The following is a 72,089-nucleotide window of genomic DNA, read 5'->3' as shown; positions in this document are numbered from 1 at the left end:
AATCTTCAATGCGTTTCCATTCTTTGTTAGGAAGTTTTCGATGCTGAATTGGTAACCTAAATAACTAAACGAAGGTTACCCAATTCATAGCCGAACAATTGTCGATAAGCATCTTGTTCATCTTTGGCTCTCCCAAAGGAGAACAATTCACTGTTATTAAAATTAATGTTTGAATCTCACAATTGTTCAAATAAGCATAACACAAGCTTCATATTTCTAGCCTTTTCCATGTCATGTTCCATGAATATGATTGTATCATCCGCATATTGCAGGATAGACACACCACCATCAACAAGATGTGGAACTAGTCCCCCGACTTAACCGTTGTCCTTAGCTCTAACTATTAGTGTTGCCAACATGTCTGTCACTATGTTGAACAAAATAGGTGACATAGGATCTCCCTGCCTGAGACCTTTTTGCGTCTGAAAGTAGTGACCTATATCATCATTCACTTTGATTTTGATGCTGCCCTTTTGCACAAAGCCTATATCATCATTCACTTTGATTTTGATGCTGCCCTTTTGCACAAATGGGTCAACATGCTTCCTCCATCAACCGTCGAATCCCTTCATATGTAAGGCTTGTTGGAGAAACAACCATTTGACTTTATCATATGCTTTTTTGAAATCCATCTTAAAAACCACGCCATCTAGTTTGTGGAGTGAATATCATGAAGCGTTTCATGGAGGACCACTACTCCCACGAGCATGTGTCTCCCTCGTATGAAAGCAACTTGAGTGTTTTGCACCACACTTTGTGCAATCTGTGTCAATCCATTTATGGCAACTTTCTTAAAAACCTTAAAACTCACATTAAGTAGATATATCGGTCTGAATTGCTCAATGCATACCGCCTCCGCCTTTATTCACAACAATGTTATTATCCCAAATTTAGGTGGAATAACTGAAGTTGCCCTTTAAAAAATCATGGAACATGGGTAGGAGTTCACCCTTAATAATATCCGAGGACTTCTTATAAAACTCTGCTCGGAATCCATCCGGACCTGGTGACTTATTATGCTTCATTTGCGATATAGCTTCGAACACCCCTTTCTTAGTAAATCGCGCGGATAACACATCGTTCTCGTTTGCCCCGAGTCGAGATACGTCTTCTACCCTCCGCTCATCAAGAGACACAAATTATGCTTAGGAGCTCCAAAAAGTTGTTTATAATAATTATAGATGTACTCCCTCCGTTCTTAAATATAAGTATTTTAGGAGATTTCACTATGGATTACATACAGAGTAAAATGGATGAATCTATATTCTAAAGTATGTTTATATACATCTGCATGTAGTCTGTAGTGAAATCTCTTAAAAGACCTATATTTAGGAACGGGGGAGTACAACTTTAGGTTCTGATGGCCTATAATTGTACCCTCGTCATTCTCCAGTTGGTATATCTTCTTCTTTCTTTGTTTTTCATTTGCAATCAAATGGAAAAACTAGGTGTTATCATCTCCTTGGTCAACCTGCTTAACTTATGATCTTAGCGCCCATCTCATCTCTTCTTCCCTTTGCTCGTAATTTACCCTCGGCTTCCCTCTTAGATGCCCATTCTGCCGCATCTAGTAGGGTGGATTCAACCTTCACATCCAGCTCATTGATAAGGTTGAGAAGCCTCTCTTTTTCAACCCTATATAATCCACTTTCATTTTTGGCCCATCCTCTCAGGACCTGCCGCAAATGCCTAATTTTATTTTGCTATCGCTCAACATTAGACCTCCCTCCCGCATTCTTAGCCCACTCCCTGGCTATTAGATTGATCAAGCCTTCTCTGTCGAACCATGGTAGTTCAAACGAGAAAACATTCTAGTTTCCCAAATGGGTCGCCTCCCGAGAGTGAACAAGTAAAGGAGTGTGGTCTGAAATGCCTCTATTCAAAGCTCAAACCGTTACTAAGGGAAACTTCTGTTCCCATTCGATACTGGTTAGAACTCGATCTAACTTTTCGTATGTTGGATTTGGCAACGTGTTCACCCAGGTGAATTGTCTCCCTGTTAGGTCTAACTCCCTCGGGTTCAAGGTCTCAATGATAGTATTAAACATGAATGGCCACCTGGCATCGAAATTGTAATTGTTCGCCTCATCTCTTCTAATGTTACATTCACGCCCAACCAAGATGGGAAGCCTTTCATCACCATATACACGTACCATATCGGCTAAAAAATCCGTCTTTAAATCCGGTTGAGCAGCTCCATACATTGAAACAAGTGCCCATCGGAACCCATCCAATTTTGAGCGTACTCTAAATTTAACGACGAAGTCCCCGAATACCACATTCTGATCTTCGAGTGTCTCGCACTTGACCCCAAGTAAAATCCGACCAGATCTTCCTCTTGGGGGGTAAACAGTGCCAATCAAACTCAACACCATCTGAGATCATGCTCAGAAATTGGGAAGTGAAGCTATCTCTGCATGTCTCTAATAATGCAATAAAGTCCAAATTATGTTCAATAGATGCTTCCGCAAGGAATCTTCTTTAGCCAAGCCTGTGAGACCTTTGCTATTTCAAAAATTTCCTTTCATCTATCATCATGAAATCTTTTTTAACCGGATCCTAGCACTTCGGCGCACTGCCGACATAGGATAAACTTTTCTACGGGGCTATAGACGATAGTGACCTTCCAACTGCGGTTAGACCGTCTATAGGTGAGGGATATGCTCACAAATAAACGAGACAAGCTTGCTTCTGGCTAATCCTTTTCTATGCAGACTTTATGAACCCAAGATGAGAAGATATGCATTGCATTAGATTACTAAGAGCAAGTCAGTTATAGATCTGAAAAATCTCTTGTATTTGTACGTAAACCCTCGCGCATAATCATGCCATTATTTGGACGAAACAAATCGATGTAGCTAGCTAAAGCAGTCAATCATTTTAACAGAATAACTAGGTAGCTAGCTACCGCCTCCTGTGTGATGATGAAAAAATGACTTGATCTCCATCTCCATCTTCCACTCCGTCGGAGAGAGCAATGGCAGTGAGGAGTAAGAAGACAGCTCATCATACGTGTAGCTAGGCACGGTCACTGACAAGCCTGCGCCGTCCTCTTTTTTCAACCTCGAGATACCAGGAGCTGAAGAGAGCGATGCTTTGGTGAAGTCGAGCACTTGTGAGTTAGCAGTAGCACTGTTTGAGGTGCTGGGTAGTTGTTCATTAGCTGGGAACAAAGCACTGCATGTGTGGTCGTTGAACAGGGTGACAATGAACATGGGAGGGTCGCTGTTGTTTTGTTGCTGCACATGTTTCTTTGCCGGGCACTCGTGCTCGTCGCTGTATCCGCATCTGTAGTATGACCTGCAAATAATTAACCAAGAGTATGATCATATATAGCACTTCATTTTTATGTTCTAAGAGTGGATGCATTATAGGTCCTCAAATTATTTCGGAGGTGTCACATAGGTTCTCAATTATTAAAAGTCTCATCCAGGTCTTAAAGTGTACTTCATTTCTACAATCCGAGGACTTGGATGACACATATATTGCACTTCAAGTACCTAGATGACATTTTCCATAGTTCGAGGACCTACTTGGCACCTCCGACATAGTTTGAGGACCTACCAATGTACTTCACTTCCAGAACAAATTGGATTACATTTTTTAATGAGAAAACACGAAATAAGTTGTGTTAAATTGTACAAAGTATCATGTGTATAAATCACACGTTATATATGGAAATAACATTGTTACAATACAAGAATTTCCGAGATTGCAAAGAGCACACACTTTTGAGTTTGGAAATACTATGCAAGATATTTACCTTGTTCATATGACACAATGCTAACTTCAACCTAAGTGAGTACAAAATTAAAATAAATTCTACACAAAAATTATGTTTTCCCACAAACTAAAAATATCACACACACACACACACACACACACACACACACACACATATATATATACTTCTGAGTAGATCACCTCGAATGTCATATACTAGTCCCATGGAGTATGTATGATCATGAGCGGAGTGGTTTATAAGAAGTCTTCATCATAAAACTCAATAATTGATATTCATATTCACGCAAACCTTTCTAGGCCATCCATATATACGCAGATAAACAAGCTTAAACATGTGCATGATTGATTTGTCTACAACCAGGAGGATGGTTTTATGCTCCACACATATGCAAATATGAATATATTACATAATATAAATTTTGTATTAAGAGTGCAACCTCAAATATAGTGCTATCGCATACACATACTAATCCGTCTACGTGCTTCAACTATGATTGAAAAGGATAGGAAAGATACTCACCACAAAATGTGTCTTCTTGGCTTTTTTTTACGAGTATGTGTGATATGCCCCAAATGCATTATGCACGAGCCATAATATTTTGGAGCAACTAATTAATGTGAGTCTTTTTTACAAGTAACTAATTAATGTGGTGATTATTCATGCCAAGCCACATACTGCTTAATTTAACACATGAAAGTATTTTGGTGTTTTCATTCTAATAACAATAGTAGTTGAATATAATTCGCAACTGAGGTACTATGATTCTTGCTTTATGTAAAGCCTTTTTAGATATTCAAAGATAGAACTCCCTTGGATCCTGCATTCAACGATGCCTAAAACCAAGAAGTTGTTGAGTCCCTAAAAATGTGTAGTTGAGAGTGGACGCGGATTTTTGGCCGAAATCTCAACGACCCGACTGTGCTTTCCGATTACTAATTAATATAGGACATTTTCCAATATGATGGCAGCTACCAATAATACATTGGAATACGCGGTAGTGAGTGGGCGATTTTCCAATATGATGGCAGCTACCAATTTTGGCACTCTGTCAGACGTGTTGTAGATACGGGGGTGGCTTATCCGGGCCATGTATTTTAGATATGCTTCATGCAGGTGGGTGTATGAAGAACAATGTTGAATCTTATCATCAGATCGTCTGGATAGAGTTGCAACTTTATTTATACGGGATTACTTAAAGTGTTAGCTATGATTCGGCCACGTCATAAAAAAATCCCGTGGGTGGAGATGGAAAATCTATGTAGGACATCGATGAACACCTGAATAACACCAGGACATGAACATAAAATGCTGGTGTTGTTGGAGCTAATGGACATAAAGTATTAATTGTTGGCACGATCAACGGAGAAGATCGGGAGAAAGAGAGGGTGAGGAATATTGACTGCTCTATAGACAGTCATTGAGTGACACATGACCATCAAAGCTGAGAGAGAGAGAGGGAGGGAGGGAGGGAGGAAGGAAAGGAGGGGGAGAGAGAGATGGACTGCTGCAGCTACAACTCCACATCTCCATTTATGAGTTCTAGCTTGCCACGCCATGAAAAAGAGCAAGAACCAGAAAATCAAGATGGGTGAGAGAAGTGGTGCAGAATGGTGCAGGTTGGCGTTTATGAACGCTGCAAATAACTGAGAGAATAACTCCTCTATTCAACAGTACGGGATTAATGTGGTCATCAATGGGTTCTAACTGCGCTTGTGCAGATTTGTGGGCCATTTCATCTATTATATTATACGTGGAATAAAACCTATGCATCTTCACGTGGCATCATCTCCACTTGTGATTTATCGAGTTGAGACTTAAGAGTCGAAAAGTGGTGCAACGTAGGCAAAGGTGTACTGCTAACAACCAGTTTTTTTTCTTTCGAAAATCTGTTTGCCTTTTTTCTATTTAATCTATAGGAGGAAATGTAAGTATTCGATATCCATAAGCTAATGCCAAATCAATGGATAATTAGAAACAACTTCTTGAGCCTTCAGTGATGAAACTCCGTCAAATTAAAGAACCATACCTTGGAAAAACAGCATTAAGGATCTTCTTCTCGCCATATTTCCTCCAGTGGAATCCATCATTTTCTGGTGTCTCAGTTAGTATCCCCTTGCTGAAGAAATAAAATTAATTGAACTCAATTATACTGTACACTTCTCTAGCTAAGCTAATTAATTAACCATGAAATATAAATCATGATACGCAAAGAAACAAACAAATGCTACATCTCCATGCCTGAAACCGGATGAACCAGAATAATGCAAGATCTAACGACAATCTAACATTTCTTTCCTTCATATCCTTGTATTAGCATCTCTTTCCTTCATATAGCTTTGAACGTTAGATCTAGAATACCTTGGGCATAAAAATCAATCCATGCATGGTTTCCATTTTTGCTTAGGCCGGTTGAAGCAGAAAGTTGAAGAACAACTGGAGTAGTAACGGTGGCATGGGGTAATGGGGTTAGATCCACACTAACCCAAACGTAATTAAGTGTCTAGTAACATGGATCTGGCAGTAATGATTCCTCCCAAGCACAGATCCCCACAGATACGTATTGCGTATATGCTACAGTGTCATTCTTTGAATTAAACACACAGTCACTCACATTGGAAGCTCCTCACCATGGATGCCTCGCCGGTGCCTCGCCTTCCTAGTGCGGGCAATGGCTCCATTTTGTGCCCCGACGCCGCCGCCGCTCCTGCGGCCGCCACAGGCGGCGCCAGCAGCATAGGACGCCGCCCTGGCGTCGGAGGAGGAGTAGCTGTACTGCTCTCTGTCGGACTGCAGCATTGAGACGGACGAAGATAGGGTTGTGGAGATGTTGCTCACATTGGCTAGCGCGGCGTTGCGACGACCAAGCTCCGGGATGAGCTCGAGCTGTTGCCGGAGGCATTCAGCCAGCTGAGCGCCCTTCCTCAGCTCCTCGATGACAGCGTCCCTCTGGTCGGAGGGCGGCGGGGACATCTCAGACTTGGTCCGCATCGCCATGAGGGGATATTGCTCTAGTGTCTACTGTCTTCAGACTTCAGGAGGAGGATGTGATGTGAGTGAACTCTGTGGATTTGGTCAAGGTGTGGGATTCTTAATTGGAGGAAATGGCCTAGCTGAGACCTGAGAGACATGAGTTGTTAAGTGTCTGTACATATATAAAAGAAACAATAGTATTTACAAATGAAAAGAGTATCTACTTATTGCGTGTTTAGGTGCAAAAGAGAAATGTTTAATCTATTCAATGTAGCAAGTGCTAGATGTACCTTGATGTGTAAAGTGCTCTCTTTTAATTTGGCCATTGCCTTTCACCTAATTAAAAGAAAAACATGGAGTTTCAAAAACCTAAATCCAATTAAAGTTATCAGTACATTTTTTTGTGAATAAAATTGATCTTATGGTTTATTGTCACTTTACCGGAATGCAGGATCTCGCCTCAATTTTTATGTGATTGGATACAGTTTAGGTGAAATCAATATTTGCAAGCAAACAGATATGCAAAAAAAAAATCCAGCGGGGATAGTTTTAACAAAAAATAACAGAATACTTTGGTGCCATATATTAAAGGCTACGCATCCACCGGTAGATGTTTAGTAAATATCCACCACCACGATAACCGTTGGATCTCTACGCGTGCAACCGCCCGCACTAACAATTGGCACGCGGCTCGGTCGCCTTTCTGGATACATTAAGTCCTGAAACAACAAACCAGTTGCGGAAACAATTGTTTTGTTTCGGCTTTGACAGAGCTGCGGACGGCTGTAGAATATTTTCTGCAACAAAGATCGTGTTGCGGAAATACCCGTGTAATTTTTTTGGAACAAAGTTTGTTATATAATGTTTTCCGCAACAAAGATAGTGTTGCGAAACACATGTATAATTTTTTTCCAACATAATTTTTTTAGAATATTTTCTGCAACAAAGATCGTATTGCGGAAACACATGTAGATTTTTTTTTTAACAGACTTTGCTATAGAATATTTTCTGTAACGAAGACCGTGTTGTGAAAACACCTTTAATAGATCTTTTAAAAAGATCTGTTGCCTCACAGGCTGCCGGATCTGGTATATATAGCATTCACGCGTGCTTTTCTATTTATGCAACAAAAGTCTTGTTGTGAAACTTTTTGTAACATAAATCTTGTTGCAGAAATATTTGTAACAGATGTTGCGTTGTACTTTTTTTTGCAACAGAGGAGATGGAGGAGGAGAAAGGGCCAAGTCGACGAGGCGAAGACGGATGAGGAAGAGAAGGTGGAGAGCAGGAAGGAATATGTTGCGGGAAAGAATATTGCAACAATGAATCAGTTGCAAACTGAGGCTGTAAAAAGAGGATGCTCCAAAATCGTCCGATTAAAAAAAATCTGACGGCCAGATAGACGGTAGATGCACATAGACGGATCCACCGGGTGACCAGAAGCTTTTCCCCATATTAAAGCTCGAATTTCATAGGATATATAACCCCATTCCTCCTTATTTCAATTTGGATTATGATACAAGTTTTATTTTTTGCAGGGACGATACAAGTTTTAACAATCAGTATCCAAAGGTACGGTAGTACATATATACTATTAATTATTTTTGGTAAATATACTAATATTAATCCCTTACTGCATAGTCTACCTTTTTTTAGGAAAAAAGGTAGTCTACCTTTTAAACAATGAAATCTTCCAGTACTACAAACATAAATATTGTATTTTAATAGTATGTGTTCTTCTCCCACGGAATAGAACACATCCTCAATGATATTAAAAATTATAGACTTAGAAGATTGTTTTCTAGAGTTAATATGTCGAGTACAGCAAATCAGCTCTAGATTTATAGGTGTCCATAGAATAATCAAATTAGCCGATAAACATCCACATCTTGATAGGGTCAATATAACATTGAACATAGATTGGCCTTCAGCCCCCCTAAAAAAATATTTGTCCTTGGACTCAGAAAACTCTATTTTAATATATGCATAGGCTGACAAAATCTAGTGTAATTGTTGTACTCCCTCCTGTTCAAATTACTTGTCGTGGCTTTAGTACAACTTTATTTAAATCGAAGGAACTATTATTAATTAGATATGATGCTTCTTTAGTTTGTACTAAGGAGGAGAGGAGTTAATTTGTATGTGATCCTACGTTGATGTTTTTCATTCACTCCTTCGTAAAAAAAGTCCCTGGATAAAATATAAAAACTCAAAAAAGTCCACGTGCGATTGGCCTTAGACACCCCCCCCTTCCATCCCCACCTCGCGCAGCCTTCCCGGGCAAAGCCCCGGGGCGGCTCCCCAGCCTCCCTTCCTCGCCCTTCCTCCGCTCTCCCTCCCCCGCCACTCTCGGAGGGAGCCCTCGGATTTGGTCGGGTGGTTTCGGTGATGGCAGGTCTTCCTTTCCCCCCACACGCAGCGCCCTTCCTGGGGCAGGGTTCATCGGCAGGTGCTACTCGGCGAGCGGCGGCCCGGTGCCCTGGAAGCAGGGCCCGACGGCAGGCGTGATGGTGATACTGTCATTGGCGGCAAGGCGGCTTGGTGGCGCTGAGTGGCTGGCGGCGCGACCCCGGCCCAAATATGGGTCCTGAGGGGCCCATCTAGATCCTAGCAGGCCGGCGCCGGCGTGGCTTTGCTGCCTCCGACGCGACGATGTGGTGGAGCGGCTCGGACGGGGAGTAGTGACATCGGCGACGTGCCCTCCGCAGCGCGACAGGGGGAGCTTCACGAGCATTTCAGGGCCTGGCCGGGTTTGTGGGCCCACGTGCCTGGTATGCTCCTATTGTCGAGTTCGGTCAGATCCCATCGGTGACGAGGGAGGTTGGGCCCTCCCGCGTGCTAACAGTACTGCTGCTCTGAGTCCCGGCAAGGTCCGAAATGCCCGAGGTGACGGTTTGGATCAGGAGAAATCCCTGTCGGCTTGGCCGACACCGACGCAGTGGCGCGTGAGGGTGCCGTCGGACCTTCCTGGACGGCGTCAGGGGCTACCCTTCCTCTCTCCTCGCCGCGTAACAGGGGAAAACCCTTGGCAACATCATTGTCATCGTCGCGTCCCTTCTTGGAGGTGTTGATTGGTACGTGCGCTTCGGAGTCTTGGAGCTTGGTGGGAGATCTCCGGTGGACGCAGTGATCGCGAGGCTTCTTCGTTTTTGTCGATTTGCTGTTATCGACATCTCTTCCTTTTGTATTTTCTCTTTCATTTCTTTTGGGCACGGCTGTCCTGCTTCTTCCCCAGCACCTATCGTTGGTTGTATCGGTTGGTTGATTGGTAATACAAAGTGGGGGAAACCCTTTTTCGTAAAAAAAAATTCCTAAGTTTCTCATATTCAGACTTCTTAATTTTTTGACCAAGTTTATAGAAAAGAAATCAACATCTATAATGGGCACTGCTACGCGTACTTCGGCAGACGTTTAGTAAACATCTGTCACCTTGATAGCCATCGGATCTCTACGCGCGAACCCGTCTGATCTAACTCCTCGCATGCGGTTCGGTCGCCTCCCCGACACATTAATTCCTGAAACAACAAATCAGTTGCAGAAACAATCCTCGATCGATCTCCAAGCACGCCCCGCTTGTCCCCTCCCCCATTCATTAATTTCGAAAACAACTAGCGTTGCAGAAACAATGACCGTGTTGCACAAACAACGGCCGGGGTGCAAAAACAATTCCTTAAACAATAGTTGTGTTGCGAAAATAATTTCTACAACTCCTGAAACAACGACCGCGTTGCAGAAATAACGGCCGTGTTGTAGAAACTGAAGAGGGATGTATGCCTCCGAGGTTAGAGGAGGGGGAGAGGGAGGAGAGGGGAATAGCAATCTAGAGAGGAATAGATGGTTGCAATGTTAGAGGAGAGGGAGAAGGAGGAGAGGGGAGTCGCAGGGCCCCGGAGTCAAGGCCACCAGCGTCGGCAACAAGAAGGCACGAGTCGCTGCAATGGAGGAGGAGGTGGGGGCAATGGTGCGATCCTGACCTCATCTCCAACCTCATCCTTTCACCTTGTAGCCTTATCCACTCGTATGAAGAAAGATTGAATAGCAAAAGAAAACTACTCGAGGTTAGCTGGCCTCACAGAGGACACGTGTCGGGTGAAAGAGACGGGAGACGGAATCCTTAGAATCGATCGGCTAATGGAAAAAGTTTGGCCAGTGCTCTGCGCCGGCCGAAACTCTCGGCCGGCCGTGCGCGGGCCACACGATCTACCAATCCCCGCACGTCCGCACCGATAGATCTTCATGTAATATTTTTTCTTTCGATTGAGCAATTTTTTCAACGGTTGCAATAAAAAATAAAATTTGTAGCAAAAAAATACCTACGTGGTCGTAGCAAAAAAAATGAAACTGATGATGCATGGTAGCAAAAGTCAAACGCCGGTTATAACAAACTAGCAAAAGGGCCCATGCGTTGCAACGGGAGAAAGAAATACCACACGGCACACGATCTTAATTCATAAAAAATGTCTATAATTTGAGAATTTATAGTTACGATACAAATAAAGATGGTCTTATCCTACAAAAATGCAGTTCAAAATTTCACAGGTCTTCTATTTTAACACGGCTTGCATGTAGATTTAATACGTACAAAGAATCAGTCAAGTGACCTTCAGTTTCATCTCTAATCCTGATTTTGTTGACGTGTTCATCCCCAACCCGGATGAGTACCGGTATGAAAGAAAGACGAATAATGACTTATTTATTAAGATTGCACCCTAGATAGTATTTTTATAAACGTTTAACAGATAAAATGATATCATATTTAAATTCTACATATTTTTCTAATCAAATTCCATGTATAATATGTTAAATTTGGAGTTACGGTTAAAAAGATATGAGCTAGTATTTAAAAAAATATTTAATATATACTACGAGTTTAATGTCATAAACAGTAAGGGCTTTTTTGTAAAATCAGCTCGGTGGGTTTTCCGACAGAAGCGATAGCCTCTTTATTATTAGGTAAAGATAAATATATCTACGTGAACGTGTACAACTTTTTAGTGAACGGTTGCAGCAAAAAATGATGCCGATTATAGCAAAAATTAACACGGTTGTAGCAAAAGTAAAATACACCGATTGTAACGAAAAATACGATGAACTGGAGTTGCAACCAAACGCATATGCAGCTTTTTTACTGGACAAATGTAGCAAAAAACGCTTGCAGCAAATATGACACTGGTTGCAATAAATTTAGACGAAAAAAATTGCATGCCAAGTCATAAGCAGGGCGCGTGCGGTCGCGTGCGACCGGCCGAATGGTTCTGCCGGCGCACCCGTCGGAAACGTTTCTCAAAAAGTTTTCCATCTATAATACAAAATCATTTCAATTAATTCAGATAACGTAATGATTTCATGGTTATGGAACTGTTTGCGTAGCAGCGGGTGGCTTTCGCTTCACGTGTTTTTGCGCTGACCAATCGAAGGCCTTCTCAGCCTGACGTAGCTCATGTGACACCCGGTGTCTGAGCTAATCCACTAGGAGTATAAAGATTAGCTGAATGTCTACATGAGGACAGGGTGCATGTGCCGGCTACGATCTAAAAACTTGCTCCTGATCAATCAGTGACGATGTAAAAATGTGTACTGTACTAGGAGCATAAATGTGGCCTGCACCAATCGTGATGTGGTCTGCCACCCACGTTCCCATCCACTAGTGATCGGACGCATATGTGCCCAGGTGCATCCACCTGCTGCTGCATGCACCTTGCAATCGACGTACGTACGTCAGGCCCCGCACGTCACCACCGTGACACCCCAATTCTTACGTCGGCACTTGGCATATTTTTCGTATCCTGAGAAAGGGGCAAATAATTGTTTGTCAGCTGGTGGCTTTGGGCAGCAAATCGATTCACCGTGTATTGGGCACTGATATTCTATTCACGTGAGATTTTGATCAGGTGAATGGGTGTGCTTGGCTTACGGAAAACGATATGAATTATGATAGATGCGAGTGGTTTGGAGGTCGTCGACATGGATGGATGTACCACATGCATGGTTTCACACTGCCCACCCCAAAGTCACCTAGACTTGGGAGACAGCGAGGCCGCGTGCGGCTATGCCGTCGTTGGCACTTTTCCGTCTCCTCCTTGCTCTGTCTACAAGGCATTACACACGAGCGGCCGGCGTGGATTTGTTGGATCATGCCGGAAAGATGGATCATCGTCTCCGTGAGTGGTGCCCAAGCAGCAGCGGTGAGAAAGGCGCAAGCACAACTTTATGAGAAAGGCGGATGGGTCAATGTGCCGAAGAGCGCGATCGCTCCAATTAGGTGTTCCCAACTCAGTTAGCTGAGATTTTTCATCTTCTCGGTTACGTAATATTATTGTATTTTGTACTCTATTTAACTTGTATGTTTTTTTAGCCCATCATTTATTATTTTATGTTGACATGTCATATTTTTGGTTGTTGTTGCTATCTGCCCCATCTAGCCGGTCCAATAACTACTTATTCGGTTCTTGTTACTACATGTTGCATCTTTTAGAACAGAAATCGTTGATAGAGAGGGGAAAAAAATACGTACTGGTTTGTTAGCTTCAACTACTCTGACCACTAAAAATTATTATACAAAGAAGTATTGTGTCCTCATTATATGAATTGTGATGTAATAATTTGATTTTTTTTCTTAGTAAAAAACAACTTGATTATAGCTTTTTCATGCAGTTGCGACCCGCTTGTGAATACTTGTAGTTATGACCTGCATATGAATACTTGCAATTGCGATTTGACTATGAATACTTGCAATTGTTTTCATGTAGTTGCGACCCGCCTGTGAATACTTGCAGTTGCGATCTGACTATGAATACTTGCAATTGCGACCCCATCATGAATACTTGTAATTGCGACCCGACTATGAATACTTGCAATTGCGAACTGACTTTCAATATTTGTCGTTGCGATTAGACTCTGAATACTTACATGCGGCCCGACTTTGAATAGAGATAGTTGCCATCCGACTTTGAATACTTGCAGTTACGACCCGACTTTAAGTATTTATAGTTGTGGGCACATTTCAAATCATACAATTACGACACGACTTTGAATATTAATGTCATTAATATAAAATACAAGATGCATAAGAACAAAAGTTATTTAGAAAAATACTAATTCAAAAAATAGAAAACTATCAATAGCTCATAAAAATAAACTATACATAATTTTTTGTGAAGCTCCCGTACAAACAAGAATATACAACCCTTAATTTTCCCAGACAAAAAAATTAACAATAAGTGTAACAACAAAATAGTGACCTCCGGCTAGAGAAAAGGACAACAGAAATGAAAAAACTGCATAGAAAAAGAGACATAAAAAAGAAATATGGGCCCAACAACAGTAAATGCTAAAAGCAGCTCATCCTGGCAAACATGGAATGAGCTCATAAATAATGAACCGGCAACGCTTGCTTGGCCACACACAAAAAGTCTGGGCGTTAGTCCTCCTCTTACACGAATCACTACATGTTAAATCTGACGGTCAATTAAGTGAATGAGCCCAAACTATTTCTTAGCTAGCTGAGAAATAGCAAAACAGTTGATATTATGCTTCACCACTTGCCCGCACCGGTACAAACTTTCTTATGAAACTTGGGCGTTCTTGATTTGATTTTTTTCCCCTCTCAAGCCCATATATTGAGGTGGTCGTGGTTGGAATCGAAAGACCCAAGCCCAGGACCTCACATGTGACAAGGACGGTTGTCACCTTTTTTATAACGCTGCCACCATCACTGTCAGGAACCGGAAGACGACCAAGTTTTGGCACCCTCCTTGGTTGAGAGGCCATAAGCCAAAGCTCATTGCTCCGTCTATTTTCTCCATCTCCTGTGCAATCAATGGTTGTGTCGCTAAAGCCCTTTCAAATGACGTGTAGATCAGTTTGATCGACAGTTCCAAAGTATCTATTGTTTACCATCTTCACGAATTTGCACACCTGTGGGAAAAGCCTCCGAACGTGCACTTGGATGAACATGCCCTGGGCGACGTCACCTGAAAGCTCACTCCATCCGGTTCCTATGTTGCGGCTTTGGCCCAGCGAGCTCAGATTTGGAAAAAATGCCCCCACCCTCCTAAATGCAAAATGTTTGCTTGGTTGGGGATTTAATATAGAATTTAGACAACAGCTAGATTGTAATGTTGTGACTGGCAAAATTGTGGCCTTTGCCACGTATGCAAGGTCGAGGGAGACTTGGCCGCCCACCTCCTCTTGCAGTGTCGTTTTTCCATGTGCCTTTCGTCTTCCACGTGCCTTTTGTACATGATCAAATCTTGGGTTGGCCTGGATTGCATGGATCTTACCTCCTAGGGAAGTTTCATCTCGGTCAAAGATTAGTGGTCGACAGTATGTCTCATGCTCGTCATTTGGGAAAGTTGGAAAGAGGGGAATGCTCATGTTTTCCGCAATACACACCAATAGGTGTCGGCCTAGGTCAACCCAACCACATAAAAAGGATGCAAGTGCAATTTGTAGCTTCATTAGCCAACAGATGTCAGAGGTGTATTAAACTTCTCATACCATTGCATAGGTGCTTGTCTCAGATCATATAAAGATTTCAACAATTTACACACCTTTCCTTCCTGACCATCTATCATAAAGCATCTGGTTGTTGCATATATATTTCCTCGCTTAGCTCTTCGTTCAGGAAAGCCGTCTTAACGTCCATTTGATGAATGAGAAGACCATGTGAGGCCGCCAATGAGAGTAGTACTTGAATGGTGGTCAGTCTAGCCATAGGTGAATAAGTATCAAAGAAAGCTTCTTCTTCTTTCTGGGCATAGCCCTTGGCCACAAGCCTAGCCTTGTACTTTTCAATCGTACCATCGGGCCTAAGCTTCCTTTTGAACACCCACTTGCATCCCAATGGTTTGCAACCATAGGGACGATCAGTAATTTCCCATGTTCCATTAGCCATGATGGAATCCATCTCGGTACGGACCGCAGTTTTTCAGCAATCAGCATCTGGAGACGCATACGCTTCTGAAATAGAAGTGGGATTATCATCCACGAGGTATACGAAGAAATCATCACCAAAGGTCTTTGCAGTCCTTTGTCTCTTGCCCCTACCAAGGGTTTCCTCGTCATCTGCCTCAGGATTTTCATCATGTGTTTGTTCATAATATTCCATAGGAATGGCAGGCTCAGGAGTTTTCTCAAATTCCTTTCTATAAGTGCTTTGCATATCTCTCATGGGAAAAATATCCTCAAAGAATGTAGCATCCCTCGACTGAATAATTGTACTGACCTTCACGTTAGGTACCTCAGATTTCACTAATAGAAATCTATAGCCAATGCTATTCTTAGCGTAACCCAAATTAACGCAATCCACGTCTTCGGTTCAAGCTTACGCTTTTTAGGGATTGACAAGTACGTAAGTACGAGAGCGTCGTACTTCTCTTACACCAATTCTCATAGGGAGTGACCTCATTATCTTTTGTAGGAACCTTATTCAGGACATGACACGCAGTCAATAAAGCCTCCCCCACCATGACGTGGATAAACCCGATGTATCTAACATGGCGTTAACCAAATCAGTTAGAGTATGGTTTTTCTGCTCAGCGAGCCCGTTTGATTGGAGTGAATAGGGATGCGTTCTCTCATGAATAATACCATGTTACGCACAAAAAGAATCAAATTCGTTTGAGAAGTACTCTCCACCACGATCAGACCGGACTCGTTTAATTTTCTTTTCAAGTTGATTCTCAACTTCTGCCTTGTAGATTTTAAAATAGTGTAGAGCCTCATCTTTAGTACTTAACAGATACACATAGTAATATCTAGTGGAATCATCTATCAATGTCATGAAATATTTCTTTCCACCTTTAGTCAACACACCATTCATCTCACAAAGATCAGAATGTATGAGTTCTAATGGCGCAAATGTCTCTCCTCTGCAGCCTTGTGAGGCTTGCGAGGTTGCTTTGCTTGCACACACGAATGGCACTTAGAACCTTTGGCTGAAGTGAAACTCGGGATTAAATTCAATTTTGCTAGCTGCGACAAAACACCGAAACTTATGTGACAAGACATGAATGTCAAACTTCAGATTCCTTAACACTCGAATGAATATTGTTCACGACTTTATTGCAAAAATCTGCAAGGGAAAGGCGGAACAAACCTCCGCATTCATAACCTTTTCTAACAAAAAGTCCATATTTCGTAACAACTTCTTTATTAGACTCGAAGACCAACTTATACCCTTCTCTACACAGAAGGGAGCCACTAACGAGATTCTCCTTGATGGCGGGGACATGCTGCACGTTCTTCAGTTGCACGATCCTTCTCGAAGTAAACTTCAGATCAACCGTGCCAACACCTAGAACAGATGCACTCGTGCCATTTCTATCAATACGGACCCTCGGCGTGTGACCTGGTAAGAAGAGAACAATGATATGTCAACACACACATGAATATTTGCACCTGTGTCTACCCACCAATCGGTAGGTTGACAAACTGAAAATACAGTAAACAAATTACCATACCCAGATGCACCACTTTCATTGTTGCTCAAAATCATATTGACAGACTTGGAGTGTTGCCCTAGCTTCTTCTACTTGTTTGGGAACTTACTGGCCCAATGTTCCTCAGAACCACAATTGAAGCAACCATCTCCCTTCTTGTTCTTCTTGAAAGTCTTCTTACCCTTCTTCTTAAAGTCGGTATTCTGTTGGAGAAAATTCTTTCCCGTGGGCTTGCGGGAATTGAAGTTCCTTTGATGTACCATATTGGCAGCAGAAGGACCTTCTACCGTTTTTCTGTGCGAGTCCTTTGCTCTCGAGTTGTGCTCAACACTCAGATGGCCGATATCCTTTATTAAGAATTCACGCCTCTGATGTTTCAGAGTGGTAGCAAAGTTCCTCTAGAAATTAGGGAGCTTAGTGATTATACACCCCGCGACAAATTTGCCTGGTAAATCGCACTTTAGAACCTCAAGTTCTTTAGCAATGCATATTATCTCATGATCTTGTTCTAGTACAGAACGGTTCTCAACCATTTTATAATCATGGAACTGCTCCATAACATACATCTCGCTCCCAGCATCAGTGGCCCCGAATTTAGATTCGAGTACCTCCCACAGCTCTTTGGCAACATGCACATGTAAATATGCATCAACCAGCTTATCTCCGATCACGCTTAAAACTGCTCCAAGGAATAGGACGGTGGCCTCCGCGAACGCCTCATTCCCATAGGAGTGACACCGGCTACCCAGAACACGTTCATAGCCGTGAGCCATAAGGTGGTTCTCGTTTGCCAACGCTTGAAATAAGTACCGGTAAACTTATCCTGTTTCAGTGGAGCATCAAAACCATTACTCGAAAAATTCCAACACATATTAGGTTTTAGGATTGTTGAGTAAATAGGCAATTTCCCGAGTAGATTAATCCACGAAATAACTACTAACATGGCATTGACTATATTCATGACATACTGATTATGGAGTATACTAGCAAGTACTACTCATATAGCGGAAATATCTACGCATATAGCTAGTATTACTACGGCAGAAATAAACAGGAGCGGAATAAACGGGTTATACCCTTCGATCGGCCAGTTGGCCTTAGAAGCAGCGTTGGCGGCGGCAGAGGATGCTGATGTTGGAAATATGCCCTAGAGGCAATGATAAAGAGTTATTATTATATTTCCCATTTAAAGATAATCGTTTATTATCCATGCTATAATTATATTGAATGAAAACATAGATACATGTGTGGATACATAGACAAAACAATGTCCCTAGCAAGCCTCTAGTTGGCTAGCCGCTTGATCAATGATAGTCAAGGTTTTATGGCTATATGCAAGTGTTGTCACTTGCTAACTGGATCACATCATTAGGAGAATCATGTGATGGACTAGACCGAAACTATGAACGTAGCATATTGATCGTGTCGTTTTATTGCTATTGTTTTCTGCGTGTCAAGTATTTGTTCCTATGACCATGAGATCATATAACTCAGTGGCACCGCAGGAATACCTTGTGTGCATCAAACATCGCAACGTAACTGGGTGACTATAAAGGTGCTCTACAGGTATCTCCGAAGGTGTCCGTTGAGTTAATATGGATCAAGACTGAGATTTGTCATTCCGTGTGACGGAGAGTATCTCGGGGCCCACTCGGTAATACAACATCACACACTAGCCTTGCAACCAATGTGACTAAGTGTAAGTCACGGGATCTTGTATTACAGAACGAGTAAAGAGACTTGCCGGTAACGAGATTGAAATAGGTATGCGGATACCAACGATCAAATCTCGGGCAAGTAACATACCGAAGGACAAAGGGAATGGCATACGAGATTATATGAATCCTTGACACTGAGGTTCAACCGATAAGATCTTCGAAGAATATGTAGGATCCAATATGGGCATCCAGGTCTCGCTATTGGATATTGACCGAGGAGTGTCTCGGGGCATGTCTGCATAGTTCTCGAACCCGCAGGGTCTGCACACTTAAGGTTCGATGATGTTTTAGTATAGTTGAGTTATATGAGTGGTTACCGAATGTTGTTCGGAGTCCCGGATGAGATCACGGACGTCACAGGGTTTCCGAAATGGTCCGGAAACGAAGATTGATATATAGGATGGTTTCATTTGGTCACCGAAAAGTTTCATGCAATTCCGGCAGTGTACCAGGAGAGACGAATGGGTTCCGGGAGTTCACCGGGAGGGGCCCACCTATCCGGAAGTGAGCCCAAGGCACTAGGGTGGCGCCACAAGCCCTTAGTGGGCTGGTGGAGTTAGCGCAAGGGGCCCATGGTGCCACATAAGAAAATACCAAAGAAAAATAAAAGAAAAAGGGAAAAGAGGGAGGTGGGAAGGAAGAGGAAGACTCCTCCTTCCCAAACCGAATTGGAGGAGGATTCCTCCTCCTCCCCTTGGCCGGCGCACCTTGAGGGCTTGTCCCTCAAGGCTATCCCTCCCCCTCCCTCCTATATATAGTGGTGTTTTACTGCTGATTTGAGACAACTTTTGCCACGTGCAACTCAACCCTAGACCACATAGTTTTACCTCTAGATCAGATTTCTGCGGAACTCGGACGGAGCCCTGCAGGAGTAGATCATCACAACCACTGGAGCGCCGTCACGCTGTTGGAGAAGTCATCTACTTCTCCGTCTTTCTTGTTGGATCAAGAAGGCCGAGATCATCGACGAGCTGTACGTATGCTGAACGCGGAGGTGCTGTCCGTTCGGCGCTAGATCGGAACGGGACGGTTCGTGGGACGGTTCGAGGGACGTGAAGACGTTCCACTACATCAACCGCATTCCTTAACGCTTCCTGATGTGCGATCTACAAGGGTACGAAGATCCAAATCTCCTCTCGTGGATGGACATCACCATGATAGGTCTTCGTGTGCGTAGGAAATTTTTTGTTGCCCATGCAATGTTCCCCAACAGTGGCATCATGAGCTAGGTTCATGCATAGATGTTATCTCGAGTAGAACACAAAAGGTTTTGTGGACGGTGATGTTTGATTTTCTGCCCTCCTTAGTCTTTCCTCGATTCGGCGGTATTGTTGGATTGAAGCGGCCCGGACCGACATTACTCGTACGCTTACGAGAGACTGGTTTCATCGACTAACATGCAACCTTATTGCATAAAGATGACTGGCGGGTGTCGGTTTCTTCTACTTTAGTTGAATTGGTTTTGACCGAGGCGGTCCTTGGAGAGGTTAAATAGCAATTTGCACATCTCTGTTGTGGTTTTTGCGTAAGTAAGATGCGATCATACTAGATACCCATAGCAGCCACGTAAAACATGCAACAACAAATTAGAGGAAGTCTAACTTGTTTTTGCAGGGTATGCTTGTGATATGATATGGCCAATGAGGTGATGTGATATATTGGATGTATGAGATGATCATGTTGTAATAGTTAATATCGACTTGCACGTCGATGCTACGGCAACCGACATGAGCCATAGGGTTGTCTTTAAATTAACGTTTGTGTTTGCACATGTGTTTACTATATTGCTAGGACGTAGCTTTAGTAGTAATACCATAAGTAGCATGACAACCTCGATGGCGATACGTTGATGGAGATCATGATGATGGAGATCATGGTGTGGCGCCGGTGACAAGAAGATCGTGCCAGTGCTTTGGTGATGGAGATCAAGAAGCACAAGATGATGACCATATCATGTCACTTATGAATTGCATGTGATGTTAATACTTTTATGCACCTTATTTTTCTTAGAACGACGGTAGCATTATGAGGTGATCTCTCACTAAAATTTCAAGACGAAATTGTGTTCTCCCCGACTGTGCACCGTTGCTACAGTTCGTCGTTTCGAGACACCACGTGACGATCGGGTGTGATAGACTCAACGTTCACATACAACGGGTGCAAAACAGTTGCACACGCGGAACATTCGGGTTAAGCTTGACGAGCCTAGCATGTGCAGACATGGCCTTAGAACACATGAGACCGAAAGGTCGAGCATGAATCGTATAGTTGATATGATTAGCATAGAGATGCTTACCACTGAAACTATTCTCAACTCACGTGATGATCGGACTTGAGTTAGTGAATTTGGATCATGTACCACTAAAATGACTAGACAGATGTACTTTTTGAGTGGGAGTTTAGTGTGACAACCCGAGACCGACCCCCAAGAAGATTTCCCCTTTGTTCAGTTTTCATTGTGTGGCTTATTTGTTTGTCGCTCTCATCATCGCATCATGCGCATCATCTGCATTGCATCGGCATCCCGTTGCCGCCAGCTTTCAAAACCTGCATCCGATATTATTTGCGAGTTCTCTTCGTTGTCCGTTTTGAGCCCGACCACACTCGCACGCGCCTGTTGCACCGTCAAAACCTTGTTTTTAAAAGTGTGTATAAAACTTTCTTGGATTGGGATGAAACTTGGTGTGCAGTCTTCTTTTAATATAGGGAGGCCTCCTGCCAATTTTCGTCGCAATTGGAGTCCGTCTGGTACCCGAACGGTCGACCGTAGCGGCGCCACTTCGGTTATTCGTCGGACGTGTTTCGGTGTTTTAAATCGCGTTGTCGAGTGCCCGTTTCCCTCTCTTCTATGGCTAGCCTACTCTACACGGCCACTTAGCCCGTCCCCGTGTGCGAAACCGTTCGATTCCGATCGTACGGTTGAAACCGAGGCGAAAAACTCCTAAACCTAGCCCCCCCATTGTAATAAATAGACCCCCAATTTCATTTTCAAACAGCCAACCCCCCTTGCCTCAAAATCCATGCCAGCCTCCACCTTCTCCGCCTTATCCTCCCAGATCCAATCTGAGCAATCTGGACCATCGTATCGGAGATCCAACGGACCAGATCCTCCCATGCCCGAATCCTCCTCCTCCCGTAGCTCTTCTACCCGCAGCTCCTCTCCTCTCGTGTTGCGCCGTCCCGGGCACTCCAAGCGCAGGCCAGGAGCGTCGCCCCGCCGCCCTCCTCGGTCGCGGCGCCATCCCTCCCGTTGCTGCAACCCGCCGGCCGGCCAAATCCGGCGAGGCACACCGAATCTGCCGCCGACCCACATCCCAAGCCGCCGTGGCCTGCGTCCGCGCCGGCCGGCCGAGCATGCGCCGCCATGCCTTGCTCGGTCCCGGGAGGGATCCGGTCGAGGGGAGGAACCCCCGCGCCTCGCGCCGCCCTGCGGACCGGCCCCCGCAGCGGCCGAGGGACCCTTCGGCTACCTCGGCCCATCCAGGCGCCGCCAGGCCACCTCCTCTCCCAGGCCCAGCGCCTCCCTGGCCCAGATCCACCCCGCGCCACCGACCCCATAGGCCTGCCTCGCCCCGACCAGCCCAGCTTCCCAGCCGGCCCGATGGCCCAAGGTGAGTCGGCCCCGCTAAGCCACGCCTGAGTGCTATTTAATTATCTTGCGCTCGTTGCCCTGTTTAGATTCGGCCTGATTCGGATTTTTCTATTTATCCTCGATATATTTATTTCAGGAAATGCTAGGTATTAAAATGCCCGTAGTTTCTAAACCGAGTGTCGGATCGCGATGATTTATATATGTAACTTGTGTATTTTTCCGCGTAGATTAATATATTGCAACTTGCATGCATGTTTGAAATAGTTTGACCCGCCGAATGCCTAGTTTTGCGCGCTGTCCTAATATGTTAATTACCCCGTATTTATTTTCGAGCGTGTCCGGATTACTCAAATCCCGTAGTTTAAATGCTCATGTTTTTATGGACCTTTTTCCATGTATTTTAGAGTCGTTGTTTGCATTTTTGCAAGTAGGTTCCGTCGCTAGTTTGTTATATCACGTTTAGGACATATTCGCGAATATACGTGTGGCGTTATTTTTATTTTTGCAACCCCACATGTTATATATGTTTTCGGGGTACAAAAATTCATAGAATTTAACTGTGTATTTAGTTTTAGCTTTTGAGCAAGTTAGTGTGCGTGATATTTTAACATGTTCCCCTTTTGTTTATTTTGTGGAATTTAATCCGTGCATGATAAGAATGAGTTGTCAACTAGAAATATGCCCTTGGATGTGTAGGTTAGCCTCTGGTAATTTTGGTTGCAATAGGAATCCATCTTTAGGTGTAGTTTGCTTGCTCTCAACATGCTAGAAAATAGTGCTGATTTGGAGATGCTGAAATATTTCTAAGTCTGAAATCTGTTATATTTTGTTGCTGTCTTTCCATGAGTTTATCTGGTGATCTGTAGCTCTTTTTGAGGTTGGTGCAATGGAGTTAGTTATAGTCCTTGATATTCTCTAGCATGCTATAAATTTTCATGACATTTGGAGTCCTGTAGCATATAGTTTTGTTGCTGTCAATATGCCTTCAGATTGAAAACTACACTATCATAAACTGATATTTTCACTGAGTCTGAAACTGTGTGTGAGATGCCATTTTGTGAGTTCTTTTCCTAGTGATCCATGCTTCGATGCTAAGAGGGTGCTTGGATCCAAGAGACTAAAACTAGTCTGACTAAAACTAGTCTCCTTGAGAGACTAAAGTTTCAAGCACCCCTGACTAAAGAGAGGCTAAAACTCGTCTTGAGGCTAAAATCTTTTAGTCAGGGGTACCCCTACTAAAATGTGCATTAGTCCTCTCTCTCCTCATTTAACTCCTCATGCAAGTTCTGGATTGGAGGGTTTGGAGGATAATGAATGCTCATTAACTTGATTTTAGTCTCTTTAGTACTTGGATCCAAGCATGGGTGGGGCTAGCAAATTTTAGTCTCATTACTTTTAGTCATGGGACTAAAACGTATCCAAGCACCCTCTAAATGTTATTGGTAGTATGTTGTAGTGCATCTTTCCCTCTACTGTCTCGTGCCTCGGATGAGCATCTTGGATTTGTGCAGCTAGTTGTTCAAGGGTGTAGTAAATGTCATGTAGCTGATTTTGGCAGATTTTGACTATTCTTGTTGAGATCGTAGTGTTGAATCGTTGCTCCGTTTTGATCGTGTCCTACATGAAACTTGCTTAGAATCTCGTGTAGTTTCATATTATCTTGCTGGTTGTATGTTTTGAAATGTGTGTGACTGTCGTTGCACACATATTGCATTCATCCCATCATACCTTGCGTTGATCACATCTTTTGAACCGTAGCTCCGTTGGAGATGTTCTCTATCTGTAAATTGATTAGAACGACGTGTAAAATCACGTGAACCAATTTATTTTGCTGTTTAACAACTTTTTAAACATGTTAATTCAGATCTGGACATAATTATAAATTAACGTGTGGGGTAATCTCGGAGATGCTATAAGTCGTTTCCGACCTCATTTAAAATGCCTATATAGGTAGAGTAATTACGCTTCACCTCTTGCCATGTTTAATAATAATTAATATATCGTGTACCTAATCGGGATGAAACTAAATAATTCGTATGTGGATTTTCGTCAATACGCAACTCGTTGCATATTGAACTTCACTTAATGTGTAGGTTTGATTGTTGTGAATTGCCATGCCATGTCTTGCATATATTCAACTGATCATGCATCATATGTGTACTGCATCTTATCGTGCATGTGTCATGGTGAATATATGTGTTGATGTTTGTTTCCGGTTTCCTTCGTCTCGATAGAGTTCCGCAAGCGTGTCGGAAAGTGAGGACCCGTTCGACTATATCGGCTCGTCTGCTTCACGGAGTCATTCTTCTTCCAAGCAGGATCTCAGGCAAGATGACCATTTCCCCAGATACTATTACTATCATTGCCATGCTAGTTATTTCGATTCTGTCGTTATGTTTCACAGCCTACCACCTGTTAAACATCAGCCTCTCAACATTGCCATGGAAACCTTCAACCTGTTCACAACCTAGCAAACTACTGATTGGCTATGTTATCGCTTGCTTAACCATGTTTTAGCGTTGCTAGTTGCAGGTGCAGTTGCTTCCATGTGATTACATGGGTTCATTTTTATATCACCATATTAATACTATTTAATTTAATGCACCTATATACTTGATAAAAGGTGGAAGGCTCAGCCTTTCTAGCCTAGTGTTTTGTTCCACCTTTGCCCCTTTAGCTTCGGCTACCGGTGTTATGTTCCATAATTGAGCGCTCCTAACACGATCGAGGTTGTTATGGGGACCCCCTTGATAATTCATCTTAGATTAAAACTGGTCTGGCAAGGCCCAACTTTGGTTTTACATTTGTCTAATAACTAATAAATGCATAGGGACCCGCCGGCACCCACAGAGTAATTTAATCAACCCCCGGGCCAGTGCTCCGCATGAGTGTTGGTCCAACCTGTCAACCGCCGGTGGCTACCAGGGGCAACTCTGTGATTGGCCTACCGGAAGTTTGGACAATCCGTCGTGTCCTGAGAACAAGATAGGCGGCTCCTATCGGGATCGTCGACACGTCGGGCGGCCTTGCTGGATTAGTTTTACCTTTGACGAAATATCTTGTGCATCGGGATTCCGGTGATGCTTTGGGTAATATCAGAGTTGAGGTTTTCCAGTAAGGAGTCCGACGAGATCGCAAGCTTCGTGATCGAGGATTTCTATACGACTTGTGGTAATTTGTGATGGACTACTTGGAGCACCCCTACAGGGTTAAATCTTTTGGAAAGCCATGCCCACGGTTATGTGGCAACGTGGAAACTTTGTTTAACACTGGTTCTAGATAACTTGAAGTTAACTTAATTAAAACATGCCAACTGAGTGCGTAACTGTGACTGTCTCTTTTGCGAGTTCCTTCTCCGATCGAGGACACGGTGGGGTTATGTTTGACGTAAGTAGGTGATCAGGATCATTCAGTTGATCATTATTAGTTCACGTCCGCTATGCGTAGATCATCCCCCTCTTTATTCTTGTACTCGTAAGTTAGCCACCTCATATAAATGCTTAGTCGCTTGTTTCAGCCTTACCAATTAACCATACCTCACCTATAAAGCTTTGCTAGTCTTGATACCTTTGGAAATGAGATTGCTGAGTCCCCTGTGGCTCACAGATTACTACAACACCAGTTGCAGATACATGTAAGGTGATATTAAGATGTGAGCGTGATGATTTTTCATTTGGAGTTTCTTCTTCTTCCTCTTCGTTGATCTAGGATGGGTTCCACGCCGGCAGCCTGGGATAGCAAGGATGGACATCGTTCTTTTCTCGTTTGTTTTCGTCCGTAGTCGGACCCTGCTCTTCTTCATAATATTTATGTATTGTACTGATGTGACTCTGATGTAGCTTGTGGCGAGTGTAAGCCAATTCCATATACTCTTCTCTTCACTACATGTACTTGTAACGATATCCATTCTTGCGAAACGAGGAGATGCGCTTCTATCCCTGTCGAGGCCCTCCTGCCTAAATAAGGATAGGATCGCATCTTGGGCGTTACATTTAGCAAGTAATTTGATTACTTAAACCTAATTATCTTGAACATAGTCTAAGTCCACTTTGAAATATTTGTGTTGTAGATAAATGGCTCACGCGAGAGTCACACTGAATTTTAATACGTTCCTAGAGAAAGCTAATTTGAAAGATGATGGAAGCAACTTTGTAGACTGGGCTCGTAATCATAAGTTGCTCCTGCAAGCTGGGAAGAAGGATTATGTCCTTAATGCTGCGCTAGGAGATGAACCACTTGCTGCGGTTGACCAAGATGTTAAGAACGCTTGGTTAACACGCAAGGAGGACTACTCAGTAGTTCAATGTGCAGTCTTGTATGGCCTAGAGCCGGGACTTCAATGTCGCTTTGAGCGTCATGGAGCATATGAGATATTCCAGGAGTTGAAGTTCATCTTTCAAAAGAACACCCGGATCGAGAGGTATGAGACCTCCGATAAATTCTATGCTTGCAAGATGGAGGAGAATTCGTCTGTCAGTGAACATGCGCTCAAAATGTCTGGGTACTCAAACCGTCTAGCTGAGCTGGGGATTGAACTCCCGCAAGAGGCCTGGGTATTCGATACCAGTTCTGTTGCTCATATTTGCAACTCGAAACAGGAACTGCGGAATAAACGAAGGCTGGCGAAAGATGAAGTGACGATTCGCGTGGGAAATGCTTCCAAGGTTGATGCAATCGCCGTCGGCACAGTTTCACTTCATTTACCATCAGGATTAGTTATGAACTTAAATAATTGTTATTTAGTGCCTGCGTTAAGCATGAACATTATATCTGGATCTTGTTTATTGCGAGACAGTTACTCGTTTAAGTCAGAGAATAATGGTTGTTCTATTTCTATGAGTAATATCTTTTATGGTCATGCACCCCATATGAGAGGATTGTTCATATTGAATCTTGATAGCGACGATACACATCTACATAACATTGAGACCAAAAGAGTTAGAGTTAACAATGATAGTGCCATGTTTTTCTGGCACTGCTGCTTAGGTCATATTGGTGTAAAGCGCATGAAGAAACTCCATTCTGATGGAATTTTGGAGTCACTTGACTTTGATTCACTTGGCACGTGCGTACCATGCCTCATGCGCAATATGAATAAGAGTCTGTTCTCTGAAACAATGGAGCGTGCAAGTGACTTATTGAAAACCATACATACCGATGTGTGCGATCCCATGAGTGTGGAGGTGCGCGGCGGATCTCGTTATTTTCTCACCTTCAATGACGAGTTGAGTAGATATGGTTATGTCTACTTGATGAAGCACAAGTATGCAACGTTTGAGAAGTTAAAGCAATTTCAGAGTGAAGTTGAAAATCAAGTTCCTACGGTCTGATCGTGGGGGTGAATATCTGAGTTTCGAGTTTGGTGCTCACTTCACACAATGTGGAATTGTTTCACAGTTGACACCGCGTGGAACACCACAGCGTAATGATGTGTCCGAAGTCCGAACGGCGTAATCTTACTTTATTAGAGATGGTGCGATCTATGATGTCTCTTACCGATTTGCCTTATTGTTTTGGGGTTATGCATTAGAGATAGCTGCATTCACTTTAAATAGGGCAGCATCAAAATCCGTTGAGATGACACCATACGAACTGTGGTATGGCAAAAGACCCAAGTTGTCGTTTCTTAAAGTTTGGGGATGTGATGCTTATGTCAAAAAGCTTCAGCCTGAAAAGCTGGAACCCAAAGCGGAAAAGTGCGTCTTCATAGGTTACCCAAAAGAGACAGTTGGGTATACCTTCTATCTCAAATCCGAGGGCAAAGTGTTTGTTGTTAAAAACGGAGCTTTTCTTGAGAAGGAGTTTCTCTTGAAAGAATTGAGTGGGAGGAAGATAGAACTTACTGAGGTTGTCGAACCTCTAGCCCCTCTAGATGGTGGCGCAGGGCAAGGGGAAAGCCATGTTGCTGCGGTGCCGGTTGAGGAGTAAGTTGATGATGATGATTAAGAAACTTTGGATCAAGTTCCTATCGGACCTCCCAGGTCGACAAGATCACGTACTGCTCCTAAGTGGTACGATAATCCTGTCTTATCAATTATGTTATTAGACAACAATGAACCTGCGAATTATGAAGAATTAATGGTGGGCCCGGATTCCAACAAATGGCTGGAGGCCATGAAGTCCGAGATATGATCTATGTACGAGAACAAAGTATGGACTTTGGAAGTACTACCTGAAGGCCGCAAGGCTATTCAGAACAAATGGATCTTTAAGAAGAAGACGGACGCAGACGGTAATGTGACCGTTTATAAAGCTCGACTTGTGGCAAAAGGTTTTTCACAAGTTCAAGGAGTTGACTACGATGATACGTTCTCACCGGTAGCGATGCTTAAGTCCGTCTGAATCATGTTAGCAATAGCTGCATTTTTCGATTATGAAATTTGGCAGATGGATGTCAAAACGGCGTTCCTTAACGGTTTTCTTAACAAAGAGTTGCATATGATGCAACCTGAAGGTTTTGTCGATCCAAAGAATGCTAACAAAGTATGCAAGATCCATCGATCCATTTATGGACTCGTGCAAGCATCTCGGAGTTGGAATAAGCGCTTTGATGAGGTGATCAAAGCATTTGGGTTTATACAAGTGGTTGGAGAATCTTGTATTTACAAGAAAGTGAGTGGGAGCTCTGTGGCATTTCTAATATTATATGTGGATGACATATTACTGATTGGGAACAACGTGGAGTTTTTTGAGACCATAAAGGATTACTTGAATAAAAGTTTCTCTATGAAGGACCTAGGAGAAGCTGCTTACATTCTAGGTATTAAAATCTATAGGGAAAGATCGATACGCCTGATAGGACTTTCACAAAGCACATACCTTGATAAAGTTTTGAAGATGTTAAAAATGGATTAGTCCAAGAAAGGGTTCTTGCCAGTATTACAAAGTATAAAATTGAGTAAGACTCAGTGCCCAGCAACTGCCGAAGATAGAGAACAAATGAGTTCCGTCCCCTACGCTTCAGCCATAGGTTCTATCATGTATGCAATGTTGTGCACTAGACCAGACGTCGGCTTGGCCATAAGTATGGAAGGCAGGTTTCAGAGTAATCCAGGAGTGGATCACACTACAAGAAATATGCTCATACATGACATTCTTTAAGATGTCGTTGATGAATTCGTCATAAATCTATGACGATTTCATCCGAGATCGTCGTAAGCCGTTTGAGGGGATGAAATGTACATATAAATTACGACGATGTGAGTCAAAAATGTCGTAACCACATAAGATGGGATCGTCATAACTTTTACGACGATTATGAAAATGTCGTAACATGTTCTAACTATGTTGACATGTCACTCGTGGGTCCATTCTATCCCACCTCATCCTAGTTTGTGAAGCAACCTACTATTCTGTCATTCCAAAAATTCTCGAAAAATTCTCATAAATACATTGGATCATATATTCCTCAAATATGTGAAAACCATTCGTTCCATAGTTCAAAAATAATTCAGCAATATTTATTTTCCTATTATGTTGAGAATAGCACTTTGTGAAGGAAGTGTTATTTCTATTTCTTTGATCACCCTCATATGTTTTGGGCATTCTTTCCTATCCAAATCATTGCCTCTTGAAAACTTTCATAACCATTTCCCTAGTAAATCTTTCTCAGAAAATTTCCAAAGTTTGTGTTCAGCTAACAACTTTGTGAAGCAAGTACTAGATAGGAATATCCTGATGAGTTCAATTTTTTCCACATCTTCTATGTGCCCAAAAGTAGCTCTCCACAAAATTTTAGCCCCATAACAATCCATGTGAGCTCATCATCCAATCTTTAATTCTGGTAATATTTTCATTTTGTGAAGCAACTACATTTTATATTTTTTTATAGTTGATGAAAATTTATCACGGGGTGAAACTCACCATATAACCTCACTCCACCAAAAAATAAAAACTTCCTTAGGAAAAATTGTTTTGCCATTCCAAGATGCACCCTTGTGCACAATATGACTTCATTTGAATAAACCATGGCATGAATTTTAACATAACTTTGGTCATTTAACTTGAAAAGTATGAATCTTTATACATAATATCTCATTTTAGAGAATAGTTTTTTGAAATATTTGGGTCACATGTAATGATATAATGAGAAAGTTTTTCATTTTTTAAAATTTTATGCTGTTTTAAAATGCATTTGAAAGGAAACATATCTATGACCAATCAGAATGGAGAACCACCCATCCCACGGATCACTCGAGTGTATCTAATCTGAGCCGTCAAAGCTAACCAGCTCCAACGTCTCTCAATAGATCTAAATGCAAACACAAAAAGGAAAAACAAATGCAAACCCTACCAGACCCACTCGTCGTCCCACAGTCTGATCCACCCCTCCCCTCGTCTCCCACATCGCCGCCGGCCGCATCTGTGTCTCCGCGCCCGCGGCTCCCGCCGCATCGACCGCGTCCCCGCCCGCTTCCACAACGGTGGCCGTTGAGGGTAAGCCCACGGTGTTCGTAGCCGAGAGGATGGGCGCCGCAGGGCTGCCGTTGGTCCAGGAGTTCGCCATCGACTGCTCCTACGGCCTCTCCCCCGAGGAGCTCCGGGCCAAGACCTCGCTCTGCGATGCGCTCATCGTGCGCTCTGGCACCAAGGTCGGCCGCGATGTCTTCGAGGCCTCCGGCGGCCGGCTCCGCGTCATCGGCCGCGTGGGCGTCGGGATCGACGGCGTCGATCTCACCGCCGCCACCAAGCACGGCTGCCTCGTCGTCAACGCGCCCACAGCCAACACCGTCGCTGCCGCCGAGCACGGCATCGCGCTCATGTGCGCCATGGCCCCGAACATCGCCCAAGCCGACACATCCCTCAAGGCTGGTGAGCTTTTTTGGTTGGAAATATGCCCTAGAGGCAATAATAAATTAGTTATTATTATATTTCTTTGTTCATGATAATCGTTTATTATCCATGCTATAATTGTATTGATTGGAAACACAATACTTGTGTGGATACATAGACAAAACACTGTCCCTAGTAAGCCTCTGGTTCACTAGCTCGTTGATCAAAGATGGCCAAGGTTTCCTGGCCATAGGCAAGTGTTGTTACTTGATAACGGGATCACATCATTAGGAGAATCATGTGATGGACTAGACCCAAACTAATAGACGTAGCATGTTGATCGTGTCATTTTGTTGCTACTGTTTTCTGCATGTCAAGTATTTGTTCCTATGACCATGAGATCATATAACTCACTGACACCAGAGGAATGCTTTGTGTGTATCAAACGTCGCAACATAACTGGGTGACTATAAAGATGCTCTACAGGTATCTCCGAAGGTGTTAGTTGAGTTAGTATGGATCAAGACTGGGACTTGTCACTCCGTGTGACGGAGAGGTATTTCGGGGCCCACTCGGTAATACAACATCACACACAAGCCTTGCAAGCAATGTGACTTAGTGTAAGTTGCGTGATCTTGTATTACGGAACGAGTAAAGAGACTTGCCGGTAAACGAGATTGAAATGGGTATGCGGATACTGACGATCGAATCTCGGGCAAGTAACATACCGAAGGACAAAGGGAATGACATACGGGATTATATGAATCCTTGGCACTGAGGTTCAAACGATAAGATCTTCGTAGAATATGTAGGATCCAATATGTAGGACCCCAAGGCAAGGCTCCCCCCTCCTCCTCCTATATATAGTGGGGTTTTAGGGCTGATTTGAGACAACTTTGCCACGGCAGCCCGACCACATATCTTCACGGTTTTACCTCTAGATCGCGTTTCTGCGGAGCTCGGGTGGAGCCCTGTCGAGACAAGATCATCACCAACCTCCGGAGCGCCGTCACGCTGCCGGAGAACTCTTCTACCTCTCCGTCTCTCTTGCTGGATCAAGAAGGCCGAGATCATCGTCGAGCTGTACGTGTGCTGAACGCGGAGGTGCCGTCCGTTCGGCACTAGATCGTGGGACTAATCGCGGGATGGTTCGCGGGGCGGATCGAGGGACGTGAGGACGTTCCACTACATCAACCGCGTTCACTAACGCTTCTGTTGTACGGTCTACAAGGGTACGTAGATCACACATCCCCTCTCGTAGATGGACATCACCATGATAGGTCTTCGTGCGCGTAGGAAATTTTTGTTTCCCATGCGACGTTCCCCAACAATGGCATCATGAGCTAGGTTCATGCGTAGATGTCTTCTCGAGTAGAACACAAAAGTTTTTGTGGGCGGTGATGTGCGTTTTGCTGCCCTCCTTAGTCTTTTCTTGATTCCGCGGTATTGTTGGATCGAAGCGGCTCGGACCAACATTACTCGTACGCTTACGAGAGACTGGTTTCATCGCTACGAGTAACTCCGTTGCTCAAAGATGACTGGCGGGTGTCAGTTTCTCCAACTTTAGTTGAATCGGATTTGACCGAGGAGGTCCTTGGATGAGGTTAAATAGCAACTCATATATCTCCGTTGTGGTGTTTGCGTAAGTAAGATGCGATCCTACTAGATACCCATGGTCACCACGTAAAACATGCAACAACAAAATTAGAGGACGTCTAACTTGTTTTTGCAGGGTATGCTTTTGATGTGATATGGCCAACGATGTGATGTGATATATTGGATGTATGAGATGATCATGTTGTAATAGTTAATATCGACTTGCACGTCGATGGTACGGCAACCGGCAGGAGCCATAGGGTTGTCTTTATACTAACCTTTGTGCTTGCAGATGCGTTTACTATTTTGCTAGGATGTAGCTTTAGTAGTAATAGCATGAGTAGCACGACAACCCCGATGGCGACACGTTGATGGAGATCATGGTGTGGCGCCGGTGACAAGAAGATCGTGCCGGTGCTTTGGTGATGGAGATCAAGAAGCACGTGATGATGGCCATATCATGTCACTTATGAATTGCATGTGATGTTAATCCTTTATGCACCTTATCTTGCTTAGAACGACGGTAGCATTATGAGGTGATCTCTCACTAAAATTTCAAGACGAAATTGTGTTCTCCCCGACTGTGCACCGTTGCGACAGTTCTTCGTTTCGAGACACCACGTGATGATCGGGTGTGATAGACTCAACGTTCACATACAACGGGTGCAAAACAGCTGCGCACGCAGAACACTCGGGTTAAGCTTGACGAGCCTAGCATGTGCAGACATGGCCTCGGAACACATGAGACCGAAAGGTCGAGCATGAATCGTATAGTTGATATGATTAGCATAGAGATGCTTACCACTGAAACTATTCTTGACTCACGTGATGATCGGACTTGAGATAGTGGATTTGGATCATGTACCACTCAAATGACTAGAGAGATGTACTTTTTGAGTGGGAGTTCTTAAGTAATATGATTAATTGAACTAATTGTCATGAACATAGTCTAATGGTCTTTGCAAATTACGATGTAGCTTGCGCTATAGCTCTACTGTTTTTATATGTTCCTAGAGAAAATTTAGTTGAAAATTAATAGTAGCAAACTTTGCAGACTAAGTCTGTAAAACCGAGGATCGTCCTCGTTGCTGCGCAGAAGGCTTATGTCCTTAATGCACCACTCGGTGTGCTGCACCTCGAGCGTCGTCTGTGGATGCTGTGAACATCCGACATACACGTTTCTGATGACTACACGATAGTTCAGTGCAAAATACTTAATGGCTTAGAAGCAAGGCGCCGAAAACGTTTTAAAACGTCACGGAACATAAGTGATGTTCTAAAGAGATGAAATTGTGATTTCATGCTTGTGCCCTTGTTAAGAGGTACGAGACCTCCAACAAGATTCTTTGTCCACAAAGTAAAGGAGAAAAGCTCAATCGTTGAGCGTGTGCTCAGATTGTGTGAGTACGACAATCACTTGAATCAAGTGGGAGTTAATCTTCCAGATGAGATAGTGATGGTTCCCCAAAGTCACTGCCACCAAGCTGTGAGAGCTTCGTGATGAACTATAACATATCAAGGATAGATACAATGATCCTTGAGCGATTCGCGATGTTTGACACAGCGAAAGTAGAAATCAAGAAGGAGCATCAATAGTTGATGGTTTGTAAAACCACTAAGTTTCAAAGGGCTAGAAGGGATAATTCGTGAAACGGCAAAACAGTTGCTGCACTAATGAAGAGACCCAAGATTAAACCCAAACCCGAGACTAAGTGCTTCTGTAATGAGGGGAACAGTCACTGAAGCGGAGCAACTCTAGATACTTGGTAGACAAGAAGGCTGGCAAAAGTCGAGTGAAGTATATTTGATATACATGATGTTGATATGTACTTTACTAGTACTCCTAGTAGCACGAGGGTATTGGATACCGGTTCGGTTGCTAAGTGATTAGTAACGCGAAATGAAAGCTACGGCATAAACGAAGACTAGCTAAAGGCGAGGTGACAATACGTGTTGGAAGTGTTTCCAAGGTTGATATGATCAAACATCGCACGCTCCCTCTACCATCGGGATTGGTGTTAAACCTAAATAATTGTTATTTGGTGCTTGCGTTAAGCATGAACATGATTGGATCGTGTTTATTGCAAAACAATTATTCATTTAAGGAGAATAATGGTTACTCTGTTTTCTTGAATAATCACCTTCAATGGTTTATTGAATCTCGATCATAGTGTTACACATGTTCATGATATTGGTGCCAAAAGATACGAGGTAATGATGATAGTACCACTTACTTGTGGCACTGCCGCTTGAGTCATGTTGGTATAAATAGCATGAAGAGGCTCCATGCTGATGGATCTTTATACTCACTTGATTTTGAATCACTAGTGACATGAAAATCATACCACATGAGCAAGGCCTTGTTTTCATTGAGATGAAATAAGATATTAACTTGTTGGAAGTGATACATTTTTTATGTATGCAGTCCAATGGGTGCTGAGGCACGCAGTGGATATCATTATGTTCTTACTTCACTGACGATTTGAGTAGATACAGGAATATTTACTTAATGAATCACAAGTCTGAAATATTGAAAAGTTCAATTCCGTTTCAGCGTGAAGTTCGTCGTAACAAGAGGATAAACTATCTACGATATGATCATAGAAATGAATATCTGAGTTACGAGTTTTGGTACGCAGTTAAGACAATGTGGAAATTGTTTCGCAGTTCATGCCACCTGGAACATCATAGTGTGATGATGTGTCTGAACGTCATAGCCACGCACTATTTGGTATGGTGCATGCTATGATGTCTCTTATCGAAATACCACTATCGTTTATGGGTTAAGCATTAGAGACAACCGCATTCACTTTAAATAGGGCACCACGTATTTCCGATTGAGATGACACAGTATAAACTGAGGTTTAGAGAAATCTAAACTGTCGTTTCTTGAAAGTTTGGGGCTTCGACACTTATGTGAAAAAGTTTCAATAGGATAAGCTCGAACCCAAAGCGGATAAATGCATCTTCATAGGATATCCAAAACAGTTGGGTACATCTCCTATCTCAGATCCGAAAGCAATTTGTTTGTTTCTAGAAACGGATCCTTTCTCGAGGAAAGGTTTCTCTCGAAAGAATTGAGTGGGAGGGTAGTAGAACTTGATGAGGTTATTGAACCATCACTTAAACCAGTGTGTAGCAGGGCGCAGGAAGTTGTTCCTGTAGCACCTACACCAATTGAAGTGGAAGCTGATGATGGTGATCATCAAGCATCGGATCAAGTTACTACAAGCCTTGTAGGTTGACAAGGTCGCGTACTACTATGGAGTGGTACGGTAATCCTGTCTTGGAGGCCATGTTGTTGAGCAACAGTGAACCTACGAGTTATGGAGAAAGCGATGGTGGGCCCAGATTCCGACAAATGGCTGGAAGCCATGAAATCCGAGAGAGGATCCATGTATGAAAACAAAGTGTAGACTTTGGAAGAATTACTTGATGGTCATAGGACTATTGAGTAAAATGGATCTTTAAAAGGAAGACAGACGATGATGGTGATAAGTCACTATTAAGAAAAGCTCGACTTGTCGCAAAGATGTTATCGACAAGATCAAACACTTGACTATGATGAGACTTTCTCACTCGTAGCGATGCTAAAAGTCTGTTAGAATTATGTTAGTAGTTGCTGCATTATTTATGAAATATTGCATGTAGGATGTCAAAACATTGTTTCCTCGACGGTTTCCTTGAGCAAACATTGTATGAGATACAACCATGAGGTTTTGTCGATCCTAAAGATACTAGCAAATATGCAAACTCCAGCGATCCTTCAATGGACTGGTGCAAGCATCTCGGAGTTGGAATATACACTTTGATGAGATGATCAAAGATTTTGGGTTTGTACAAGGTTTATGAGAAACTTGTATTTCCAAAGAAGTGAGTGGGAGCACTATAGAATTTCTGATAAGTATATGTGGTTGACATATTGTGGATCAGAAGTAATGTAGAATTTCTGTAAAGCATACAAGGTTGTTTGAAAGGAGTTTTCAAAGGAATATCTCGATTGAGCTACTTGAACATTGAGCATCAAGATCTATGGAGATAGATCAAAACGCTTAATAGAAGTTTCAACAAAATGCATGCCTTGACAAGTTTTGAAGGAGTTCAAAATAGATCAGCAAGGAAGGAGTTCTTGGTTGCGTTGTGAGGTGTGAATTTGAGTAAGACTCAAAACCCGACCACAGCAGAATAAAGAGAATAGACGAAGGTCGTCTTCTATGCCTTAGCCGTAGACTCTAAAGTATGCCATGCTGAGTACCGCACCTAATGTGTGCCTTGCACTCTGTTGAGAGGTACAGAGAGTGATCCATGATTGAATCACTAGCAGCGGTCAAAATTTATCCTTAGTAACTGATAGACTAAGGAATTTTTCTCGATTATGGAGGTGGTTAAAGAGTTCGTCGTAAAGGGTTACGTCGATGCAAGCTTTGACACTAATCCGAATAACTATGAGTAGTGAAACGGATTCGTATAGTAGAGTAGATATTTGGAGCATTTCCGAATAGCACGTAGTAGCAGCATCTATAAGACGACATAAAGATTTGTAAAGAACACACGGATCTAAGAACCGTTGACTAAACCCTCTCTCATGAGCAAGACGTGATCAGACCCCATGACTATATGGGTGTTGGATTCGTTGGAATCACATGGTGATGTGAACTAGATTATTGACTCTAGTGCAAGTGGGAGACTGTTGGAAATATGCCCTAGTGACAATAATAAATTAGTTATTATTATATTTCTTTGTTCATGATAATCGTTTATTATCCATGCTATAATTGTATTGATTGGAAACACAATACTTGTGTGGATACATAGACAAAACATTGTCCCTAGTAAGCCTCTAGTTGACTAGCTCGTTGATCAAAGATGGCCAAGGTTTCCTGGCCATAGGCAAGTGTTGTTACTTGATAACGGGATCACATCATTAGGAGAATCATGTGATGGACTAGACCCAAACTAATAGACGTAGCATGTTGATCGTGTCATTTTGTTGCTACTGTTTTCTGCGTGTCAAGTATTTGTTCCTATGACCATGAGATCATATAACTCACTGACACCGGAGGAATGCTTTGTGTGTATCAAACGTCGCAACGTAACTGGGTGACTATAAAGATGCTCTACACGTATCTCCGAAGGTGTTAGTTGAGTTAGTATGGATCAAGACTGGGACTTGTCACTCCGTGTGACGGAGAGGTATCTCGGGGCCCACTCGGTAATACAACATCACACACAAGCCTTGCAAGCAATGTGACTTAGTGTAAGTTGCGGGATCTTGTATTACGGAATGAGTAAAGAGACTTGCCGGTAAACGAGATTGAAATAGGTATGCGGATACTGACGATCGAATCTCGGGCAAGTAACATACCGAAGGACAAAGGGAATGACATACGGGATTATATGAATCCTTGGCACTGAGGTTCAAACGATAAGATCTTCGTAGAATATGTAGGATCCAATATGTGCATCCAGGTCCCGCTATTGGATATTGACCGAGGAGTCTCTCGGGTCATGTCTACATAGTTCTCGAACCCGCAGGGTCTGCACACTTAAGGTTCGACGTTGTTTTATGCGTATTTGAGTTATATGGTTGGTTACCGAATGTTGTTCGGAGTCCCGGATGAGATCACGGACGTCACGAGGGTTTCCGGAATGGTCCGGAAACGAAGATTGATATATAGGATGACCTCATTTGATTACCGGAAGGTTTTCGGAGTTACCGGGAATGACGAATGGGTTCCGGGTGTTCACCGGGAGGGCAACCCACCCCGGGGAAGCCCATAGGCCTTGGGGGTGGCGCACCAGCCCTTAGTGGGCTGGTGGTACAGCCCAAAAGATCCCTATGCGCATTGGAAGAAAAATCAAAGAGAAAAGGAAAAAAAAGAAGGAGGTGGGAAAGGGAAGAAGGACTCCACCTTCCAAACCAAGTGGATTTCGGTTTGGGAGGGGGAGACCTTCCCCCTTAGGCTCGGCTGACCCCTTGGGAGTCCTTGGACCCCAAGGCAAGGCTCCCCCCTCCTCCTCCTATATATAGTGGGGTTTTAGGGCTGATTTGAGACAACTTTGCCACGGCAGCCCGACCACATATCTCCACGGTTTTACCTCTAGATCGCGTTTCTGCGGAGCTCGGGCGGAGCCCTGTCGAGACAAGATCATCACCAACCTCCGGAGCGTCGTCACGCTGCCGGAGAACTCTTCTACCTCTCCGTCTCTCTTGCTGGATCAAGAAGGCCGAGATCATCGTCGAGATGTACGTGTGCTGAACGCGGAGGTGCCGTCCGTTCGGCACTAGATCGTGGGACTAATCGCGGGATGGTTCGCGGGGCGGATCGAGGGACGTGAGGACGTTCCACTACATCAACCGCGTTCACTAACGCTTCTGCTGTACGGTCTACAAGGGTACGTAGATCACACATCCCCTCTCGTAGATGGACATCACCATGATAGGTCTTCGTGCGCGTAGGAAAATTTTTGTTTCCCATGCGACGTTCCCCAACATTTTACTCTTTGATATGAATTCCGCGAGGCCTTTTCTCTGTTGTCTCTCATTGTGGACACGCACCTACGACCTCTGTATCCTGCAGACGTGCGTCCATGTCTTGTCTTGTAGATATATTTTTACTTATATGATGTTAATTATTTTCTGAGATGCCGAATCTTGGGAGGATACTTTTCAGGAGAAAGCAATCATCATTGTTTATCCCTTCGATTCGGTGCTTGATCTGAAAGGATACCTCAGGCTAGATGCGTGCAAATGAGGAACTATCGAGCATTAGTACGGAGATCATGTTTACAGCCTCTCTTGTAAACAATATCTCACCAATTGTTTACAAATAGAAGCTACAATACTATGTAGAGTGTTCTAGCAGTCATAGTGATCTTGTCCTCGCTTTTACTAATGCATTTCTTTCATGGCAATTTGATACATCTCGTATGAAATTTCTCGCAGATGTTTGCTTTAAGGGATCATGCTAACCTGTTCAGATAGCGATTTTTCTTTACTACAGTGAGCTTGCATTACATGAGACAGTAATTAGTTAATTTTACTTATTAGCTGGACTTAGACCATTAACATTTCTCCTCTTAATATTTTTGTCTTACTCAATGCAGTGGCGAATCACTTATGGTCAATATTACATCAATGTTTTGATTCAGATTGCTGAAGTTTGGTTTAAGTCAGCTGATATGAGCCAAATCCGCCAGCTTGATTTCATGTACCTTAGCTACTTTGATGTGCACCTTAATTGATTTGAGGTCTGAAGCCCTACTTTCATGTACTTTAGTTGCTTCACTCTGCTATGTCATAAGATCAGACTTTGCTCCTGCATTAATTTATCTACGACGAAGTGTAACTCTGATTCCGCTATATCATAAAACCAATCTTTGTTGTTGCATGTATCAGAGTTGCATGAAAAATTCTTTTAGATGTTCTTAGTTTGCCTTTTTCTAGGTCTATAGGCACACAAAATATATGAACAATGGCAAAAAAGATGGGGTATAAAATCTAAAGATTAATGTGTGATTACTGCTCATATTATCATAAGTTAAAACATACTAATGCAAAAAAATGTCATGATGTACATTTACACTGGCCTTCAAATCCACCACATGTACCAGATGGTATGAGATTGTTGCAATTACCGAGATGACAGCTATGACAGAAAGCTATTAACGCCAAGTCAACTGCCACCGAAAAGCTCTAAAGCTTGCTACCATAGCAGTAACAATTCAGCTCAGATTCTTAGTGAAAATATGTAGCGTGAAATGAAAACTCTAATCAGAGCACACTAAGCAACCACTGTTAATTTCCTCATGAACACATTATCTGACGACGAACCATCAATTTCATTATGTGATGCAGGAGGATGAACTCGGCCTGCCACCGACACCTCGAGCATCGCTCCGTAGTTAGAACCTGCAAGTAATTTTTATGTGCCGTTGTTCTCAACTGTTAATGTGATGTGAGGAGTCTTTGTGTTTGTTACTTGAGCGATCCGTGTGAGATGTTTATATCAGTGGCGCCTTTTACGGTTAATCCGTGTGTGCAAAGTAGCTAGTATCCTGCTCTGTTCTGCTCCATCACCGTCACACGGGGATTTTGAATTTGCGATTGTGTGAATCCCGGTGCATAGCATTCGTTCTTTCCTGATAGTTGTTCTGTTTTGCGGTAGCAAACTACTCTCATCACAGTTAGCTCTCAGTGCACATCAGGTTACGATAGAGATAATACAAGTTTCATTATTTAAGATCATTTCACTGTCTATAGTTTCCAGTCTTCTGTTTGGAGATATGCGTTCTCTTTTCCAGTTTCATTATTTTTGTAAACTGAAATCCATTTTAATTATTTACACACCCCTTTGTTCCTAGACATTCATCGTGACACATGTGTGGGCATATTGACATTGCATGATTATTGATTATTTATCTACTTATTTGTGTTTCCATGGTCATCGTGCCATGGCCATGGTCATCGTCATCGTGCCATGGGCATGTCTGGTTAGGGATTGGTCTCTGATTGTAACTGCACTACTTGAAGTAGAAGCATTGTAGTAGATAGCATATCATGGTGACGTTGCTCTTATAGGAGTTTCTATTTCCAATGTCTTTTCATGTAGTATGAATTTTATGCTTGAAAAAATATAAAGCATGTGTTGGCTGTCATATTTCTAGAGAAGAGGTAATATGGAGGATGTAATGTGAATTGGCTAACTTCTAATTTTTCCATTGATTATGATCAGGTTGCTATTGAGGTGTGTGCATTGCTATGCATGGTCTCTGGCCTCGGCGTCTTCTGTTTTCCCTGCGTCGTTCGACGACAGCGGTGCTATTTGGCATCGGCTACAAAATCACAAAGGTGAGCTTCTACGCTCCTCTCCTTCCTCTGATCCATTTGATCTGAGCTCATGCCTATTGATCCATGAACCATTAAGTCATGCATATGGTGGTCGCTCTGGGTTCATGGCCATCGCGCAATGGCTATCTTCGTTAGTACTTAGTTTTTTTGGGGGAAATGATGCCTTGATGGACACATAGGAAATCCAAGAGATGTACATATATTTTTCCTGATTTGGTCATGAAACTGACATGCGATTAAGTCGTGTGATGTCATGTATAGCAGATTGACTTCTTTATTTACAAAGTTATAAATGTCCGTAGGCTACCTATGCTTTAGCTTCGTAAGTTGACATACTATTTTTCTATGGGTCATGAAAGTTGGCAAGGGATGTAAATTGTTGTGATGCCTTATACAACAAATTAGCATCCTTGTCCAAAAAATTACATGTCCACAGGATGCACATGCTTTAGCTTTATAAGTTGAGATACACTAGTATATATGTTCTGTGCAGTTTTATGGAAGTGACAACAGCTTTTAATTCTTGTTGTATGTGCATGCTTAAACTTTGACTAAGTTAGATAAATAACAGCGTGATAACTGCGTGATTGAGAGGTCATAGACATTTATATCTTCCAAACTGACCATGCATCAGCTTGTCTTTGACTTGGAAGTTTGGATTTTCCTGTTTCTACGCACTGTGCATGTTTCCAACAACTTGATATATTGCCCAGCTCTATCACCGATTTGCTACTCATTAGATCGTAGTGTAATATCCTTTCCTTTTTAGATAAGGATGGTACCATATAAAATGCTACTCGCAATTTTTGGAAAGCACAGCTAGTATGTTTGGACTTCAAAATAATCTAGTTGTATCTGGTGATGGATTTCTTAACTTTGTTTGCTATTTGGCACCTGGCAGAGCCAGCATGATGAATTTGAGGCAAAGTTTTTTGAGGAGAGAGCTGCGCTTGAAGCTAAATATCAGAAGATGTACGAGCCACTGTACTCAAAGGTACACCAATTGATACCAATGCCGGTGCTTATTCTGTTTTACCCTATTTCCAAACTTCACTTTGACCCCTGTAACCGGTATTTAACTCTCACCTGTACCATAATAATAACTGCTAAACTTGGATATAAAGAAATCGTTTCTGTTTTGCATGCTTCATACAATACAAACTGTCTTGTATCATATTTGATGCGGTATGCCATTATCCATCTGATTGATTTCTCGCACCTGCAAAATGACAGCGTCATGATGTTGTCAATGGTGTTGTTGAGGTAGAAGGTGTAACCAAAGACGATTCAGGTGAAGCTGCTGCAGATCAGAAAGGTGAGCATATGTTGCTGTGTTAAGATCTTTTGAGTAATTTTCTATGCTGGAAGATGATACATAGTAAGAACAGAATATAATCTCCAACTGTCTTTGACCTTGGTTCTGGTCTTTCAGGATTAGAGTAGAATTTCAAGTTTTTGGGGCTAATTAAATTTAATACTTTAATTATTCAACTAAATAATTAATCTATGTGCCATGGTCTGCCTTCCCTTACATAATCATGTACAATGAAAGCATCGTTGTCCGGATCAATACTACAAAGCAATCAACAGTACAAAGCTACAGAGATTACTTTCAATACCAATACTATTCATGCATGCTAGATGCAGTAAGCTAGCAGAAAATACCTACTGCTGCTTCGATGAATAGATGGTGTTCAAATTATTTGCTTGTGGCCGTGATTAACATGCAAAGACTCGGTTTATAGTGCTCCTTGTCTAGTTGCCGATTCACAGGATGGTTCTACTTCCTCTTGGATTTGCAGGATTTGTGGTTACTACTCATGTTTCATTTTTCACTTGATGTTAGCCAATTCAGGATTTGTGGTTCCTCTTGTCATTTGCTGTTTGGTACTCCCAGACTCCCAGTGATGGGATGCAAACTGGTTAACCTACCGGTGCAGCCATGATTTTTTTCACTTGATGGATCCTGTGTATGTATCCCTTTGTTAGAGTCTGGATGGTACTACTAGTCACAAACACTTGACACTTGTGTGATTCTTCTGTCCATGGATGTACTGATTAGAGATACACAAGAGAAATTATTTGACTTTTTTCATATCACCAAAAGGCACTTCAGCTTTAGTAGATACTCAGGCCAATTGTCGTTTGATGGATGATATATGAATATGGTGCACCTCGTACTGGATCAATTTCTAACTACCATTGTTATACACCTCTATCTTTGTGTTGGCGCTGGTAGTTGGCTGACGTGTTGGCGCCAGTAGTTGGATCTTATATTTTTATGGATAAGATTGCTCACAAGTTTGCTGTCCTCTCTTAGTTTCATGCTCTTTACTTAGAGAGCGCACCAAATCACTTGCTACCAAGTTATATGTTGACTCCTAGCTCATTTATTTATCCCCTATGCCCTCCATCCCATAATGTAAGATGTTTTTGATACTAGTGTAGTGTCAAAAAACGTCTTACATTATGCGATGGAGGGAGTATATATTATATATGCATGTGATGGCTCCCTGCTACATCTCTTCACTGTTTAAATGTCTTTCTGTTTTGTCAGAAACAGCAAGTATTGCAGTCTTGCTCTATGTTTGGTTGTCAGTTGTTTGCTATCCTAGCTCAAAAATGTGCACTTCTTTTATTTTGCTATGCTACCTGATCAAATGTAGCTCAACAATTTCTATTATTTGCTAGGCCGTATCGGAGTTGGGAGCTGGTGCAAAATCACTCCTGCTCTCCTTGGAGCCCCCTTCCCCTCCGACGCCTCCGGTGAATACTTCTTCTCTGACTACGGCCTAGGTGAGCCACTCGCTTCCTTTCCTATGCATGCTTACTCTCGTCCACAGCCATCGAGCTGTGGTAATTGTATACTGGCCATCGTGCCATGGAAATTTCTTGGGTTGGGTTTGGGGCTGTGGTGATGGTGCATGCCGTAATCTCAATTTTTTCTTTTGTGAATGAATGACGACTGATATATCCCGTGGATGATTTTGGTCTCTTGCAACTCTATGTTGGGCCTTTTTTTATCACTGCATGCTACACGGTTTGGTAATGGTTCGTGTTATATACTTATGCTGGGAGGGATTTTGACTTGTTAATAGTGGCTATCAATCCAATAGCAGACAATGCTTAAAAATTAATTGGTGTAGTGTTGTTGTGTACGCATACCCTATAGTTCATGCATGTCCTATAGTCCAGTGCGGTGGTGAGTTGCGATCTCGTGCGGTGGTGGTAATGTAAAGCAAGTTCCAGTCAGAGTGTCTCTGTCTTTTTTAATGCTCTGAAGTACATAAGTATGCTACCACCATCACAGGCTCACAACACATACTGTAGCTTTATTCTACTCTAAAAGAACCCAGAGAAGATTAATCTGCAGCAGTTTTCTCGCCAACTTTGGTAACGAGAGTATATTTGTTACTTCATATTACTGAACATCTGAACATTTTCTTTTATTGCTGCCTCATATTTTGTTTAAACTTACACTACAGTTTCACCTGAGATGATATTTTGTTCTTTGAAAGACGTTTTACAATTTAGCATTGCCATCTAGTTCTTGTGCCTCAATAATACATTACTTTGTTTGGATGGAGGTATACTAGAGCCCATAAAAGCTGGTATCAGGGATGCAAAACTAGGAGTGGGGAAGCAAGGGCAGGATGACTTCTTCACAGCGAGTGCTAAATTCTGTATTATCTTTTGAGATTCTTCTGGGTTGATCCTTCGGCTGTGAAAACTGGTATCTGATTGTCTATTGTGTTATGTAAACCTGGGAGATGTATTATGTGATGTTATATGATGGATGATTTTAATTCGACTTGGAGTTTTCTTGATTTGAATATGAAATAGTGCTGCATTCAATATTGGACAAATAATTTGTTGAAAAAGGCCCAATAAATAGAAATGAAACCAAGTACTGGAAAAAAAAGTTGCTGAATTCAAAAATGAAAAAAGGCCAAAACTGAAAATGGATCAAATGTATTTGGGCATGAAAAGGCCAAGGCCCAAAAGAAGCCCAAATTAGAATGATAAAAAAAATTCGAAAAAAAAACTAAAGTGGCTGAAAATAGGCCAAGGCCCAAAAGAAGCCCAATAAGAAAAGCCCAAAAAAATAAAACGAGCCCATGTGATCAATTGAAATGGGTTGGGCTGATTTCAGCCATGACGTTTTGATTTCGTCGTAATTTTGCCACGTAGGACTGCCACGTAGGACTGGGTTTGATTGTCAGCGATGATTTAGGATCGTCGTAAAGGTTACGACAATCCAGGAATCGTCGTAAAGTTGCGACGATTTTGACCAAAACGTCGTTGCTGTTCATTTCTGACGCTCCGTTTTCGACGCTTGGTTTTTTGTCGTGCGATCGTCGTAAATGAAAAACCGTGACGATGTAGCGACGAAAAAATAGCGTCGTGTACTAGCATATTCCTTGTAGTGTCACTGGACGGCGGTCAAGAATATTCTGAAGTACTTGAGAAGTACTAAGGAAATGTTTCTCGTTTATGGAAGTGACAAAGAGCTCGTCGTAAAAGGTTACGTCGACGCAAGTTTTGACACCGATCCGGATGACTCTAAGTCACAAACGGATACGTATTTATTCTTAATGGGGGTGCAGTAAGCTGGTGCAGTTCCAAGCAGAGCGTCGTAGCAGATTCTACATGTGAAGCGGAGTACATGGCTGCCTCAGAGGCAGCAAAGGAGGGTATCTGGATGAAGCAGTTTGTGAAAGATCTTGGAGTTGTGCCAAGCGCGCTAAATCCAATAACTTTGTTATGTGACAACACTGGTGCCATTGCCTTAGCAAAGGAACCAAGGTTTCACAAGAAGACCGGACACATCAAACGACGCTTCAACCTCATCCGCGACTACTTTGAAGGAGAGGACGTGAATATTTGCAAAGTGCACACGGATCTGAATGTAGCAGACCCGCTGACTAAACCTCTTCCACGGGCAAAATATGATCAACACCAGAACTGTATAGGTGTTCGATTTATTACAATGTAAATCGCATGGCGATGTGAGGACTAGATTATTGACTCTAGTGCAAGTGGGAGACTGTTGGGAATATGCCCTAGAGGCAATGATAAATAGTTATTATTATATTTCCTGTTTAAAGATAATCGTTTATTATCCATGCTATAATTGTATTGAATGAAAACATAGATACACGTGTGGATACATAGACAAAACAATGTCCCTAGCAAGCCTCTAGTTGGCAAGCCAGTTGATCAATGATCATCAAGGTTTTCTGGCTATATGTAAGTGTTGTCACTTGATAACTGGATCACATCATTAGGAGAATCATGTGATGGACTAGACCTAAACTATGAACGTAGCATATTGATCGTGTCGTTTTATTGGTATTGTTTTGTGCATGTCAAGTATTTGTTCCTATGACCATGAGATCATATAACTCACTGGCACCGGAGGAATACGTTGTGTGCATCAAACGTTGCAACGTAACTGGGTGACTATAAAGGTGCTCTACATGTATCTCCGAAGGTGTCCGTTGAGTTAGTATGGATCAAGACTGGGATTTGTCACTCCGTGTGACGGAGAGGTATCTCGGGGCCCACTCGGTAACACAACATCACACACAAGCCTTGCAAGCAATGTGACTAAGTGTAAGTCACGGGATCTTGTATTACAGAACAAGTAAAGAGACTTGTCGGTAACGAGATTGAAATAGGTATGCGGATACCGACGATCAAATCTCGGGAAAGTAACATACCGAAGGACAAAGGTAATGACAATCGGGATTATATGAATCCTTGACACTTAGGTTCAACCGATAAGATCTTCGGGGAATATGTAGGATCCAATATGGGCATCCAGGTCCTGCTATTGGATATTGACCGAGGAGTGCCTCGGGGCATGTCTGCATAGTTCTCGAACCCGCAAGGTCTGCACACTTAAGGTTCGATGATGTTTTAGTATAGTTGAGTTATATGAGTGGTTACTGAATGTTGTTTGGAGTCCCGGTTGAGATCACAGACGTCATGAGGGTTTCCAGAATGGTCCGGAAACGAAGATTGATATATAGGATGGTTTCATTAGGTCACCGAAAAGTTTCGGGCAACTCCGACAGTGTACCGGGAGTGACGAATGTGTTCAAGGAGTTCACCGGGAGGGGCCCACCCACCCGGGAGAGAGCCCAAGGCACTAGGGTGGCGCCACAAGACCTTAGTGGGCTGGTAGAGTCATCCCAAGGGGCCCATGGCACCACATAAGAAAATACCAAAGGAAAATAAAAGAAAAAGGGAAAAGAAGGAGGTGGGAAGGAAGAGGAGGATTCCTCCTTCCCAAACCGAATTAGAGGAGGAGTCCTCCTCCTCCCGCCGGCGCACCTTGAGGGCTTGTCCCTCAAGGCTAGCCCTCCCCCTCCCTCCTATATGTAGTGGTGTTTTAGGGCTGATTTGAGACAACTTTTGCCACGCGCAACTCAACCCTAGATCACATAGTTTTACCTCTAGATCGGATTTCTGCGGAGCTCGGGCGGAGCCCTGCAGGAGTAGATCATCACCACCATTGGAGCACCGTCACTCTGCCGGTGAACTCATCTACATCTCCGTCTTGCTTGCTGGATCAAGAAGGCCGATATCATCGTCGAGTTGTACGTGTGCTGAACACGGAGGTGCCGTTCGTTCGGCGCTAGATCGGAACGGATCGCGGGACGGTTCGTGGGACGGTTCGAGGGACGTGAAGATGTTCCAGTACATGAACCGCGTTTCTTAACGGTTCCTACTATGCAATCTACAAGGGTACGTAGATCCAAATCTCCTCTCATAGATGGACATCACCATGATAGGTCTTCGTGTGCGTATGAAATTTTTTGTTGCACATGCAACGTTCCCCAACAGCTGTCGCCTTCTTTTCTGCTTCAGTCTTCTCATTGACGACACGGTCAGTTTCCCTTGGTGAAGACATGGCGATGACGAGGGCGACGCGAACGTAGACGAAGCATACACATGAAGGCAAGCGGTCGCGTGATCGCTCCCCAAAAACCTAATCGCCCCTCTCTCGTACAGGATCCGGAGAGGCGGTGTTTCAGAGCCTGCTCTCCCTTCGACCGTGTACGCGGTGAATGGGACAGAGTCACCGGCCGCAGCACCAGTACAGGAACGAACGCGTGAGGCAGAGGCGATCCGTAGGTATCCGCTCGGCTCGCATCATTCCCGCAACCCGCGGCGTGTTGTGACGAGGCGAGGCATGGCGTGGCGAGGTGGACGGCGGAGGAGGAGTGCATGGGGGCCTCTTCTCTTCTCACTCTCTAATAGCATGTAGAAGAGAGACCCTTATAAGGGGTCTAACTTCTTCTCCACTAGCGATGTGGGACTAAACTTACCATCGTCAGCTTGTCATGCCACCACCTACATGGGCCCTTGGAGGTTTCTAAAATTGTCTTATGGGCCTAAGGCCCATTACAGATTTCAACAACCCCCCACCAGATCTTAAGGTAACATCGTGTTCCTTCGTTCCAATCACTGTTTTGATATACCATCATTACAGTGAAGACCTGTTAAGGTTGAGCTTCACCTAGAGCAGGCAGCTACACTCCTTTACAACTCAACAATGGACCATGCCTTGAATTGTTAGTTTGGCGTAAAGAAGTGTTGATAACCCACAAGTATAGGGGATCAATTGTAGCCTTTCTCGATAAGTAAGAGTGTCGAACCCAGCGAGGAGCTAAAGGTAGGACAAATATTCCCTCAAGTTCTGTCGACCACCGATACAACTCTACGCACACTTTACGTTCGATTTACCTAGAACAAGTATGAAACTAGAAGTACTTTGTAGGTGGATATGATAGGTTCGCAAGATAATAAAGAACACGTAAATAAAAACTAGGGGCTGCTTAAATAAAGGAACAATTACGTTAGTTTAACGAGTGTGGAAAAGTGGTGGTAGGAGTTGCGGAATTGTCCCTAAGCAATTGACTACGTTACTAGACCGATAACAAGTTTTATGTGGGAGAGGCCACTGCTAGCATGTCATCCCTTACTTGGAATTCTATGCACTTATAATTGGAACTATTAGCAAGCATCCGCAACTACTAACTTTCATTAAGGTAAAACCCAACCATAGCAATAAGATATATTGGCCCCCTTCAATCCCGTATGCATCAATTTCTATGCTAGGCTGAAGCTTCTGTCACCCTCCAATACATAGTCCTATCAACATACTACTAACCCTATGGTGTGTGATACGTCTCCAACGTATCTATAATTTTTGATGGTTCCATGCTATTATCTTGTCAAACTTTGGATGTTTTGTATGCCTTTTATATCTTTTTTGGGACTAACTTATTAACTCAGTGCCAAGTGCTAGTTCCTGTTTTTCCGTGTTTTTTACCCTTTTCAGAGGAGGAATTCAAATGGTGTCCAAACGGAATAAAACTTCCGAAAAGATTTTTTTTTCCGGAACAGAAGATACGCACGAGACTTGAGAACCAAGGCAGGGGCCACCAGAGGACCCCACAAGCCCCCTAGGCGCGGCCATGGGGGCCGCGCCTCGCAGGCTTGTGGGGCCCCTGTGGCTCGTCTACCCTACCTCTTCCGCCTATAAATTCCCTAAACATCCAAAACTGCAAGGAGATCCACGAAAATACTTTTTCACCGCCGCAAGCTTCTGTCTCTGCAAGATCCCATCTGGGGCACGTTCTGGTGCCCTCTAGGAGGGGGATTTGAATACGGAGGGCTTCTTCATCAACACCATGACCTCTCCGATGATGCGTGAGTAGTTCACCATAGACCTTCGGGTCCATAGCTAGTAGCTAGATGGCTTCTTCTCTCTCTTGGATCTTCAATACAAAGTTCTCCATGATCTTCATGGATATCTATCCGATGTAATCTTCTTTTGCGGTGTGTTTGTCGAGATCCGATGAATTGTGGATTTATGATAAGATTATCTATGAATCTTATTTGAGTTTCTTCTGATCTCTTATATACATGACTTCATATCCTTGTAATTCCCTTCGAGTTGTGGGTTTTGTTTGGCCAACTTGATCTATGATTCTTGCAATGGGAGAAGTGCTTGGTTTTGGGTTCATACCGTGCGGTGACCTCACCCAGTGACAGAAGGGGTAGCGAGGCACGCATCGTGTTGTTGCCATCAACGGTAAAAAGATGGGGTTTACATCATTGGTTTGAGTTTATCCCTCTACATCATGTCATCTTGCTTAAGGCGTTACTCTGTTCGTCATGAACTCAATACACTAGATGCATGCTGGATAGCGGTCGATGTGTGGAGTCATAGTAGTAGATGCATAAAGTATCGGTCTACTTGTCTCAGACGTGATGCCTATATGTATGATCATTGCCTTAGATATCGTCATGACTTTGCGCGGTTATATTGTAGGGGAACGTCGCATGGGAAACAAAAATTTTCCTACGCGCACGAAGACCTATCATGGTGATGTCCATCTACGAGAGGGGATGAGTGATCTACGTACCCTTGTAGATCGTACAGCAGAAGCGTTAGAGAACGCGGTTGATGTAGTGGAACATCCTCACGTCCCTCGATCCGCCCCGCGAACAATCCCGCGATCAGTCCCACGATCTAGTACCGAACGGACGGCACCTCCGCGTTCAGCACACGTACAGCTCGACGATGATCTCGGCCTTCTTGATCCAGCAAGAGAGACGGAGAGGTAGAAGAGTTCTCCGGCAGCGTGACGGCGCTCCGGAGGTTGGTGATGACCTTGTCTCAGCAGGGCTCCGCCTGAGCTCCGCAGAAACGCGATCTAGAGGAAAAACCGTGGAGGTATGTGGTCGGGCAGCCGTGAGAAAGTCGTCTCAAATCAGCCCTAATTGCTCCATATATATAGGAGGAGGGAGGGGGGCCTTGCCTTGGGGTCCAAGGACCCCCAAGGAGTCGGCCGAGCCAAGGGGGGGAGGACTCCCCCCCCCCCAAACCGAGTTGGACTTGGTTTGGTGGGAGGAGTCCCCCTCCCTTCCCACCTCCTTCCTTTTTTTTCTTTCCTCTTGATTTTTCTTCTCTTGGCGCATTGGGAACTTGTGGGCTGTCCCACCAGCCCACTAAGGGCTGGTGTGGCTCCCCAAATACCTATGGGCTTCCCCGGGGTGGGTTGCCCCCCCCCCCCCGGTGAACTCCCGGAACCCATTCGTCATTCCCGGTACATTCCCGGTAACTCCGAAAACCTTCCGGTAATCAAAAGAGGTCATCCTATATATCAATCTTCGTTTCCGGACCATTCCGGAAACCCTCGTGACGTCCGTGATCTCATCCGGGACTCCGAACAACATTCGGTAACCAACCATATAACTCAAATACGCATAAAACAACGTCGAACCTTAAGTGTGCAGACCGTGCGGGTTCGAGAACTATGTAGACATGACCCGAGAGACTCCTCGGTCAATATCCAATAGCGGGACCTGGATGCCCATATTGGATCCTACATATTCTACGAAGATCTTATCATTTGAACCTCAGTGCCAAGGATTCGTATAATCCCGTATGTCATTCCCTTTGTCCTTCGGTATGTTACTTGCCCGAGATTCGATCGTCAGTATCCGCATACCTATTTCAATCTCGTTTACCGGCAAGTCTCTTTACTCGTTCCGTAATACAAGATCCCGCAACTTACACTAAGTTACATTTCTTGCAAGGCTTGTGTGTGATGTTGCATTACCGAGTGGGCCCCGAGATACCTCTCCGTCACACGGAGTGACAAATCCCAGTCTTGATCCATACTAACTCAACTAACACCTTCGGAGATACCTGTAGAGCATCTTTATAGTCATCCAGTTACGTTGCGACGTTTGATACACGCAAAGCATTCCTCCGGTGTGAGTAAGTTATATGATCTCATGGTCATAGGAATAAATACTTGACACGCAGAAAACAGTAGCAACAAAAATGACACGATCAACATGCTACGTCTATTAGTTTGGGTCTAGTCCATCACGTGATTCTCCCAATGACGTGATCCAGTTATCAAGCAACAACACCTTGTTTATAATCAGAAGACACTGACTATCATTGATCAACTGGCTAGCCAACTAGAGGCATGCTAGGGACGGTGTTTTGTCTATGTATCCACACATGTAAATGAGTCTTCATTCAATACAATTATAGCATGGATAATAAACTATTATCTTGATACAGGAATTATAATAATAACTATACATTTATTATTGCCTCTAGGGCATAATTCCAACATATATCAATTTCTCGACAGTAAACTGTTCACCCACCATAATATTTGCTATTTTTAGAGAAGCCTCTAGTGAACACTATGGTCCCCGGGTCTACTTCACATCATATTTTCAGCCTTACACTTTTACTTCGTTGCACTTTCCGCCTTCAGATCTCACTTTGCAATCAATCTTGAAGGGATTGACAACCCCTTTATAGCGTTGAGTGCAAGCTCGTTTGTGTTTGCGCATGTACTCTAGAACTTGGCACGATTCTCCTACTGGATTGATACCTTGGTTCTCAAACTGAGGAAAATACTTACTGCTCCTGTGCTACATCACCCTTTCCTCTTCAAGGGAAAAATCAACGCAAGCTCAAGAGGCAGCAGTGTGATCCACGCGCGCGCTCATATGATGGGCACCAAAGGACAGCAACATAACCACAAGCAAATTAAACCAATCATAGCAATTCATCAATCACCGATAGGACAACACAAATCTACTCACACATCATAGGATGGCAACACATCATTGGATAATAATATGAAGCATAAAGCACCATGTTCAAGTAGAGGGTATAGAGGGTTGCGGGAGAGTGGACCGCTGAATATAGATGGGGGAAGGTGATGGAGGTGTTGGTGAAGATGACGGAGGTGTTGGTGTAGATTGCTGTCACACGATGATGTCCGGGGCGGCGTTCCGGCGCCGTCGGGTGAGAGGGGGAGAGAGCCCCCCTTCTTCTTCTTCTTCCTTGACCTCCTCCCTAGATGGGAGAAGGGTTTTCCCCTCTGGTCCATGGTCTCCATTGCGGCGGAGGGGCGAGAGCCCCTCCGAGATTGGATCTCTCTTTGTGTGTCCTTCTGTTTCCGCGCTCCCATATTCTAGCCTTTCACCGTTTCTTAAATTCCCGGAGATCCGTAACTCCGATTGAGGTGTCCTTTTAACACGATTTTCTTCCGGATATTAGCTTTCTTACGGCGAAAGAAGGGCCCCGACCACCTTAGGGGTTGGTCACGAGCCTGCCAGGCGCGCCTGGGGGGTAGGGCGCGCCTCCTGGGCTCGTGACCCCCTCAGGCATCGTTTCGCGTTGATTATTCTTCCCAAAACTCATAAATATTCCAAAATAAATCACCGTAGGTTTTTTATTGCGTTTGGACTTCATTTGGTATGGATATTCTGCGAAAAAAAAACATGCAACAAACAGGAACTGGCACTGGGCACTGGATCAATATGTTAGTTCCAAAAATAGTATAAAAAGTTGCCAAAAGTATATGAAAGTTGTAGAATATTGGCATGAAACAATCAAAAATTATAGATACGACGGAGACGTATCAAGAAGCTCCACGACAAGTCTTACTAGTACTAGGCTACCGAAGGCTGACCCCTTGGGTGGAGCATACTAGTCACACTCCTGGCCTATTCATGAGTTTACTAGAGATCACCCCAATCTCATAGACTATGACTAGCAGTCGGTCTCATATAGGTGTGTTCCTCCAAAGATCTCTCTGTAGGACAACATGTTGCTTACACATAAGCTTTAGAACACATTAAGACATTAGTCATCCTAACATACAATATCCGAAAGTATTGCATCTCCAACAGAGTGGGTTAGTAAAGTTACTCTCCTCAGTTCACCACTGGCTTGTTTTCCCAGGTCCTACTTTACGGGATCTCCGATCATATATGTTGGGTTACTGCCATGGCAACTCATGAGGGTCTCATACCCATCTCCCTCGATGCACTATCTATCAGAACACGTGATAGCTCTTTAGTAAAGGGATCTGACAAATTCTTAGCCATTTGGATATAATCCAACGCTATCACTCCGGAGTTTCTCAAACGTCTGACAGACTTCAATCTCATTCTTATATGTTTATTGGACTCCATGTTGTCCTTTGAACTCTTCACTTCGACAATAAGTGTGTGATTATCGCGGTTCAAAAGGATAGCCGGAACCGGCTTTTCAAGCACTGGCAAGTCCATCAAAATATCTCGAAGAAATTCTGCTTTGACACCATATGTGTCTAATGCTGTTAATTCTGCTTCTATTGTCGATCTCGTTAAGATCGTTTGCTTGCAAGACTTCCAGGAAACATCACCACCTCCAAGAGTAAACATATACCCAGTAGTGGCATTCATCTCATTAGCATCAGAGATCCAATTCGCATCACTATACCCTTGAAGTACCGATGGGCATCCCGTATAGTGAAGTCCATGGCTGACAGTACCTTTCAGGTAGCGCATAATTCTTTTAAGAGCACGCCAATGAACATCGCTCGGATTGGCAACAAACCGGCTAAGTTTGCTCACATCAAACGCGATGTCAAGCCTCGTTGTGCAAGCTAGATACATAATCTAACCAATAATTTGAGAGAATCTCAATTGATCTATAGCTGTGCCTTTGAACTTTCGAATGAGCACACTAGGACCATGCGAGGCCGCCAATGAGAGTAGTACTCGAATGGTGGTCAGTCTAGCCACAGGTGAATAAGTATCAAAGAAATCTTCTTCTTCGTTCTGGGCATAGCCCTTGACCACAAGCCTAGCCTTGTACTTTCCAATCGTACCATCGAGCCTAAGCTTCCTTTCGAACACCCACTTGCATCCCAATGGTTTGCAACCATAGGGACGATCAGTAATTTCCCACGTCCCATTAGCCATGATGGAATCCTTCTCGCTACGGACCACAGCTTTCGAGTAATCAGCATCTGGAGACACATACGCTTCTGAAATAGAAGTGGGATTATCATCCACGAGGTATACGAAGAAATCATCACCAAAGGTCTTTGCAGTCCTTTGTCTCTTGCCCCTACCAAGGGTTTCCTCGTCATCCTCCTTAAGATTTTCATCATGTGTTTGTCCATAATATTCCATAGAAATGGCAGGTTGAGGAGTTTCCTCAGATTCATGTCTAGAAGTGCTTTGCATATCTATCATGGGAAAAATATCCTCAAAGAATGTAGCATCCATCGACTCCATAATTGTACCGACCTTCACATGAGGTACATCTGATTTCACTACAAGAAATCTATAGCCAACAGTATTCTTCGCGTAACCCAAATTAACGCAGTCCACGGTCTTTGGTCCAAGCTTACACTTTTTGGGATCGGCACATTTACTTTAGCCAAGCAGCCCCAAGTACGTAAGTACGAGAGCGTCGTCCTTCTCTTTGATCACTCCTCACAGGGAGTGACCTTATTATCTTTTGTAGGAACCTTATTCAGGACATGACGCACAGTCAATAATGCCCCCCACCGTGCCTTGGATAACCATGGCATTGACTAGATTCATGACATACTGATTATGAAGCATACTAGCAAGTAATACACATATAGCAGAAACATCTACGCATATAGCTAGTATTACTAGGGCAGAAATAAACAGGAGCGGGATAAATGGGTTATACCCTCCGATCGGCAAGTTGGCCTTAGCAGTAGCGTTGGTGTTGCTGCCTTCTTTTCGATCGCCCCTCTCCCGTACAGGATCCAGAGAGGCGGGGTTTAGGAGGCCGGGTGCACGTCAGGACGAGGCGTGGCGAGGCGGGCGACAGAGGTGCGAGGGCCTCTTCTCTTCTCACTCTCCAATAGCATGTAGAAGAGAGACCCTTATAAAGGGGTCCAACTTCTTCTCCACTAGCGGGGTGGGACTAAACTTCACACCATCACCTTGTCATGCCACCACCAACATGGGCCCTTAAAGATTTCTGAAATTGTCTTATGAGCCTAAGGTCCATCACAGATTTTAACATGATTTTTGGCGAGACTTTATGACCTCACTAATAAGGGGAGGCATGGTAGTCTCGGTAGGTGTTTCATGACGATCGTACATACTAGGTATTAGTACCGTGAGCACTCATTGAGACCATGACTTGGCAATGTGAAATGTGAGGTTCATAAACTTCGGTTGACCAATGTTGTAAGACGTTATGCATGTCCATTTTGTCCATCGTAAACATCTTCCTTTTAATCACGGGTTGTACTCCCAATATGGTATGGTACACCAAATGACTAAATGTGCAAGTCATCTATAGTGTGCTGCCTACATCATGGAAAACCATTGCACATTAGGTTGGGATGGTAGTCTTTGTAAGTGTTCCATAAAGATCGTACACATTAGGTGTTAGCACCGTAAGAACTGATCAGGATCCTTACTTGGCAAGTTAATAATAATAATAATAATAATAATAATAATAATAATAATAATAATAATAATAATAAGCTTTCTGCCAAATTAACAAGCTCAACTTGATCAACGAGGAGTGTTGCTATACAACTTGATCAGTATTCTCGCTTAGAGCATCTCCAACAACTCCCACACAACTTTTCCAAACTTTTATGGGAAGGCTAAAAATAAAGTTTTACACAAAGATTTGCCTACGCCGTGTTGGGGATTTGTAATCTCTTTCAGGCGATTAGGGCTATCGTTCGATAAATCTTGGACCACGATAAATTTCAAACGTTTGAATTTTAAGCATGCCATCCTGAATTTTGTCATGGCAAGTTTAGTTGTCGCAAGGTGGCAATTTATTTGTTAAAACATGGCAATTTTTTCCCAAATCATTTACTCTGCAGAAAATTCCCATGTTTGCCGACCTTTGTCCTAGTTCATCTCGATCGGGTTGTCATGCTTAAAATTTGAATATTTGGGATTTATCATCTCCGTAAATCTTTACTTTGACTCCTTGGCCTTATGTGCAAAGATTTGATAACATCTCGCAATAAGAGAAGACATAGAATAACATGATGATGTTTACAGCAATTTGACTAGCTATAAGCGGATAGACTGTGGAGTTGGCCCTTCCTCCCACCTAACGGTTGTTTACTTACGTGCGAGTCGTGCACACGGAAACATGCATGATTAGAGATTTAGAATTCAACGCCTCCGGTGTTGTGCGCAGGGACACACACCATTATCTCAAGGCAGAGGGTTTGACTACAGTGACTACGGACATCTGACCTCATATCGTGCGCCATGTCTATCATTAAACCTAACGCATCGGCATCGGCATCGCCGTAGGATTATGGAATATGCTCTTTGGACGGTGTAGATTAGCAATCAGCAAAGCTCAGATGCACTACAAATGATTGTACGCTCACACTACGATTGTTCATCTCCGGCTCCTGCAACAACTACAGAAACACGTACCCTTCACAAAACTACATCTGCGCCGAGAGAGCAGAACACCAGCTATTGGAACAGAGGAATGGCGTCAAAATCCATGAACTCGGTATCGCAATCGAACGGACTGTCGCCGAAGTGCTCCCAGCCCAAGCAGCCGGAGAGAGGGTCCCATGCCGGTGAAGCACAAGAGAAGTCGGCCGACGAACTCAGGTCCGCCGCCGCAGCCGGATCCGCCGGCTGCGAGCCTGACTCAGATGTTGACTCGACTTTGGCCTCTTTCACTCCAAACTCCTCCGGCGAGCACACGGCCTGCGACGAGTGTGAGGTCCCGCTCTCGCTCCTTCGGCCATCGTTGGTGTTGTTGGACGACGAGAGCCACGGCGAACCGCCGCTAGGGGTGGCCGACCCAAAGTTGATGACGAACGGCTGCATCTTGACGTCGTCGCCATCCAGGCCGGCGCCAGCGGCGTCGCCTTGGCAGCAGGTGTGGTCGCCGAAGTAAGTGATGACGTATAGGGAGGGGTCGTCCTCCGACTGCTGCACCTGCCTCGTCGCCGGGCAGCCGCTGTCGTGTTTGTAGGTGCACCTGAAGTAGAGCCTCGGGTGCGTGCTGTTGTGGATCTCCTTCTGGCCGTACTTCCTCCATATGAGCCCGTCCTCCGCCGTCCGCCTCCTCTCGACTCTCGCCGCCTTCTCTCCGCTGCTCGCGCGCATCCTGAAGAAAAAAGGTAAAGCCGCCCTGTTAAATCAATGCTCGCCTGAAACCTCAACGCCGGCCCGGTGGGCAACACCGCTCCGCTGACGTGCAACATCAGTTTGCTAGGGAGCCTACCTTCGTTTCGGCCTCGTCTGGTTGTCTGGGCCGCCGGGTCCCGGCTTGCGCTTCCTGCCGCCGGCAACGTCGACCACGGCGCCGTCGCCGCCGTGGAGCGCGGCGAGCGCGCGGTCGCAGCAGCGGAGGATCTCCGCGGCGAGCTCCCGGATCCCGGCGTGGTCCGGGGACGACGCGCCCCGGAGCAGGGCCTCGAGAACGGCGGCCGAGTCCCGGCCCTGCCCGACCAGCTCGGACACAGTGGAACAACCTCCGGGACCGGGAGTGACAAGTGCCGCCATGTGTGCTCCTCCACTAGTGCTCTGATCTCCTTTTGCAGTTGCAGCTGAGCTGAATCACTTCTACTTTGGCTCTACGCGAGTCTCTGATGATTCTGCGTGGCAGTTTCTCTGGATCTAAGTTTTTCGGCCGAGGAGATGGAGGTGGAGGGTGGTGGTGGTGGAAAGGTGGTGTGGATTTATACACGCACGCGGCTGAGCTTGGAATTTGGATCGATGTTTGGACAGCGCCAGCTCGAGGAAGCAGCGGAGACCAAGGAGCACATGGCACGTACCGGCGTAGTACGTACGGTGGTTGTGAGCTCGAATGAGAGAGTGAGGCTCAACCAAATCAATTCATTTACACACGTGCCGTTTCGAATACGCGCGGTGGCTTCCATCATGTACCGCGTCGCATGGCGCGTCGTGACTCGGGTAAACTAACGAGAGTCGTTGCAGGGACCAACCGAGGTGTTCACACCAGCACTCCACAAACCATAATGCTTTTTTTTTTTTCTCGCGTGAACACAAACCATAATGCTAACAAAGGACCTACCTAGTTGATGGTTCTCGAGGCCCTGCTCCGGGGCATTGTGTACTCCCTACGTAAGAGCATTGTGTACTCCCTACGTAAGAGCATGTAGACCAGAGATAGCAGAAATGAGCCCTCAAAGTACTCTGCTCAAAACAAAACAAAAACGCCGGGCGCGTTCGCGGAAAGGGACTCGGCACGTCTTAAATAAACAAACTTCCGAACATCTTATATTAGATTCTTAAATTCACACAAAAGCATGTAAATGGAAAAACCTATGTATTGCGTATAAACCTAACTACACTTCGTCGGAGATTTCGACCATCTCCATGCCATTGGCAGATAAATGTGCAGCGGCTGCAGCTCCGTCCCCTCTGACGCCTCCGGCTGTACCGTTGCGGCCTTCTCCATCGCTATCTCTGCGTCGACTTCGTCGAAGAGGACATCGGCCTCCGCCAGCCTCTGTCGGATGAGCCTGCGGTTGGCCGACACCTCGGCCTCATCCGAGATCGAATCCAGGATGGTCTGCTGCTTCACCATCTCCTCGGCTCGGGCGATGGCGAACTCTTCATCCGCCTTCGCTATGTTCAATCCCGAAGCAGGTTGGTCCTCCTCGTCCTCCTCCGTCTCATCCTCCTCCATCGGCTCTAGCAGCTCCTCCTTCATCTGCTCCTCCTCCGGCTTCAACGAGTCCGAAGGTAGACCCGCAACATTGCAAGCGGCATGCTGAGTCTTGTCTCGCCTCGGTGTGCACCCGACGCTCGGACGTGAGCATAGCGTTCGTGGTGATCCTACGACGGACCATACTGATGTCGGAAAGCGTGGGAGAGCAGGGAAGAGGAGGCGGACGGGCTCGGGTGGCGGCGAAGGGAGGGATGAGGTGGATGTGCTAGGGTTGTGGGACGCCCGGCGGCTTAAATAGCTGGCTAGGGCCTCGGCCGGCGAGTCGAAGTGGTGCCACATGGGATTCACACCGCGGCGACGGTCGACACACCCGACAGACCATTGGGTTTTCGGGCGAGTCGGCGTGGGGCCCATCATCAGGTGGACGTGGCGGGCGCGCCCATATCCGCCCCATATTTGGGCTGTATATGAGGGGTGCTGGTCAGCCCAGCCGTTTAAGGCCCCTTTAAAGGGCCCGTCTAGGTCGGTTTTTGTGATCGGGTAGCCTGCCTGGGCGTTTGAGATGGGCCTGAGGGGTCCAAATGTAGATGCTCTAAAGAAGTACTCCCTCTGCATGCAGTATTGATTCAAATTTTAAAAATTGCAAATTTTATATTCCAACATTGTCGCCCCCTTTAACCGCTGATGCAACACGTGTCGTCGGACGACTCAACGTAGTACTCGTATATGTACTCCAAATCGAAATCCAGCGCTGGAAAGAAGAGGAAACACATTTTTTAGCTCCGCTAATTCATTGAACAATTGTTGGGCATGATGAGTATAGCATTAGCGGATGGTACTTGGCAAGGTGGTTGGAGGAGACGGGTTGAATGGTGACGAAGGAGCAGCGGGGTGGAGGTGACGAAGATGTAGAGTTTCGATAGGGGTGTGGCACAGTGGCCGGGGTGGTGGAGGGGCGACGAAGGCAAGAGAGAAGAAGGAAGGAGAGAAAATGGGCATGATGGATGAGCGGGGTCCAGGAAGGGCTTTGAGTGTGCTAGGGATGTCGGAGTCCTATGTGTCTTCTGTCTGAACTCCCGCAAAGCCCTTGTCCCCATGTTTTTCTCGTGTTTGTCGGAAAACTACATTCGGTCCGCTTGACGGGCCGATACAGGCATGTGTTGGATGGTAAATTACGTATGAACCACGCGGTCCGGACGTCTGGGGGCGGTTTGAGGGTCCGCCTTGAAGATATCCTTAGATCACTATGCTTCACAACCAAAAAAAGGACGAATGTCCATTAGTTTATATACGCACCCGATAACAAAAGTTTCTCTTTGGCATGTCCATGCAAATTGTGCCATCCTGGATAGGTTATTCGTGCCACCTCCGGCATCACTCAGCCCCTGACTCGTCCGCAACTTCCGCCTCTGCCATCTTTGCCGCTAAACACTTCAACATATTTGCATGAACGGCTCGCATTGGGATCCTTGTTCACCTTTATGACCAACATCTTGGTTTCCTTCAAAGCAGACGCGACCTCAACACTCTCTCTTCGAGCTTGGTCTTCTTTTCTTCAACCTTAATCTTTTTCTCTTCAAGGTTGATCTTCTTATTTGTTGCCGCCCTGAAGATGTCAAACCTCGTCGCCCTTTTTCTCCCCTTGACGTCATGTCGCTTGACATGAGCCTCCTCCTTGTTGTTTGTGATACCCTCGAAGGTCTCTGTCATCTTGTCCGCCACTCCTTCCCGCTGCTCCTTCTCCTACTCCTACTTCCTCCAATCGACCCATATTTTGACCTTCTTGGTAGGCTCTACTTTCATTGGGTTGGTTGGATCACTAACTTTGTCTTCATTGTCGATGCCGGCGGTCTCGATAGCATGGGCAATGGATATGAGACACTTTCGTTGCCCTTTCAACTTCAACCAACAATGCATGATTATTAAGTTCTTCTTCTTCACATTCACATGCAGTGTGCATGCACGATAGTCTAGGAAAAGAGTTCCTCGTCAACAAGTTCCATATCAAGCCAAATGACGAACACATATAGCATATCTCACCAAATGACCAACGTGTAAAACAACTTACTTGCTCGGAGATAATTGCACCACTTGGCAACCATTTTATAAGTGAACTGAGATGGCGATGATACTTGCTCACTGACACGTCTCCGTCGTATGTACTTTTCCGAACTCTTTTGCCCTTGTTTTGGACTATAATTTGCATGATTTCAATGCAACTAACCCGGACTAACGTTGTTTTAAGCAGAATTGCAATGGTGTTGTTTTTGCGCAGAAATAAAAGTTCTCGGAATGACCTGATAATTTACAAAGAATTTTTCTGGAATTTATGAAAAATACTAGCGCAAGAATCAGCGGAGGAAGTGGAGCCGTGAGCCCACAAGCCCACCACGCCCCCCCCCCCGGTCGCGCCTGGCACGCTTGTGGAGCCCACGACGCTCCACCGCCTCCAAATCCAGCTCTATTTAGTCCGTCTCGCCCGGAAAAAAATCAAGGAGAAGAGTTCATCGCGCTTTACGATACGGAGGCGCCGCCTCCTCTTGTTCTTCATCTGGAGGGCACATCTGGAGTCCGTTTTGGGCTCCAGAGAGGGGAGATCGTCGCCATCGTCATCATTAACCTTCCTTCATCGCCAATTCCATGATGCTCTTCACCGTTCGTGAGTACTCTCATCGTAGGCTTGCTGGACGTTGATGGGTTGGATGAGATCTATCATGTAATCGAGTTAGTTTTGACGAGGATTGATCTCTAGTATCCACTATGTTCTGAGATTGACGTTGCTACTACTTTGCCATGCTTAATGCTTGTCACTAGGGCCCGAGTGCCATGATTTCAGATCTGAACCTATTATGGTGTCGCCAATATATGTGTGTTTTAGATCCTATCTTGCAAGTTGTAGTCACCTACTATGTGTTATGACCCGGCAACCCCCGAGTGACAATAGCCGGAACCACTCCCGGAGATGACCATAGTATGAGGAGTCCATGTATTCACCAAGTGTTAATGCGTTGGTCCGGTTCTTTATTAAAAGGAGAACCTTAATATCCCGTAGTTTCCATTAGGACCCCGCTGCCACGGGAGGGATGGGCAATAGATGGCATGCAAGTTCTTTTCCCTATGCACGTATGACTACATACGGAATACATGCCTACATTAGATTGACGAACTGGAGCTAGTTACTTATCTCTTCGTGTTATAACTGTTGCATGATGAATCACATCCGGCATAATCATCCATCACCGATCCAATGCCTACGAGTCTTTTACTACTGGTCCTTGCTACGTTACTTTGCTGCTACTGTTGTTACTCTTCTGCTACTGGTTACTGTTGCTACTGCTGCTATCACCCTACTTTGCTACTGATACTTTGTTGCAGATACTAAATCTTTCAGGTGTGGTTGAATTCACAACTCAACTGCTAATACTTGAGAATATTCTTTGGCTTCCCCTTGAGTCGAATCAATAAATTTGGGTTGAATACTCTACCCTCAAAAACTGTTGCGATCCCCTATACTTGTGGGTTATCAAGACTATTTTCTAGCGTCGTTGCCGAGGAAGCACAAATATATTCTCTGAGTCACTTGGGATTTACGTCTGCTGATCACTATGAGGAATCCGTTAGATCCAAGAACTAAAGTCTTTCCCTCAACTATGAGGACATGTAAGGAACTGCCATCTAGCTCTGCACTTGATTCACCTTCAGTTATGAGTAAGTTTGCGACATCACCTCCTGCTAGAAATCTTGATATATTGTGTGTGCTTGATGATGCTACTTCTGCTGCCCATGATGCTTATGATGATGCTATTCTTGATACTTCTTTGCGTGATGATGCTATGCTTGATACTGCTTTGCCACTAGGTGTGTTCCTTGATGTACAAATTGCTAGAGTTGCTGCTAGATGTGATGATACTTCTGAAACTGCTGATACTATTGAAGTAGAACCTGCTATTTTGCCTGCTAGAGCTACCTCTCCTAGAGATGAATTGCCTGTTATGCTTGAGCGTTATGTTATGGAGGGAGAGATAGCTGAGGATTTTCTTGCGTGTAAGGATAGCTATGATGTTGAGAAATTACTGGTCAAGTGGAAATAAAAATCTCCGAACGCTAGGATGAAATACGACCCGTAGTTTGCTACTTCGCCTATCTCTGTGACCGATAAGGATTATGAATTCTATGTCGACCCTGAGTTAATCACTCTGGTCAAATCTGATCCGTTTCACGGTTATGAATCTGAAACGGTTGTAGCCCATCTTACCAAACTGCACGATATAGCCACTCTATTCACTAGTGAGGAAAAGATTCGCTACTACTATATCCTTAAGTTGTTTCCTTTCACACTAAAGGATGATGCTAAGACCTGGTTTGCTTCTCTTGCTCCTGGTTGTGTCCGTAGCCCCCAGGATATGGTCTACTACTTCTTTGAAAAATATTTCCCTGCCCATAAGAAGCAAGCTGCCTTGCAGGAAATATAGAACTTTGCACAAGTTGAAGAAGAGAGTCTCCCACAAGCTTGGGGGAGGCTTATCCAGCTGCTAAATGCTTTGCATGATCACCCTCTTGAGAAGAACGAAATACTTGATATCTTCTATAGTGGACTTAACGATGCTTCTAGAGACCACCTAGATAGTTGTGTCGGTTGTGTTTTTAGGGAACGAACCGTAGAACAAGCTGAGATCCTATTGAATAACATCTTGTGCAATGGGAATGCTTGGACTATTCCCGAACCACCTCCTAAGCCAACTCCGAAGAAAAGAGGTATTCTATTCCTTAGTTCTGAAGATATGCAAGAAGCTAAGAAATCTATGCAAGAGAAAGGCATCAAATCTGAAGATGTCAAAAATCTACCACCTATCGAAGAGATCCATGGTCTTGATAACCCGATACAGGTAGTAGAAGTAAATTCTCTGCGTAGATTCGATGAGAGTGATATTCCTTTTGATAAGCCTGCTAGCCTATGCCTGGATAAATTTGATAACTTTGTTGCCAAACAACAGAGTTTCAATGATTATGTTAGCACACAATTGGAACAAAATGCTCGTATGCTTAGTCATTTAAGTGCTTGTGTGGATAGAAATGTCAATGATCTTAAACTTCTGAGTAAACATGCCTCTATGGTTACTACTCAGGTAGAACAAGTACTTAAGGCTCAGAATGACTTGCTCAATGAGTTGAACGACAATTCTGTCAGAGTCGTCACTAGAGGCGGTAGAATGACTCAGGAACCTTTGTATCCTGAGGGTCATCCGAAGAGAATTGAACAAGATTCTCAAGGAGTTAGCACTGATGCACCTAGTCATCCTAGAAAGAAGAAGAAAGATGATAGGGATTTGCACGCTAGCAACCTTGTTGCTGCTACACCTGAGAGTCCAAACGATGTCTCTGTCTCTGATGCTGAAACACAATTTGGTGATGAACATGAGCCTAATGGTAATATTGATAGTGATGTTCATGATGATGCTCAACCTAGCAATGATAAGGATGTGGAGATTGAACCTGTTGATCTTGATAACCCACAGCCTAAGAATAGGAGACACGATAAGAATGACTTTGCTGTTAGGAAGCATGGTAAAGAAAGGGAACCATGGGTTCAGAAACCCATGCCCTTTCCTCCCAAACCATCCAAGAAAAAGGATGATGAGGATTTTGAGCGCTTCGTTGAAATGTTCAGACCTGTCTTTCTGCAAATGCATTTGACAGATATGCTCAAAATGTCTCCGTATGCTAAGTCCATGAAGGATATTGTGACTAGTAAGAGGAGGATACCTGAGGTTGAGATTTCCACCATGCTTGCTAACTATATCTTTAAGGGTGGAACTCCTAAGAAACTAGGTGATCCCGGTGTGCCCACTATACCTTGCTCCATTAAAGGCAACTACGTTAGAACTGCTTTATGCGACCTTGGAGCCGGTGTTAGTGTTATGCCTCTTTCTCTTTATCGTAGGCTTGAACTGGATAAGTTGACACCCATTGAAATCTCTCTGCAAATGGCCGACAAATCAACTGCTTTCCCTATCGGCATTTGCGAGGATGTGCCAGTTATGGTTGCAAATGTCACTATCTTAACAGACTTTGTTATTCTGGATATTCCTGAGGACGATGCCATGGCGGTCATCCTTGGAAGACCCTTTTTAAACACTCCAGGGGCTGTTATAGATTGCAACAAAGGCAATGTCACTTTCCATGTCAACGGTAATGAGCATACAATGCACTTTCCGAAGAAACAATATCGAGTACATTGCATCAATGTTATCGAAAAAACTTCATCGATTCTTATTGGGGGCTTTGAATGCCCTATTCCTCCTGTTAAGATGAAGTATGATTTGCTTGTTGGGGAGATTCACATCCCCATTGAGGTAACCTAGTGACTATTCGGAAATTCTCCGTTTCCTTTTGCTATTCGAAAATGTTTGTCAAGGAGACTTGATCAAACTCATCGACGGATTTCTTTCGATGACCATGAGATGGGTGAATCGAGTAGTCACAAACCTCTGTTCCAAGCTTTCACCTTCGATTGCTTAGAAGAAAAATGATAGATTTAGTTTATTTGTCCCTGTTTTCTGTCTTAGCGTTCCGTAGAAAAGTACCTCGAAAATAAAAGTTCTCCGAACGTCTTGAAAATCAAGTATGATTTTTTCTGGAATTTTTTAAAAATACTGAGACGAAGAGCTAGTCTGGGGGCTGCACCAGTGGGCCACAAGCCCTGGAGGCGCGGGCACCCCCCCTGGCCGCACCTACCAGGCTTGTGGGGCCCACGTGCACCCCCTCCACTCATTCTAGCTCCCATCTGCTTCTCCTATCTCTAGAAAAAACTCATTTCGCAGCTCAAACCCGTGTTCTTGCTCCTCTTGCAGGGATTTTCGATCTCCTTGCTCAAAGCACCATTCTCCGAACTGTTTTGGGGAAATTGCTCCTTGGTAAGTGACTCCTCCATTGGTCCAATTAGTTTTTGCTCTAGTGCCTTATACTTCGTGTATTTTTGCTGCCTTCGTGACCCTGTTCTTGAGCTTTGCATGCTAATTTTAGCTGGTCCCAAGTAGTTTTGATGCGTAATATGGCCTCTAGGCACTTGAGGGAGTAGTTGCTATGAGTTTTGTTGAGCCTTGTTCACTTTTCCTTAGAATCACTAAAAATTTCAGAAAATTTCAGAGTTAGAAAAGGGAAAAGATGAGGAGGTTCTTAAGAGGCTCTTCAAGCCGTGACCCCAAGGATGATGGAAGTGAGAAGAAGCCCAAGTATCCGGTCCCTCGAGTCGCAGAAGTTCGAGCGTGCGAATGGCCAAGCGATGTGTTCTTACACGACGCCGGACTTTATGAGGACTTTTATCACTTGGTGGAGAACGCAGGCCTTACCACCTTCGTTGAAGATAAGTGTCCGCAATACCTCCTCCTCACTAATATCTTCGTACAGAGCTTTAACTTCCATCCGAGGAAGAATCCTCCTATGGCTGAGTTCAAATTATATGATATCCCCCAGCGCATGTCACTTCAGGATTTTTGCAATGTTTGCAAATTACCTTATGTTGGGGATATTCATGAACCTCGTCCACGGGACTTGGAGGCTTTCATCGATACAATTGTTGTAGGAGAGGACAGAGGAGTGTCTTGCGCTAGAGCTACTAGCATTCATTTTCCCGTGCTTCGGTACTTCTCATTATTTGTGGGAAAATGTTTGATTGGTCGTGGGAAAGCTGGGTCACTTAGTTCACAGATCTTGCGGCCTTGCGCGAAGCCCTTTATAATGATAAAACTTATAGCTTGGGCGCTATAGTAGCTCAACGGTTGAACATGAACCGTTCTAAAGGTGTTGTCTATGGAGGTATCTATGCTACCCGTCTTGCAAGACACTTTGAGATACCTATTAGACTGGACGAGGAAGAAGAGATTCTTCTTCCTGAGAGATATCTAAATTATGATAGCATGGTTCGCCATGACTTTCTTGATAGAGATATAAATAGAAGGATGATCTATAACCTGGTATTTAGTCAGGGTACTCGTGAGACTATTACTTTGCCTAGTCCTTCTTTGTTCAATCTTCATGCAGGTAGGTACATTATTATGCCCTCAGACATCTACGCATATTGGGGCTTGGCCCAACCACAGGTGCCCGTGCCCGAGCCACCAATCGAGTACCAGACGCCAGTTTATCAGTGGGAGCCAGAGGAGCTCACACAGCAGTGGCATCCTCAGTCCACTCCGGAGTACCCCGGAGCTGGTTATTTCCCTCCTTGGGAGTAGACCAACTTAGGTCAAAAGCCTAAGCTTGGGGGAGTACGTGTTTCTCACTGACTTTACATTCTTGCTTATGCTTTCACTTTGTTCGTTGGTGTTAACACTTTGCTACTGTATCATCCATGCTAGTTTATTTTCTTTCTCTCGTTTTCTTTTCGTGTGTCTTTCTAGTTTGAGAAAACACAAAAATATTTTCTTTTTCTTCTTTTGCTTGTTCGGAGCTTTCCCGTGTAAATATTGTTCTTTTTCTTTGGGTCAAGGTAGAAGATAATGGTTACAATGTTTAGTAGCTCCCGCATGCATACCTGTTTAGCTGTCAAAGAGCCATATTACTTTGTCTTCTCCTTTGTGTTTGCGTGCAGATTCCAGCTTAGTCCAATGCACGAGAACTCTTATTATTGTTCACATCATTCGGTCGTGCAAGTGAAAGGCAATAATGCTGATATATGATGAAGTGACTGAACCTGGAAAAGCTGGTATGAACTCGATCTATTTTGTTTTTGTAAATATGACTAGCTCACTCTTCCTAGTTCAGCTTTGTTGTGAGGGAAACATGTTTGCAATGACAACTTAGAGATCATAGTTTCTGATGCCATGCTTAATTAGCTAGGAGCTTATAATGGTTTGTCTTGGTTGCCGACATGAATTTTGAGATGACTATGATGTAGTATGATAGGATGGTATCCTCCTTTGAATGATTCAAGTGGCTTGACTTGGCGCATGTTCACGCATGTAGTTGAAACAAAATCAACATAGCATCTATGATATTCATGTTCATGGTGATTTATGTCCTACCGATGCTTGCACTCAATGTTAGTTAATCTCAATGCATTTTGATGACTGTTGTCGCTCTCTAGTTGGTCGCTTCCCAGCCTTTTGCTAGCCTTCACTTGTACTAAGAGGGAATACTGCTTGTGCATCCACTTCCATAAACCCAAAGTTGTTCCATATGAGTCCACCATACCTACCTATATCCGGTATCTACCTACCGTTTCAAGTAAATTTGCATGTGCCACCCTCTAAATCTTCAAGAAATAATCTGTTTTGCATGTCCGACCCGCTCATGTGGTGACAGGGGGCTATCAGTATCTTCCATGCTAGGCGTGTTATCCTCGATATGTGTTTATTCACTATCATTCACGAGAAAGGGGCCGGTAATTGGAATGCCCAGTTCCATGCTCAAATCGAAAAGATAATTGCAAACAAAACTCCCCGTGGATTGATGTTGGTATGGACTGTACCAGAGGATTCGGCTAGCCGTGGAGTGTGATTGATTGGTGGTGGGGGAGTCAAAACTTTACTTCTCTGTTTGGGAATCGCCTATAGCATGTGTACCGTGGAAGATGGTGAGAACTCTTAGTCATTGTGTTGACAACGAAAGCATGCCACCCAAAGTTATTATCTCTGTTTTCAAAGCTTGAGCTCTTGCACCTCTGCAAATCAATGCTTCCCTCTGCGAAGGGCCTGTCTATTTATGTTCATGTTGAGTCATCCTCCTCTTGTAAAAGCACCAATTAGAGAGCACCTGTGTCATTTTTATGCTTTGCTTTTAACTGTGTTGAGTATGACTGTGACTAGATCTTCTTTGCCATGAATTACAACGTTTAGTCAGCCCTTGGTCTTTGAAGGTGCTCTGCATTTATGTTTTGCGGCCTCAGAAAGAGCTAGCGAGATACCATCTATTCGTACTGCTTCATGATTGTTTTGACTGAAGTGTTGACGTTTGAGACTTATTATTATTTGCTCGCTAGTTGATTATGCCATTGATATGAGTTTACCGTGAGACCTTGATGTCATTTTATTATGTGGTTTGCTTGTGATCTTGCTGAAACTCTGGATATGAGTTAGACATAGTTGCAACAACAAGATCAAATAGAGTTCGTCAAAGTTTTTCTTTTGTCTCTTTCAGTTTGTCAACTGAAATGCTTGAGGACAAGCAAGGCTTTAAGCTTGGGGGAGTTGATACGTCTTCGTCGTATCTACTTTTCCGAACTCTTTTGCCCTTGTTTTGGACTCTAATTTGCATGATTTGAATGGAACTAACCCGGACTAACGTTGTTTTCAGCAGAATTGCCATGGTGTTGTTTTTGCGCAGAAATAAAAGTTCTCGGAATGACCTCAAAATTTACGCAGATTTTTTCTGGAATTTATGAAAAATACTGGCGAAAGAATCAGCGGAGGAAGTGGAGCCGTGAGCCCACAAGCCCACCAGGCGCCCCCCTGGCCGCGCCTTGCAGGCTTGTGGAGCCCACGACGCTCCACCGCCTCCAAATCCAGTTCTATTTAGTCCGTCTCACCCGGAAAAAAATCAAGGAGAAGAGTTCAACGCGTTTTACGATACGGAGGCGCCGCCACCTCCTGTTCTTCATCTGGAGGGCAGATCTGGAGTCCGTTTTCGGCTCCGGAGAGAGGAGATCGTCGCCATCGTCATCATCAACCTTCCTTCATCGCCAATTCCATGATGCTCTTCACCGTTCGTGAGTAACCTCATCGTAGGCTTGCTGGACGTTGATGGGTTGGATGAGATCTATCATGTAATCGAGTTAGTTTTGACGGGGATTGATCCCTAGTATCCACTATGTTCTGAGATTGATGTTGCTACTACTTTGCCATGCTTAATGCTTGTCACTAGGGCCCGAGTGCCATGATTTCAGATCTGAACCTATTATGTTGTCGCCAATATATGTGTGTTTTAGATCCTATCTTGCAAATTGTAGTCACCTACTATGTCTTATGACCCAGCAACCCCGGAGTGACAATAGCCGGAACCACTCCCGGAGATGACCATAGCATGAGGAGTTCATGTATTCACCAAGTGTTAATGCGTTGGTCCGATTCTTTATTAAAAGGAGAACCTTAAAATCCCGTAGTTTCCATTAGGACCCCGCTGCCATGGGAGGGATGGACAATAGATGTCATGCAAGTTCTTTTCCCTAAGCATGTATGACTACATACGGAATACATGCCTACATTAGATTGACAAACTGGAGCTAGTTACTTATCTCTCCGTGTTATAACCGTTGGATGATGAATCACATCCGACATAATCATCCATCACTGATCCAATGCCTATGAGTCTTTTACTACTGGTCCTTGCTACGTTACTTTGATGCTACTGCTCTCACTGCTACTACTGTTACTCTGCTGCTACTGGTTACTGTTGCTACTGCTGCTATCACCCTACTTTGCTACTGATACTTTGCTGCAGATACTAAATATTTCAGGTGTGGTTGAATTGACAACTCAACTGCTAATACTTGAAAATATTCTTTGGCTTCCCCTTGAGTCGAATCAATAAATTTGGGTTGAATACTCTATCCTCGAAAACTGTTGCAATTCTCTATACTTGTGGGTTATCACTCACACACTCTTAGATGATATACCATCGATGGTTGAGAAACTTTATCAAACAATCTGAGATTACTTCCAAGCGACAGCGATCGAAATTCTTGTGCTAATGGAACCAAGTATGAACATTGGACCATAAGCTAGAGCCTTTTTGTTTTGTGCCTTGAAACAGATTGATCACTCCTCGCCCCATGTCGGCCTACCACCCTTCTTGGGTGGTGGCGAGTGGTTGGACGCGAAAGCGCTTTCTCTTTGCTACTTTGGACATGCCGGTGCGCATTGCGGGTGGCCGAGTTTATCTTTCGAGCGGAAA

General features: G+C 44.0%; 2 protein-coding genes and 1 pseudogene across 2 annotated transcripts; 1 reads left to right on the top strand and 2 right to left on the bottom strand.

Annotated features, from left to right (window-relative positions):
• Positions 1-2,796: 2,796 nt before the first annotated feature.
• LOC123413977 lies at positions 2,797-6,789 on the bottom strand (annotated as a pseudogene).
• A 15,450-nt stretch (positions 6,790-22,239) lies between these two features.
• LOC123400465 (D-3-phosphoglycerate dehydrogenase 3, chloroplastic-like) lies at positions 22,240-41,581 on the top strand. Its single transcript, XM_045094653.1, has 3 exons — positions 22,240-22,486; positions 30,805-31,278; positions 41,571-41,581. Exons 1-3 carry the CDS (start codon positions 22,240-22,242, stop codon positions 41,579-41,581), a joined length of 732 nt encoding a protein of 243 aa, XP_044950588.1.
• Positions 41,582-57,852: 16,271 nt separating this feature from the next.
• On the bottom strand, positions 57,853-59,238 carry LOC123413961 (transcription factor WRKY19-like). The gene is made up of 2 exons (XM_045106629.1): positions 58,788-59,238; positions 57,853-58,670 (listed from the first exon to the last, which is right to left on the bottom strand). Exons 1-2 carry the CDS (start codon positions 59,066-59,068, stop codon positions 58,022-58,024), a joined length of 930 nt encoding a protein of 309 aa, XP_044962564.1. The 5' UTR covers positions 59,069-59,238; the 3' UTR covers positions 57,853-58,021.
• Between the last annotated feature and the right edge of the window lie 12,851 nt (positions 59,239-72,089).

Source organism: Hordeum vulgare, chromosome 1H (genome assembly GCF_904849725.1).
Source record: "Hordeum vulgare subsp. vulgare chromosome 1H, MorexV3_pseudomolecules_assembly, whole genome shotgun sequence".
NCBI classification, from domain to species: Eukaryota; Viridiplantae; Streptophyta; class Magnoliopsida; order Poales; family Poaceae; genus Hordeum; species Hordeum vulgare.
The sequence above is the reverse complement of the archived record's forward strand: the minus strand, read 5'-3'. Positions and strand labels throughout refer to the sequence as shown.

What these genes read in the sequence shown, in the direction of transcription:
- LOC123413961 (XM_045106629.1), bottom strand. Translation starts at nt 59,068, where the DNA reads ATGGCGGCACTTGTCACTCCCGGTCCCGGAGGTTGTTCCACTGTGTCC. An exon ending in CAGACGAGGCCGAAACGAAG is followed by an intron (nt 58,671 to 58,787) that starts GTAGGCTCCCTA and finishes TTTTTTCTTCAG; the next exon opens with GATGCGCGCGAGCAGCGGAG.
- LOC123400465 (XM_045094653.1), top strand. Translation starts at nt 22,240, where the DNA reads ATGCCTTGCTCGGTCCCGGGAGGGATCCGGTCGAGGGGAGGAACCCCC. An exon ending in AGCCGGCCCGATGGCCCAAG is followed by an intron (nt 22,487 to 30,804) that starts GTGAGTCGGCCC and finishes CCCCTCCCCTCG; the next exon opens with TCTCCCACATCGCCGCCGGC.